We start from the raw sequence: 72,089 nt of genomic DNA, 5'->3' as shown, positions 1-72,089 counted from the left end.
AGCACCCCAACTCACCTTTCCCCTTAAGCAAGCATAAGTTGGTTTTCTAAATTTGAGACCCTGTTCTGTTTTGGAATTCAGTTCCTGTGTAGCCAAGTTTACATTCCGTGTATTACTGATATCTTATGATGTTTCTTTTTCTGTGTGAGTTATTTCAGTTAGAATCATCATACCTGAATCCACTCATTGTGCTGCTAAGGGCCTGATGACCTAGATTTCATTGCTGAGTGATATTGCTTTGTAAGTAAATACCACAACTTCTTTATCCATTTTTCACTTTCTGTGATACTGAACTTCTATGGTAAACGAGGTTCTTGTAAACAGAGGCATCCCAAATTTTGGGGTGGCTGTGTCTTTTTGATTTTAATTTCCCTAAGCTATAGGACCATAAGTGGAAGTGCCCTAGGCTCTGTTGCTTTGTTTTTTAGATGTTTCAGGAAACACCATACACTTCTCCCGAGTGTCTGTTGGCAATTTACATCCCGCCCATCAGCATAACAAGGCTCCCAGTTCTCCATGGCCTGTCCTGCCTTTCTGGATTTTACACTTTTTTCAGATGGCCCTTTTGACCGGGGGGAAGTGAGACTTCATTGTAGTGCAGATTTCCTTTGCAAGCTTGCTTGGTTGGCCAAAAAGGGCGTATGCGTTTTTTCCTGAATATATTCAGGAAAAAACGCATACGCCCTTTTTGGCCAAGTGCATCATTGTGGACGTTCTGCCTCTTTTCCTATGCTTTCAATGCAATTCCAGTCTACCTCCTGAAATCGGTTTCCTGCAATTCTGCCCCGCTTTCAAGTCCTCTTGGCAGCCTTACTTCAGTATATTTTTGGACGATAGCTGTCATTTATAACTCTGCAGGTTTGTGAATTACAGTGCCCCTCAGCTCCTTTCTTCAACTCGCTTTCTTGTGAGCTGGCCGCAACACCGCAGGATGGCTTCAGGCCCTAATCTCGTTCCGGCACGGCACGCTGAGCCTTTGGTTAATTCCTCTTCCTGGTGGGAAATGAGAGTTAAATTTGCCCGTCCAGACACCTCCAGCTAGTCTCTCATTGGTTCTCTCTATTCCTGTTCATCTTCCGCAGAAATTGCAAACTGGGCCAAACAGGAGGTTAAAGGGACTGACTCTCCAAGTCGGGAGAGTGTTAGTAAAGCATCTGGAATGTTGCACCCGAGTACCAGGGTACGAAAACTGAGACATATTTGAACACGTCTCCCGATCACACGGTTGATCATACTCTAGGTTCCACATGCATGTTTTAGCTGAAGGAAGAATACCTTAAACCTGGGTAGTTGAAACCCGTGGAATGGGTACCATGCAATATGACTTCAAAGGGTCTTCATTTGCTCACCGAACCTCTCCAATCCTATCACTGCTGCGTTTATGCCCCTGTACACATGCTTGATTCTCTTTCAGAGACATAGCAATCCATAGGTTTTGAGATACTTACTAGTCAGGTACATTCTTAGGCTTTTAATATGGGGTGTTGAGTCCATTTCTTTGATAAAGGAATAGCTCTTGTCTATTCCATATTTGGCTTAAGGAACTTTATCTGTGCTCATTTCAATCTCTGGTTTTATGCAGCACCCCAACTCACCTTTCCCCTTAAGCAAGCATAAGTTGGTTTTCTAAATTTGAGACCCTGTTCTGTTTTGGAATTCAGTTCCTGTGTAGCCAAGTTTACATTCCGTGTATTACTGATATCTTATGATGTTTCTTTTTCTGTGTGACTTATTTCAGTTAGAATCATCGTACCTGAATCCACTCATTATGCTGCTACGAGCCTGATGACATAGATTTCATTGCTGAGTGATACTGCATTGTACGTAAGTACCACAAGTTCTTTATCCATTTTTCACTTTCTGTGATGTTGAACTTGTACGGTAAAGGAGGTTCTTGTAAACAGAGGCGTCCCAAACTTTGGGGTGGCTGTGTCTTTTTGATTTTAATTTCCGTAAGCTATAGGACCATAAGTGGAAGTGCCCTAGGCTCTGTTGCTTTGTTTTTTAGATGTTTCAGGAAACACCATACACTTCTCCCGAGTGTCTGTTGGCAATTTACATCCCGCCCATCAGCATAACAAGGCTCCCAGTTCTCCATGGCCTGTCCTGCCTTTCTGGATTTTACACTTTTTTCAGATGGTCCTTTTGACTGGGGGGAAGTGAGACTTCTTTGTAGTGCAGATTTCCTTTGCAAGCTTGCTTGGTTGGCCAAAAAGGGCGTATGCGTTTTTTCCTGAATATATTCAGGAAAAAACGCATACGCCCTTTTTGGCCAAGTGCATCATTGTGGACGTTCTGCCTCTTTTCCTATGCTTTCAATGCAATTCCAGTCTACCTCCTGAAATCGGTTTCCTGCAATTCTGCCCCGCTTTCAAGTCCTCTTGGCAGCCTTACTTCAGTATATTTTTGGACGATAGCTGTCATTTATAACTCTGCAGGTTTGTGAATTACAGTGCCCCTGAGCTCCTTTCTTCAACTCGCTTTCTTGTGACCTGGCCGCAACACCGCAGGATGGCTTCCGGCCCTAATCTCGTTCCGGCACGGCACGCTGAGCCTTTGGTTAATTCCTCTTCCTGGTGGGAAATGAGAGTTAAATTTTCCCGTCCAGACACCTCCAGCTAGTCTCTCATTGGTTCTCGCTATTCCTGTTCATCTTCCGCAGAAATTGCAAACTGGGCCAAACAGGAGGTTAAAGGGACTGACTCTCCAAGTCGGGAGAGTGTTAGTAAAGCATCTGGAATGTTGCACCCGAGTATCAGCGTACGAAAACTGAGACATATTTGAACATGTCTCCCGATCACACGGTTGATCATACTCTAGGTTCCACATGCATGTTTTAGCTGAAGGAAGAATACCTTAAACCTGGAGAGTTGAAACCCGTGGAATGGGTACCATGCAATATGACTTCAAAGGGTCTTCATTTGCTCACCGAACCTCTCCAATCCTATCACTGCTGCGTTTATGCCCCTGTACACATGCTTGATTCTCTTTCAGAGACATAGCAATCCATAGGTTTTAAGATACTTACTAGTCAGGTACATTCTTAGGCGTTTAATATGGGGTGTTGAGTCCATTTCGTTGAGCAAGGAGTAGCTCTTGTCTATTCCATATTTGGCTTAAGGAACTTTATCTGTGCTCATTTCAATCTCTGGTTTTATGCAGCACCCCAACTCACCTTTCCCCTTAAGCAAGCATAAGTTGGTTTTCTAAATTTAAGACCCTGTTTTGTTTTGCAATTCAGTTCCTGTGTAGCCAAGTTTACATTCCGTGTATTAGTGATATCTTATGATGTTTCTTTTTCTGTGTGACTTATTTCAGTTAGAATCATCGTACCTGAATCCACTCATTATGCTGCTACCAGCCTGATGACATAGATTTCATTGCTGAGTGATACTGCATTGTACGTAAGTACCACAAGTTCTTTATCCATTTTTCACTTTCTGTGATACTGAACTTGTACGGTAAACGAGGTTCTTGTAAACAGAGGCGTCCCAAACTTTGGGGTGGCTGTGTCTTTTTGTTTTTAATTTCCGTAAGCTATAGGACCATAAGTGGAAGTGCCCTAGGCTCTGTTGCTTTGTTTTTTAGATGTTTCAGGAAACACCATACACATCTCCCGAGTGTCTGTTGGCAATTTACATCCCGCCCATCAGCATAACAAGGCTCCCAGTTCTCCATGGCCTGTCCTGCCTTTCTGGATTTTACACTTTTTTCAGATGGCCCTTTTGACCGGGGGGAAGTGAGACTTCATTGTAGTGCAGATTTCCTTTGCAAGCTTGCTTGGTTGGCCAAAAAGGGCGTATGCGTTTTTTCCTGAATATATTCAGGAAAAAACGCATACGCCCTTTTTGGCCAAGTGCATCATTGTGGACGTTCTGCCTCTTTTCCTATGCTTTCAATGCAATTTTAGTCTACCTCCTGAAATCGGTTTCCTGCAATTCTGCCCCGCTTTCAAGTCCTCTTGGCAGCCTTACTTCAGTATATTTTTGGACGATAGCTGTCATTTATAACTCTGCAGGTTTGTGAATTACAGTGCCCCTGAGCTCCTTTCTTCAACTCGCTTTCTTGTGAGCTGGCCGCAACACCGCAGGATGGCTTCAGGCCCTAATCTGGTTCCGGCACGGCACGCTGAGCCTTTGGTTAATTCCTCTTCCTGGTGGGCAATGAGAGTTAAATTTGCCAGTCCAGACACCTCCAGCTACTCTCTCATTGGTTCTCCCTATTCCTGTTCATCTTGCGCAGAAATTGCAAACTGGGCCAAACAGGAGGTTAAAGGCGTTGACTCTCCAAGTGGGGAGAGTGTTAGTAAAGCGTCTGGAATGTTGCACCCGAGTACCAGGGAAGGAAAACTGAGACATATTTGAACACGTCTCCCGTTCACACAGTTGATCATACTCTGGGTTCCACATGCATGTTTTACCTGAAAGAATACCTTAAACCTGCAGAGTTGAGACCCGTGGAATGGGTACCATGCAATATGACTTCAAAGGGTCTTCATTTGCTCACCGAACCTCTCCAATCCTATCACTGCTGTGTTTATGCCCCTGTACACACGCTTGATTCTCTTTTGGAGACATAGCAATCCATAGGTTTTAAGATACTTACTAGTCAGGTACATTCTTAGGCGTTTAATATGCGGAGTTGAGTCCATTTCGTTGAGCAAGGAGTAGCTCTTGTCTATTCCATATTTGGCTTAAGGAACTTTATCTGTGCTCATTTCAATCTCTGGTTTTATGCAGCACCCCAACTCACCTTTCCCCTTAAGCAAGCATATGTTGGTTTTCTAAATTTGAGACCCTGTTCTGTTCTGTAATTCAGTTCCTCTGTAGCCAAGTTTACATTCCGTGTATTAGTGATATCTTATGATGTTTATTTTTCTGTGTGACATATTTCAGTTAGAATCATCGTACCTGAATCCACTCATTATGCTGCTACGGGCCTGATGACATAGATTTCATTGCTGAGTGATATTGCTTTGTAAGTAAATACCACAAGTTCTTTATCCATTTTTCACTTTCTGCGATGTTGAACTTGTACTGTAAACGAGGTTCTTGTAAACAGAGCCATCCCAAACTTTGGGGTGGCTGTGTCTTTTTGATTTTAATTTCCCTAAGCTATAGGACCATAAGTGGAAGTGCCCTAGGCTCTGTTGCTTTGTTTTTTAGATGTTTCAGGAAACACCATACACTTCTCCCGAGTGTCTGTTGGCAATTTACATCCCGCCCATCAGCATAACAAGGCTCCCAGTTCTCCATGGCCTGTCCTGCCTTTCTGGATTTTACACTTTTTTCAGATGGCCCTTTTGACCGGGGGGAAGTGAGACTTCATTGTAGTGCAGATTTCCTTTGCAAGGTTGCTAGGTTGGCCAAAAAGGGCGTATGCGTTTTTTCCTGAATATATTCAGGGAAAAACGCATACGCACTTTTTGGCCAAGTGCATCATTGTGGACGTTCTGCCTCTTTTCCTATGCTTTCAATGCAATTCCAGTCTACCTCCTGAAATCGGTTTCCTGCAATTCTGCCCCGCTTTCAAGTCCTCTTGGCAGCCTTACTTCAGTATATTTTTGGACGATAGCTGTCATTTATAACTCTGCAGATTTGTGAATTACAGTGCCCCTGAGTTCCTTTCTTCAACTCACTTTATTGTGAGCTGGCCGCAACACCGAAGGATTGCTTCAGGCCCTAATCTGGTTCCGGTCCAGCACGCTGAGCCTTTGGTTAATTCCTCTTCCTGGTGGGAAATGAGAGTTAAATTTGCCCGTCCAGACACCTCCAGCTAGTCTCTCATTGGTTCTCCCTATTCCTGTTCATCTTGCGCAGAAATTGCAAACTGGGCCAAACAGGAGGTTAAAGGGACTGACTCTCCAAGTGGGGAGAGTGTTAGTAAAGCGTCTGGAATGTTGCACCCGAGTATCAGGGGAGGAAAACTGAGACATATTTGAACACGTCTCCCATTCACACGGTTGATCATACTCTGGGTTCCACATGCATGTTTTAGCTGAAGGAAGAATACCTTAAACCTGGGGAGTTGAAACCCGTGGAATGGGTACCATGCAATATGACTTCAAAGGGTCTTCATTTGCTCACCGAACCTCTCCAATCCTATCACTGCTGCGTTTATGCCCCTGTACACATGCTTGATTCTCTTTCGGAGACATAGCAATCCATAGGTTTTAAGATACTTACTAGTCAGGTACATTCTTAGGCGTTTAATATGCGGTGTTGAGTCCATTTCGTTGAGCAAGGAGTAGCTCTTGTCTATTCCATATTTGGCTTAAGGAACTTTATCTGTGCTCATTTCAATCTCTGGTTTTATGCAGCACCCCAACTCACCTTTACCCTTAAGCAAGCATAAGTTGGTTTTCTAAATTTGAGACCCTGTTCTGTTCTGTAATTCAGTTCCTGTGTAGCCAAGTTTACATTCCGTGTATTACTGATATTTTATGATGTTTCTTTTTCTGTGTGACTTATTTCAGTTAGAATCATCGAACCTGAATCCACTCATTGTGCTGCTAAGGGCCTGATGACATAGATTTCATTGCTGAGTGATATTGCTTTGTAAGTAAATACCACAACTTCTTTATCCATTTTTCACTTTCTGCGATGTTGAACTTGTACTGTAAACGAGGTTCTTGTAAACAGAGCCGTTCCAAACTTTGGGGTGGCTGTGTCTTTTTGATTTTAATTTCCCTAAGCTATAGGACCATAAGTGGAAGTGCCCTAGGCTCTGTTGCTTTGTTTTTTAGATGTTTCAGGAAACACCATACACTTGTCCCGAGTGTCTGTTGGCCATTTACATCCGGCCCATCACCATAACAAGGCTCCCAGTTCTCCATGGCCTGTCCTGCCTTTCTGGATTTTACACTTTTTTCAGATGGCCCTTTTGACCGGGGGGAAGTGAGACTTCATTGTAGTGCAGATTTCCTTTGCAAGCTTGCTTGGTTGGCCAAAAAGGGCGTATGCGTTTTTTCCTGAATATATTCAGGAAAAAACGCATACGCCCTTTTTGGCCAAGTGCATCATTGTGGACGTTCTGCCTCTTTTCCTATGCTTTCAATGCAATTCCAGTCTACCTCCTGAAATCGGTTTCCTGCAATTCTGCCCCGCTTTCAAGTCCTCTTGGCAGCCTTACTTCAGTATATTTTTGGACGATAGCTGTCATTTATAACTCTGCAGGTTTGTGAATTACAGTGCTCCTGAGCTCCTTTCTTCAACTCGCTTTCTTGTGACCTGGCCACAACACCGCAGGATGGCTTCAGGCCCTAATCTGGTTCCGGCACGGCACGCTGAGCCTTTGGTTAATTCCTCTTCCTGGTGGGAAATGAGAGTTAAATTTGCCCGTCCAGACACCTCCAGCTAGTCTCTCATTGGTTCTCGCTATTCCTGTTCATCTTGCACAGAAATTGCAAACTGGGCCAAACAGGAGGTTAAAGGGACTGACTCTCCAATTGGGGAGAGTGTTAGTAAAGCGTCTGGAATGTTGCACCCGAGAACCAGGGTACGAAAACTGAGACATATTTGAACACGTCTCCCGATCACATGGTTGATCATACTCTAGGTTCCACATGCATGTTTTAGCTGAAGGAAGAATACCTTAAACCTGGGTAGTTGAAACCCGTGGAATGGGTACCATGCAATATGACTTCAAAGGGTCTTCATTTGCTCACCGAACCTCTCCAATCCTATCACTGCTGCGTTTATGCCCCTGTACACATGCTTGATTCTCTTTCAGAGACATAGCATTCCATAGGTTTTAAGATACTTACTATTCAGGTACATTCTTAGGCGTTTAATATGCGGTGTTGAGTCCATTTCGTTGAGCAAGGAGTAGCTCTTGTCTATTCCATATTTGGCTTAAGGAACTTTATCTGTGCTCATTTCAATCTCTGGTTTTATGCAGCACCCCAACTCAACTTTCCCCTTAAGCAAGCAGAAGTTGGTTTTCTAAATTTGAGACCCTGTTTTGTTTGGAATTCAGTTCCTGTGTAGCCAAGTTTACATTCCGTGTATTAGTGATATCTTATGATGTTTCTTTTTCTGTGTGACTTATTTCAGTTAGAATCATCGTACCTGAATCCACTCATTATGCTGCTACGAGGCTGATGACATAGATTTCATTGCTGATTGATACTGCATTGTACGTAAGTACCACAAGTTCTTTATCCATTTTTCACATTCTGTGATGTTGAACTTGTACGGTAAACGAGGTTCTTGTAAACAGAGGCGTCCCAAACTTTGGGGTGGCTGTGTCTTTTTGATTTTAATTTCCCTAAGCTATAGGACCATAAGTGGAAGTGCCCTAGGCTCTGTTGCTTTGTTTTTTAGATGTTTCAGGAAACACCATACACTTCTCCCGAGTGTCTTTTGGCAATTTACATCCCGCCCATCAGCATAACAAGGCTCCCAGTTCTCCATGGCCTGTCCTGCCTTTCTGGATTTTACACTTTTTTCAGATGGCCCTTTTGACCGGGGGGAAGTGAGACTTCATTGTAGTGCAGATTTCCTTTGCAAGCTTGCTTGGTTGGCCAAAAAGGGCGTATGCGTTTTTTCCTGAATATATTCAGGAAAAAACGCATACGCCCTTTTTGGCCAAGTGCATCATTGTGGACGTTCTGCCTCTTTTCCTATGCTTTCAATGCAATTCCAGTCTACCTCCTGAAATCGGTTTCCTGCAATTCTGCCCCGCTTTCAAGTCCTCTTGGCAGCCTTACTTCAGTATATTTTTGGACGATAGCTGTCATTTATAACTCTGCAGGTTTGTGAATTACAGTTCCCCTGAGCTCCTTTCTTCAACTCGCTTTCTTGTGAGCTGGCCGCAACACCGCAGGATGGCTTCAGGCCCTAATCTGGTTCCGGCACGGCACGCTGAGCCTTTGGTTATTTCCCCTTCCTGGTGGGCAATGAGAGTTAAATTTGCCCGTCCAGACACCTCCAGCTAGTCTCTCATTGGTTCTCCCTATTCCTGTTCATCTTCCGCAGAAATTGCAAACTGGGCCAAACAGGAGGTTAAAGGCGTTGACTCTCCAAGTGGGGAGAGTGTTAGTAAAGCGTCTGGAATGTTGCACCCGAGTACCAGGGTACGAAAACTGAGACATATTTGAACACGTCTCCCGATCACATGGTTGATCATACTCTAGGTTCCACATGCATGTTTTAGCTGAAGGAAGAATACCTTAAACCTGGGTAGTTGAAACCCTTGGAATGGGTACCATGCAATATGACTTCAAAGGGTCTTCATTTGCTCACCGAACCTCTCCAATCTTATCACTGCTGCGTTTATGCCCCTGTACACATGCTTGATTCGCTTTCGGAGACATAGCAATCCATAGGTTTTAAGATACTTACTAGTCAGGTACATTCTTAGGCGTTTAATATGGGGTGTTGAGTCCATTTCGTTGAGCAAGGAGTAGCTCTTGACTATTCCATATTTGGCTTAAGGAACTTTATCTGTGCTCATTTCAATCTCTGGTTTTATGCAGCACCCCAACTCACCTTTCCCCTTAAGCAAGCATAAGTTGGTTTTCTAAATTTGAGACCCTGTTCTGTTCTGTAATTCAGTTCCTGTGTAGCCAAGTTTACATTCCGTGTATTAGTGATATCTTATGATGTTTCTTTTTCTGTGTGACTTATTTCAGTTAGAATCATCGTACCTGAATCCACTCATTGTGCTTCTAAGGGCCTGATGACATAGATTTCATTGCTGAGTGATATTGCTTTGTAAGTAAATACCACAACTTCTTTATCCATTTTTCACTTTGTGCGATGTTGAACTTGTACTGTAAACGAGGTTCTTGTAAACAGAGGCGTCCCAAACTTTGGGGTGGCTGTGTTTTTTGATTTTAATTTCCCTAAGCTATAGGACCATAAGTGGAAGTGCCCTAGGCTCTGTTGCTTTGTTTTTTAGATGTTTCAGGAAACACCATACTCTTCTCCCGAGTGTCTGTTGGCAATTTACATCCCGCCCATCAGCATAACAAGGCTCCCAGTTCTCCATGGCCTGTCCTGCCTTTCTGGATTTTACACTTTTTTCAGATGGCCCTTTTGACCGGGGGGAAGTGAGACTTCATTGTAGTGCAGATTTCCTTTGCAAGCTTGCTTGGTTGACCAAAAGGGGCGTATGCGTTTTTTCCTGAATATATTCAGGAAAAAACGCATACGCCCTTTTTGGCCAAGTGCGTCATTGTGGACGTTCTGCCTCTTTTCCTATGCTTTCAATGCAATTCCAGTCTACCTCCTGAAATCGGTTTCCTGCAATGCTGCCGCGCTTTCAAGTCCTCTTGGCAGCCTTACTTCAGTATATTTTTGGACGATAGCTGTCATTTATAACTCTGCAGGTTTGTGATTTACAGTGCCCCTGATCTCCTTTCTTCAACTCGCTTTCTTTTGAGCTGGCTGCAACACCGCAAGATGGCTTCAGGCCCTAATCTGGTTCCGGCACGGCACGCTGAGCCTTTGGTTATTTCCTCTTCTTGGTGGGAAAGGAGAGTTAAATTTGCTCGTCCAGAGAACTCCAGCTAGTCTCTCATTGGTTCTCCCTATTCCTGTTCATCTTCCGCAGAATTTGCAAACTGGGCCAAACAGGAGGTTAAAGGTGCTGACTGTCCAAGTGGGGAGAGTGTTAGTAAAGCGTCTGGAATGTTGCACCCGAGTACCAGGGTACGAAAACTGAGACATATTTGAACACGTCTCCTGATCTCATGGTTGATCATGCTCTAGGTTCCACATGCATGTTTTAGCTGAAGGAAGAATACCTTAAACCAGGAGAGTTGAGACCCGTGGAATGGGTATCATGCAATATGACTTCAAAGGGTCTTCATTTGCTTACCGAACCTCTCCAATCCTATCACTGCTGCGTTTATGCCCCTGTACACACGCTTGATTCTCTTTCGGAGACATAGCAATCCATAGGTTTTAAGATACTTACTAGTCAGGTACATTCTTAGGCGTTTAATATGCGGTGTTGAGTCCATATCGTTGAGCAAGGAGTAGCTCTTGTCTATTCCATATTTGGCTTAAGGAACTTTATCTGTGCTCATTTCAATCTCTGGTTTGATGCAGCACCCCAACTCACCTTTCCCCTTAAGCAAGCATAAGTTGGTTTTCTAAATTTGAGACCCTGTTCTGTTCTGTAATTCAGTTCCTGTGTAGCCAAGTTTACATTCCATGTATTACTGATATCTTATGTTGTTTCTTTTTCTGTGTGACTTATTTCAGTTAGAATCATCATACCTGAATCCACTCATTGTGCTGCTAAGGACCTGATGACATAGATTTCATTGCTGAGTGATATTGCTTTGTAAGTAAATACCGCAACTTCTTTATCCATTTTTCACTTTCTGCGATGTTGATCTTGTACTGTAAACGAGGTTCTTGTAAACAGAGCCGTTCCAAACATTGGGGTGGCTGTGTCTTTTTGATTTTAATTTCCCTAAGCTATAGGACCATAAGTGGAAGTGCCCTAGGCTCTGTTGCTTTGTTTTTTAGATGTTTCAGGAAACACCATACACTTCTCCCGAGTGTCTGTTGGCAATTTACATCCCGCCCATCAGCATAACAAGGCTCCCAGTTCTCCATGGCCTGTCCTGCCTTTCTGGATTTTACACTTTTTTCAGATGGCCCATTTGACCGGGGGGAAGTGAGAGTTCATTGTAGTGCAGATTTCCTTTGCAAGGTTGCTTGGTTGGCCAAAAAGAACGTATGCGTTTTTTCCTGAATATATTCAGGAAAAAACGCATACGCCCTTTTTGGCCAAGTGCATCATTGTGGACGTTCTGCCTCTTTTCCTATGCTTTCAATGCAATTCCAGTCTACCTCATGAAATCGGTTTCCTGTAATTCTGCCCCGCTTTCAAGTCCTCTTGGCAGCCTTACTTCAGTATATTTTTGGACGATAGCTGTCATTTATAACTCTGCAGGTTTGTGCATTACAGTGCCCCTGAGCTCCTTTCTTCAACTCGCTTTCTTTTGAGCTGGCCGCAACACCGCAGGATGGCTTCAGGCCCTAATGTGGTTCCGGCACGGCACGCTGAGCCTTTGGTTAATTCCTCTTCCTGGTGGGAAATGAGAGTTAAATTTGCCCATCCAGACACCTCCAGCTAGTCTCTCATTGGTTCTACCTATTCTTGTTCATCTTCCGCAGAAATTGCAAACTGGGCCAAACAGGAGGTTAAAGGCGCTGACTGTCCAAGTGGGGAGAATGTTAGTAAAGTGTCTGGAATGTTGCACCCGAGTACCAGGGGAGGAAAACTGAGACATATTTGAGCACGTCTCCCGTTCACACGGTTGATCATACTCTGGGTTCCACATGCATGTCTTAGCTGAAGGAAGAATACCTTAAACCTGGGTAGTTGAAACCCGTGGAATGGGTACCATGCAATATGACTTCAAAGGGTCTTCATTTGCTCACCGAACCTCTCCAATCCTATCACTGCTGCGTTTATGCCCCTGTACACACGCTTGATTCTCTTTTGGAGACATAGCAATCCATAGGTTTTACGATACTTACTAGTCAGGTACATTCTTAGGCGTTTAATATGCGGTGTTGAGTCCATTTTGTTGAGCAAGGAGTAGCTCTTGTCTATTCCATATTTGGCTTAAGGAACTTTATCTGTGCTCATTTCAATCTCTGGTTTTATGCAGCACGCCAACTCACCTTTCCCCTTAAGCAAGCATAAGTTGGTTTTCTAAATTTGAGACCCTGTTCTGTTTTGGAATTCAGTTCCTGTGTAGCCAAGTTTACATTCCGTGTATTAGTGATATCTTATGATGTTTCTTTTTCTGTGTGACTTATTTCAGTTAGAATCATCGTACCTGAATCCACTCATTATGCTGCTACGGGCCTGATGACATAGATTTCATTGCTGAGTGATACTGCATTGTACGTAAGTATCACAAGTTCTTTATCCATTTTTCACTTTCTGTGATACTGAACTTGTACGGTTAATGAGGTTCTTGTAAACAGAGGCGTCCCAAACTTTGGGGTGGCTGTGTCTTTTTGATTTTAATTTCCCTAAGCTATAGGACCATAAGTGGAAGTGCCCTAAGCTCTGTTGCTTTGTTTTTTAGATGTTTCAGGAAACACCATACACTTCTCCCGAGTGTCTGTTGGCAATTTACATCCCGTCCATCAGCATAACAAGGCTCCCAGTTCTCCATGGCCTGTCCTGCCTTTCTGGATTTTACACTTTTTTCAGATGGCCCTTTTGACCGGGGGGGAAGTGAGACTTCATTGTAGTGCAGATTTCCTTTGCAAGCTTGCTTGGTTGGCCGAAAAGGGCGTATGCGTTTTTTCCTGAATATATTCAGGAAAAAACGCATACGCCCTTTTTGGCCAAGTGCATCATTGTGGACGTTCTGCCTCTTTTCCTATGCTTTCAATGCAATTCCAGTCTACCTCCTGAAATCGGTTTCCTACAATTCTGCCCCGCTTTCAAGTCCTCTTGGCAGCCTTACTTCAGTATATTTTTGGACGATAGCTGTCATTTATAACTCTGCAGGTTTGTGAGTTACAGTGCCCCTGAGCTCCTTTCTTCAACTCGCTTTCTTGTGACCTGGCCGCAACACCGCAGGATGGCTTCAGGCCCTAATCTGGTTCCGGCACGGCACGCTGAGCCTTTGGTTATTTCCTCTTCCTGGTGGGAAATGAGAGTTAAATTTGCCCGTCCAGACACCTCCAGCTAGTCTCTCATTGGTTCTCCCTATTCCTGTTCATCTTCCGCAGAAATTGCAAACTGGGCCAAACAGGAGGTTAAAGGCGCTGACTGTCCAAGTGGGGAGAGTGTTAGTAAAGTGTCTGGAATGTTGCACCCGAGTACCAGGGGAGGAAAACTGAGACATATTTCAACACGTCTCCCGTTCACACAATTGATCATACTCTGGGTTCCACATGCATGTTTTAGCTGAAGGAAAAATACCTTAAACCTGCAGAGTTGAGACCCGTGGAATGGGTACCATGCAATATGACTTCAAAGGGTCTTCATTTGCTCACCGAACCTCTCCAATCCTATCACTGCTGCGTTTAAACCCCTGTACACACGCTTGATTCTCTTTTGGAGACATAGCAATCCATAGGTTTTAAGATACTTACTAGTCAGGTACATTCTTAGGCGTTTAATATGGGGTGTTGAGTCCATTTCGTTGAGCAAGGAGTAGCTCTTGTCTATTCCATATTTGGCTTAAGGAACTTTATCTGTGCCCATTTCAATCTCTGGTTTTTTGCAGCACCCCAACTCACCTTTCCCCTTAAGCAAGCATAAGTTGGTTTTCTAAATTTGAGACCCTGTTCTGTTTTGGAATTCAGTTCCTGTGTAGCCAAGTTTACATTCCGTGTATTAGTGATATCTTATGATGTTTCTTTTTCTGTGTGACTTATTTCAGTTAGAATCATCGTACCTGAATCCACTCATTATGCTGCTACGGGCCTGATGACATAGATTTCATTGCTGAGTGATACTGCATTGTACGTAAGTACCACAAGTTCTTTATCCATTTTTCACTTTCTGTGATACTGAACTTGTACGGTAAACGAGATTCTTGTAAACAGAGGCGTCCCAAACATTGGGGTGGCTGTGTCTTTTTGATTTTAATTTCCCTAAGCTATAGGACCATAAGTGGAAGTGCCCTAGGCTCAGTTGCTTTGTTTCTTAGATGTTTCAGGAAACACCATACACTTCTCCCGAGTGTCTGTTGGCAATTTACATCCCAACCATCAGCATAACAAGGCTCCCAGTTCTCCATGGCCTGCCCTGCCTTTCTGGATTTTACACTTTTTTCAGATGGCCCTTTTGACCGGGGGGAAGTGAGACTTCATTGTAGTGCAGATTTCCTTTGCAAGCTTGCTTGGTTGGCCAAAAAGGGCGTATGCGTTTTTTCCTGAATATATTCAGGAAAAACGCATACGCCCTTTCTGGCAAAGTGCATCATTGTGGACGTTCTGCCTCTTTTCCTATGCTTTCAATGCAATTCCAGTCTACCTCCTGAAATCGGTTTCCTGCAATTCTGCCCCGCTTTCAAGTCCTCTTGGCAGCCTTACTTCAGTATATTTTTGGACGATAGCTGTCATTTATAACTCTGCAGCTTTGTGAATTACAGTGCCCCTGAGCTCCTTTCTTCAACTCGCTTTCTTGTGAGCTGGCCGCAACACCGCAGGATGGCTTCAGGCCCTAATCTGGTTCCGGCACGTCACGCTGAGCCTTTGTTTAATTCCTCTTCACGGTGGGAAATGAGAGTTAAAGTTGCCCGTCCAGACACCTCCAGCTAGTCTCTCATTGGTTCTCCCTATTCCTGTTCATCTTCCGCAGAAATTGCAAACTGGGCCAAACAGGAGGTTAAAGGCGCTGACTGTCCAAGTGGGGAGAGTGTTAGTAAAGTGTCTGGAATGTTGCACCCGAGTACCAGGGGAGGAAAACTGAGACATATTTGAACACGTCTCCCGTTCACACGGTTGATCATACTCTGGGTTCCACATGCATGTTTTAGCTGAAGGAAGAATAGCTTAAACCAGGAGAGTTGAGACCCGTGTAATGGATACCATGCAATATGACTTCAAAGGGTCTTCATTTGCTCACCGAACCTCTCCAATCCTATCACTGCTGCGTTTATGCCCCTGTACAGACGCTTGATTCTCTGTTGGAGACATAGCAATCCATAGGTTTTAAGATACTTACTAGTCAGGTACATTCTTAGGCGTTTAATATGCGGTGTTGAGTCCATTTCGTTGAGCAAGGAGTAGCTCTTGTCTATTCCATATTTGGCTTAAGGAACTTTATCTGTGCTCATTTCAATCTCTGGTTTTATGCAGCACCCCAACTCACCTTTCCCCTTAAGCAAGCATAAGTTGGTTTTCTAAATTTGAGACCCTGTTCTGTTCTGTAATTCAGTTCCTGTGTAGCCAAGTTTACATTCCGTGTATTACTGATATCTTATGATGTTTCTTTTTCTGTGTGACTTATTTCAGTTAGAATCATCGTACCTGAATCCACTCATTGTGCTTCTAAGGGCCTGATGACATAGATTTCATTGCTGAGTGATATTGCTTTGTAAGTAAATACCACAACTTCTTTATCCATTTTTCACTTTGTGCGATGTTGAACTTGTACTGTAAACGAGGTTCTTGTAAACAGAGGCGTCCCAAACTTTGGGGTGGCTGTGTCTTTTTGATTTTAATTTCCCTAAGCTATAGGACCATAAGTGGAAGTGCCCTAGGCTCTGTTGCTTTGTTTTTTAGATGTTTCAGGAAACACCATACTCTTCTCCGGAGTGTCTGTTGGCAATTTACATCCCGTCCATCAGCATAACAAGGCTCCCAGTTCTCCATGGCCTGTCCTGCCTTTCTGGATTTTACACTTTTTTCAGATGGCCCTTTTGACCGGGGGGAAGTGAGACTTCATTGTAGTGCAGGTTTCCTTTGCAAGCTTGCTTGGTTGACCAAAAGGGGCGTATGCGTTTTTTCCTGAATATATTCAGGAAAAAACGCATACGCCCTTTTTGGCCAAGTGCGTCATTGTGGACGTTCTGCTTCTTTTCCTATGCTTTCAATGCAATTCCAGTCTACCTCCTGAAATCGGTTTCCTGCAATGCTGCCGCGCTTTCAAGTCCTCTTGGCAGCCTTACTTCAGTATATTTTTGGACGGTAGCTGTCATTTATAACTCTGCAGGTTTGTGATTTACAGTGCCCCTGAGCTCCTTTCTTCAACTCGCTTTCTTTTGAGCTGGCTGCAACACCGCAGGATGGCTTCAGGCCCTAATCTGGTTCCGGCACGGCACGCTGAGCCTTTGGTTATTTCCTCTTCCGTGTGGGAAATGAGAGTTAAATTTGCTCGTCCAGAGAACTCCAGCTAGTCTCTCATTGGTTCTCCCTATTCCTGTTCATCTTCCGCAGAAATTGCAAACTGGGCCAAACAGGAGGTTAAAGGTGCTGACTGTCCAAGTGGGGAGAGTGTTAGTAAAGCGTCTGGAATGTTGCACCCGAGTACCAGGGTACGAAAACTGAGACATATTTGAACACGTCTCCCGATCTCATGGTTGATCATGCTCTAGGTTCCACATGCATGTTTTAGCTGAAGGAAGAATACCTTAAACCTGGAGAGTTGAGACCCGTGGAATGGGTACCATGCAATATGACTTCAAAGGGTCTTCATTTGCTCACCGAACCTCTCCAATCCTATCACTGCTGCGTTTATGCCCCTGTACACACGCTTGATTCTCTTTTGGAGACATAGCAATCCATAGGTTTTAAGATACTTACTAGTCAGGTACATTCTTAGGCGTTTAATATGGGGTGTTGAGTCCATTTCGTTGAGCAAGGAGTAGCTCTTGTCTATTCCATATTTGGCTTAAGGAACTTTATCTGTGCCCATTTCAATCTCTGGTTTTTTGCAGCACCCCAACTCACCTTTCCCCTTAAGCAAGCATAAGTTGGTTTTCTAAATTTGAGACCCTGTTCTGTTTTGGAATTCAGTTCCTGTGTAGCCAAGTTTACATTCCGTGTATTAGTGATATCTTATGATGTTTCTTTTTCTGTGTGACTTATTTCAGTTAGAATCATCGTACCTGAATCCACTCATTATGCTGCTACGGGCCTGATGACATAGATTTCATTGCTGAGTGATACTGCATTGTACGTAAGTACCACAAGTTCTTTATCCATTTTTCACTTTCTGTGATACTGAACTTGTACGGTAAACGAGATTCTTGTAAACAGAGGCGTCCCAAACATTGGGGTGGCTGTGTCTTTTTGATTTTAATTTCCCTAAGCTATAGGACCATAAGTGGAAGTGCCCTAGGCTCAGTTGCTTTGTTTCTTAGATGTTTCAGGAAACACCATACACTTCTCCCGAGTGTCTGTTGGCAATTTACATCCCAACCATCAGCATAACAAGGCTCCCAGTTCTCCATGGCCTGCCCTGCCTTTCTGGATTTTACACTTTTTTCAGATGGCCCTTTTGACCGGGGGGAAGTGAGACTTCATTGTAGTGCAGATTTCCTTTGCAAGCTTGCTTGGTTGGCCAAAAAGGGCGTATGCGTTTTTTCCTGAATATATTCAGGAAAAACGCATACGCCCTTTCTGGCAAAGTGCATCATTGTGGACGTTCTGCCTCTTTTCCTATGCTTTCAATGCAATTCCAGTCTACCTCCTGAAATCGGTTTCCTGCAATTCTGCCCCGCTTTCAAGTCCTCTTGGCAGCCTTACTTCAGTATATTTTTGGACGATAGCTGTCATTTATAACTCTGCAGCTTTGTGAATTACAGTGCCCCTGAGCTCCTTTCTTCAACTCGCTTTCTTGTGAGCTGGCCGCAACACCGCAGGATGGCTTCAGGCCCTAATCTGGTTCCGGCACGTCACGCTGAGCCTTTGTTTAATTCCTCTTCACGGTGGGAAATGAGAGTTAAAGTTGCCCGTCCAGACACCTCCAGCTAGTCTCTCATTGGTTCTCCCTATTCCTGTTCATCTTCCGCAGAAATTGCAAACTGGGCCAAACAGGAGGTTAAAGGCGCTGACTGTCCAAGTGGGGAGAGTGTTAGTAAAGTGTCTGGAATGTTGCACCCGAGTACCAGGGGAGGAAAACTGAGACATATTTGAACACGTCTCCCGTTCACACGGTTGATCATACTCTGGGTTCCACATGCATGTTTTAGCTGAAGGAAGAATAGCTTAAACCAGGAGAGTTGAGACCCGTGTAATGGATACCATGCAATATGACTTCAAAGGGTCTTCATTTGCTCACCGAACCTCTCCAATCCTATCACTGCTGCGTTTATGCCCCTGTACAGACGCTTGATTCTCTGTTGGAGACATAGCAATCCATAGGTTTTAAGATACTTACTAGTCAGGTACATTCTTAGGCGTTTAATATGCGGTGTTGAGTCCATTTCGTTGAGCAAGGAGTAGCTCTTGTCTATTCCATATTTGGCTTAAGGAACTTTATCTGTGCTCATTTCAATCTCTGGTTTTATGCAGCACCCCAACTCACCTTTCCCCTTAAGCAAGCATAAGTTGGTTTTCTAAATTTGAGACCCTGTTCTGTTCTGTAATTCAGTTCCTGTGTAGCCAAGTTTACATTCCGTGTATTACTGATATCTTATGATGTTTCTTTTTCTGTGTGACTTATTTCAGTTAGAATCATCGTACCTGAATCCACTCATTGTGCTTCTAAGGGCCTGATGACATAGATTTCATTGCTGAGTGATATTGCTTTGTAAGTAAATACCACAACTTCTTTATCCATTTTTCACTTTGTGCGATGTTGAACTTGTACTGTAAACGAGGTTCTTGTAAACAGAGGCGTCCCAAACTTTGGGGTGGCTGTGTCTTTTTGATTTTAATTTCCCTAAGCTATAGGACCATAAGTGGAAGTGCCCTAGGCTCTGTTGCTTTGTTTTTTAGATGTTTCAGGAAACACCATACTCTTCTCCCGAGTGTCTGTTGGCAATTTACATCCCGTCCATCAGCATAACAAGGCTCCCAGTTCTCCATGGCCTGTCCTGCCTTTCTGGATTTTACACTTTTTTCAGATGGCCCTTTTGACCGGGGGGAAGTGAGACTTCATTGTAGTGCAGGTTTCCTTTGCAAGCTTGCTTGGTTGACCAAAAGGGGCGTATGCGTTTTTTCCTGAATATATTCAGGAAAAAACGCATACGCCCTTTTTGGCCAAGTGCGTCATTGTGGACGTTCTGCTTCTTTTCCTATGCTTTCAATGCAATTCCAGTCTACCTCCTGAAATCGGTTTCCTGCAATGCTGCCGCGCTTTCAAGTCCTCTTGGCAGCCTTACTTCAGTATATTTTTGGACGGTAGCTGTCATTTATAACTCTGCAGGTTTGTGATTTACAGTGCCCCTGAGCTCCTTTCTTCAACTCGCTTTCTTTTGAGCTGGCTGCAACACCGCAGGATGGCTTCAGGCCCTAATCTGGTTCCGGCACGGCACGCTGAGCCTTTGGTTATTTCCTCTTCCGTGTGGGAAATGAGAGTTAAATTTGCTCGTCCAGAGAACTCCAGCTAGTCTCTCATTGGTTCTCCCTATTCCTGTTCATCTTCCGCAGAAATTGCAAACTGGGCCAAACAGGAGGTTAAAGGTGCTGACTGTCCAAGTGGGGAGAGTGTTAGTAAAGCGTCTGGAATGTTGCACCCGAGTACCAGGGTACGAAAACTGAGACATATTTGAACACGTCTCCCGATCTCATGGTTGATCATGCTCTAGGTTCCACATGCATGTTTTAGCTGAAGGAAGAATACCTTAAACCTGGAGAGTTGAGACCCGTGGAATGGGTACCATGCAATATGACTTCAAAGGGTCTTCATTTGCTCACCGAACCTCTCCAATCCTATCACTGCTGCGTTTATGCCCCTGTACACACGCTTGATTCTCTTTTGGAGACATAGCAATCCATAGGTTTTAAGATACTTACTAGTCAGGTACATTCTTAGGCGTTTAATATGGGGTGTTGAGTCCATTTCGTTGAGGAAGGAGTAGCTCTTGTCTATTCCATATTTGGCTTAAGGAACTTTATCTGTGCTCATTTCAATCTCTGGTTTTATGCAGCACCCCAACTCACCTTTCCCCTTAAGCAAGCATAAGTTGGTTTTCTAAATTTGAGACCCTGTTCTGTTTTTGAATTCAGTTCCTGTGTAGCCAAGTTTACATTCCGTGTATTAGTGATATCTTATGATGTTTCTTTTTCTGTGTGACTTATTTCAGTTAGAATCATCGTACCTAAATCCACTCATTATGCTGCTACGGGCCTAATGACATAGATTTCATTGCTGAGTGATACTGCATTGTACGTAAGTACCACAAGTTCTTTATCCATTTTTCACTTTCTGTGATATTGAACTTGTACGGTAAATGAGCTTCTTGTATCCAGAGGCGTCCCAAACTTTTGGGTGGCTGGGTCTTTTTGATTTTAATTTCCCTAAGCTATAGGACCATAAGTGGAAGTGCCCTAGGCTCTGTTGCTTTGTTTTTTAGATGTTTCAGGAAACACCATACAATTCAACCCAGTGTCTGTTGGCAATTTACATCCCGCCCATCAGCATAACAAGGCTCCCAGTTCTCCATGGCCTGTCCTGCCTTTCTTGATTTTACACTTTTTTCAGATGGCCCTTTTGACCGGGGGGAAGTGAGACTTCATTGTAGTGCAGATTTCCTTTGCAAGTTTGCTTAGTTGGCCAAAAAGCGCTTATGCGTTTTTTCCTGAATATATTCAGGAAAAAACGCATACGCCCTTTTTGGCCAAGTGCATCATTGTGGACGTTCTGCCTCTTTTCCTATGCTTTCAATGCAATTCCAGTCTACCTCCTGAAATTGGTTTCCTGCAATTCTGCCCCGCTTTCAAGTCCTCTTGGCAGCCTTACTTCAGTATATTTTTGGACGATAGCTGTCATTTATAACTCTGCAGGTTTGTGAATTACAGTGCCCCTGAGCTCCTTTCTTCAACTCGCTTTCTTGTGAGCTGGCCGCAACACCGCAGGATGGCTTCAGGCCCTAATCTGGTTCTGGCACGGCACACTGAGCCTTTGGTTAATTCCTCTTCCTGGTGGGAAATGAGAGTTAAATTTGCCCGTCCAGACACCTCCAGCTAGTCTCTCATTGGTTCTCGCTATTCCTGTTCATCTTCCGCAGAAATTGCAAACTGGGCCAAACAGGAGGTTAAAGGGACTGACTCTCCAAGTGGGGAGAGTGTTAGTAAAGCGTCTGGAATGTTGCACCCGAGTACCAGGGTACGAAAACTGAGACATATTTGAACACGTCTCCCGATCACATGGTTGATCATACTCTAGGTTCCACATGCATGTTTTAGCTGAAGGAAGAATACCTTAAACCTGGGTAGTTGAAACCCTTGGAATGGGTACCATGCAATATGACTTCAAAGGGTCTTCATTTGCTCACCGAACCTCTCCAATCTTATCACTGCTGCGTTTATGCCCCTGTACACATGCTTGATTCGCTTTCGGAGACATAGCAATCCATAGGTTTTAAGATACTTACTAGTCAGGTACATTCTTAGGCGTTTAATATGGGGTGTTGAGTCCAATTCGTTGAGCAAGGAGTAGCTCTTGACTATTCCATATTTGGCTTAAGGAACTTTATCTGTGCTCATTTCAATCTCTGGTTTTATGCAGCACCCCAACTCACCTTTCCCCTTAAGCAAGCATAAGTTGGTTTTCTAAATTTGAGACCCTGTTCTGTTCTGTAATTCAGTTCCTGTGTAGCCAAGTTTACATTCCGTGTATTAGTGATATCTTATGATGTTTCTTTTTCTGTGTGACTTATTTCAGTTAGAATCATCGTACCTGAATCCACTCATTGTGCTTCTAAGGGCCTGATGACATAGATTTCATTGCTGAGTGATATTGCTTTGTAAGTAAATACCACAACTTCTTTATCCATTTTTCACTTTGTGCGATGTTGAACTTGTACTGTAAACGAGGTTCTTGTAAACAGAGGCGTCCCAAACTTTGGGGTGGCTGTGTTTTTTGATTTTAATTTCCCTAAGCTATAGGACCATAAGTGGAAGTGCCCTAGGCTCTGTTGCTTTGTTTTTTAGATGTTTCAGGAAACACCATACTCTTCTCCCGAGTGTCTGTTGGCAATTTACATCCCGCCCATCAGCATAACAAGGCTCCCAGTTCTCCATGGCCTGTCCTGCCTTTCTGGATTTTACACTTTTTTCAGATGGCCCTTTTGACCGGGGGGAAGTGAGACTTCATTGTAGTGCAGATTTCCTTTGCAAGCTTGCTTGGTTGACCAAAAGGGGCGTATGCGTTTTTTCCTGAATATATTCAGGAAAAAACGCATACGCCCTTTTTGGCCAAGTGCGTCATTGTGGACGTTCTGCCTCTTTTCCTATGCTTTCAATGCAATTCCAGTCTACCTCCTGAAATCGGTTTCCTGCAATGCTGCCGCGCTTTCAAGTCCTCTTGGCAGCCTTACTTCAGTATATTTTTGGACGATAGCTGTCATTTATAACTCTGCAGGTTTGTGATTTACAGTGCCCCTGATCTCCTTTCTTCAACTCACTTTCTTTTGAGCTGGCTGCAACACCGCAAGATGGCTTCAGGCCCTAATCTGGTTCCGGCACGGCACGCTGAGCCTTTGGTTATTTCCTCTTCTTGGTGGGAAAGGAGAGTTAAATTTGCTCGTCCAGAGAACTCCAGCTAGTCTCTCATTGGTTCTCCCTATTCCTGTTCATCTTCCGCAGAAATTGCAAACTGGGCCAAACAGGAGGTTAAAGGTGCTGACTGTCCAAGTGGGGAGAGTGTTAGTAAAGCGTCTGGAATGTTGCACCCGAGTACCAGGGTACGAAAACTGAGACATATTTGAACACGTCTCCCGATCTCATGGTTGATCATGCTCTAGGTTCCACATGCATGTTTTAGCTGAAGGAAGAATACCTTAAACCAGGAGAGTTGAGACCCGTGGAATGGGTATCATGCAATATGACTTCAAAGGGTCTTCATTTGCTTACCGAACCTCTCCAATCCTATCACTGCTGCGTTTATGCCCCTGTACACACGCTTGATTCTCTTTCGGAGACATAGCAATCCATAGGTTTTAAGATACTTACTAGTCAGGTACATTCTTAGGCGTTTAATATGCGGTGTTGAGTCCATATCGTTGAGCAAGGAGTAGCTCTTGTCTATTCCATATTTGGCTTAAGGAACTTTATCTGTGCTCATTTCAATCTCTGGTTTGATGCAGCACCCCAACTCACCTTTCCCCTTAAGCAAGCATAAGTTGGTTTTCTAAATTTGAGACCCTGTTCTGTTCTGTAATTCAGTTCCTGTGTAGCCAAGTTTACATTCCATGTATTACTGATAACTTATGTTGTTTCTTTTTCTGTGTGACTTATTTCAGTTAGAATCATCATACCTGAATCCACTCATTGTGCTGCTAAGGACCTGATGACATAGATTTCATTGCTGAGTGATATTGCTTTGTAAGTAAATACCGCAACTTCTTTATCCATTTTTCACTTTCTGCGATGTTGATCTTGTACTGTAAACGAGGTTCTTGTAAACAGAGCCGTTCCAAACATTGGGGTGGCTGTGTCTTTTTGATTTTAATTTCCCTAAGCTATAGGACCATAAGTGGAAGTGCCCTAGGCTCTGTTGCTTTGTTTTTTAGATGTTTCAGGAAACACCATACACTTCTCCCGAGTGTCTGTTGGCAATTTACATCCCGCCCATCAGCATAACAAGGCTCCCAGTTCTCCATGGCCTGTCCTGCCTTTCTGGATTTTACACTTTTTTCAGATGGCCCTTTTGACCGGGGGGAAGTGAGAGTTCATTGTAGTGCAGATTTCCTTTGCAAGGTTGCTTGGTTGGCCAAAAAGAACGTATGCGTTTTTTCCTGAATATATTCAGGAAAAAACGCATACGCCCTTTTTGGCCAAGTGCATCATTGTGGACGTTCTGCCTCTTTTCCTATGCTTTCAATGCAATTCCAGTCTACCTCATGAAATCGGTTTCCTGTAATTCTGCCCCGCTTTCAAGTCCTCTTGGCAGCCTTACTTCAGTATATTTTTGGACGATAGCTGTCATTTATAACTCTGCAGGTTTGTGCATTACAGTGCCCCTGAGCTCCTTTCTTCAACTCGCTTTCTTTTGAGCTGGCCGCAACACCGCAGGATGGCTTCAGGCCCTAATGTGGTTCCGGCACGGCACGCTGAGCCTTTGGTTAATTCCTCTTCCTGGTGGGAAATGAGAGTTAAATTTGCCCATCCAGACACCTCCAGCTAGTCTCTCATTGGTTCTACCTATTCTTGTTCATCTTCCGCAGAAATTGCAAACTGGGCCAAACAGGAGGTTAAAGGCGCTGACTGTCCAAGTGGGGAGAGTGTTAGTAAAGTGTCTGGAATGTTGCACCCGAGTACCAGGGGAGGAAAACTGAGACATATTTGAGCACGTCTCCCGTTCACACGGTTGATCATACTCTGGGTTCCACATGCATGTCTTAGCTGAAGGAAGAATACCTTAAACCTGGGTAGTTGAAACCCGTGGAATGGGTACCATGCAATATGACTTCAAAGGGTCTTCATTTGCTCACCGAACCTCTCCAATCCTATCACTGCTGCATTTATGCCCCTGTACACACGCTTGATTCTCTTTTGGAGACATAGCAATCCATAGGTTTTACGATACTTACTAGTCAGGTACATTCTTAGGCGTTTAATATGCGGTGTTGAGTCCATTTTGTTGAGCAAGGAGTAGCTCTTGTCTATTCCATATTTGGCTTAAGGAACTTTATCTGTGCTCATTTCAATCTCTGGTTTTATGCAGCACCCCAACTCACCCTTCCCCTTAAGCAAGCATAAGTTGGTTTTCTAAATTTGAGACCCTGTTCTGTTTTGGAATTCAGTTCCTGTGTAGCCAAGTTTACATTCCGTGTATTAGTGATATCTTATGATGTTTCTTTTTCTGTGTGAATTATTTCAGTTAGAATCATCGTACCTGAATCCACTTATTATGCTGCTACGGGCCTGATGACATAGATTTCATTGCTGAGTGATACTGCATTGTACGTAAGTACCACAAGTTCTTTATCCATTTTTCACTTTCTGTGATATTGAACTTGTACGGTAAACGAGGTTCTTGTAAACAGAGGCGTCCCAAACTTTGGGGTGGCTGTGTCTTTTTGATTTTAATTTCCCTAATCTATAGGACCATAAGTGGAAGTGCCCTAGGCTCTGTTGCTTTGTTTTTTAGATGTTTCAGGAAACACCATACACTTCTCCCGAGTGTCTGTTGGCAATTCACATCCCGCCCATCAGCATAACAAGGCTCCCAGTTCTCCATGGCCTGTCCTGCCTTTCTGGATTTTACACTTTTTTCAGATGGCCCTTTTGACCGGGGGGAAGTGAGACTTCATTGTAGTGCAGATTTCCTTTGCAAGCTTGCTTGGTTGGCCAAAAAGGGCGTATGCGTTTTTTCCTGAATATATTCAGGAAAAAACGCATATGCCCTTTTTGGCCAAGTGCATCATTGTGGACGTTCTGCCTCTTTTCCTATGCTTTCAATGCAATTCCAGTCTACCTCCTGAAATCGGTTTCCTGCAATTCTGCCCCGCTTTCAAGTCCTCTTGGCAGCCTTACTTCAGTATATTTTTGGACGATAGCTGTCATTTATAACTCTGCAGGTTTGTGAATTACAGTGCCCCTGAGCTCCTTTCTTCAACTCGCTTTCTTGTGAGCTGGCCGCAACACCGCAGGATGGCTTCAGGCCCTAATCTGGTTCCGGCACGGCACACTGAGCCTTTGGTTAATTCCTCTTCCTGGTGGGAAATGAGAGTTAAATTTGCCCGTCCAGACACCTCCAGCTAGTCTCTCATTGATTCTCGCTATTCCTGTTCATCTTCCGCAGAAATTGCAAACTGGGCCAAACAGGAGGTTAAAGGGACTGACTCTCCAAGTCGGGAGAGTGTTAGTAAAGTGTCTGGAATGTTGCACCCGAGTACCAGGGTACGAAAACTGAGACATATTTGAACACGTCTCCCGATCACATGGTTGATCGTACTCTAGGTTCCACATGCATGTTTTAGCTGAAGGAAGAATACCTTAAACCTGGGTAGTTGAAACCCGTGGAATGGGTACCATGCAATATGACTTCAAAGGGTCTTCGTTTGCTCACCGAACCTCTCTAATCCTATCACTGCTGCGTTTATGCCCCTGTACACACGCATGATGCTCTTTCGGAGACATAGCAATCCATAGGTTTTAAGATACTTACTAGTCAGGTACATTCTTAGGCGTTTAATATGCGGTGTTGAGTCCATTTCGTTGAGCAAGGAGTAGCTCTTGTCTATTCCATATTTGGCTTAAGGAACTTTATCTGTGCTCATTTCAATCTCTGGTTTTATGCAGCACCCCAACTCACCTTTCCCCTTAAGCAAGCATAAGTTGGTTTTCTAAATTTGAGACCCTGTTCTGTTCTGTAATTCAGTTCCTGTGTAGCCAAGTTTACATTCCGTGTATTACTGATATCTTATGATGTTTCTTTTTCTTTGTGACTTATTTCAGTTAGAATCGTCATACCTGAATCCACTCATTGTGCTGTTAAGGGCCTGATGACATAGATTTCATTGCTGAGTGATATTGCTTTGTAAGTAAATACCACAAGTTCTTTATCCATTTTTCACTTTCTGCGATGTTGAACTTGTACTGTAAACGAGGTTCTTGTAAACAGAGGCGTCCCAAACTTTGGGGTGGCTGTGTCTTTTTGATTTTAATTTCCCTAAGCTATAGGACCATAAGTGGAAGTGCCCTAGGCTCTGTTGCTTTGTTTTTTAGATGTTTCAGGAAACACCATACACTTCTCCCGAGTGTCTTTTGGCAATTTACATCCCGCCCATCAGCATAACAAGGCTCCCAGTTCTCCATGGCCTGTCCTGCCTTTCTGGATTTTACACTTTTTTCAGATGGCCCTTTTGACCGGGGGGAAGTGAGAGTTCATTGTAGTGCAGATTTCCTTTGCAAGGTTGCTTGGTTGGCCAAAAAGGGCGTATGCGTTTTTTCCTGAATATATTCAAGAAGAAACGCATACGCCCTTTTTGGCCAAGTGCATCATTGTGGACGTTCTGCCTCTTTTCCTATGCTTTCAATGCAATTCCAGTCTACCTCCTGAAATCGGTTTCCTGCAATTCTGCCCCGCTTTCAAGTCCTCTTGGCAGCCTTACTTCAGTATATTTTTGGACGATAGCTGTCATTTATAACTCTGCAGGTTTGTGCATTACAGTGCCCCTGAGCTCCTTTCTTCAACTCGCTTTCTTGTGAGCTGGCCCCAACACAACAGGATTGCTTCAGGCCCTAATCTGGTTCCGGCACGGCACACTGAGTCTTTGGTTAATTCCTCTTCCTGGTGGGAAATTAGAGTTAAATTTGCCCGTCCTGACACCTCCAGCTAGTCTCTCATTGGTTCTCCCTATTCCTGTTCATCTTCCGCAGAAATTGCAAACTGGGCCAACAGGAGTTTAAAGGCACTGACTCTCCAAGTCGGGAGAGTGTTAGTAAAGCATCTGGAATGTTGAACCCGAGTACCAGGGGACAAAAACTGAGACATATTTGAACACGTCTCCCGATCACACAGTTGATCATACTCTGGGTTCCACATGCATGTTTTAGCTGAAGGAAGAATACCTTTAACATGGAGAGTTGAGACCCTTGGAATGGGTACCATGCAATATGACTTCAAAGGGTCTTCATTTGCTCACCAAACCTCTCCAATCCTATCACTGCTGCGTTTATGCCCCTGCACACACGCTTGATTTTCTTTCGGACACATAGCAATCCATAGGTTTTAAGATACTTACTAGTCAGGTACATTCTTAGGCGTTTAATATGGGGTGTTGAGTCCATTTCGTTGAGCAAGGAGTAGCTCTTGTCTATTCCATATTTGGCTTAAGGAACTTTATCTGTGCTCATTTCAATCTCTGGTTTTATGCAGCACCCCAACTCACCTTTCCCCTTAAGCAAGCATAAGTTGGTTTTCTAAATTTGAGACCCTGTTCTGTTTTGGAATTCAGTTCCTGTGTAGCCAAGTTTACATTCCGTGTATTAGTGATATCTTATGATGTTTCTTTTTCTGTGTGACTTATTTCAGTTAGAATCATCGTACCTGAATCCACTCATTATGCTGCTACGGGCCTGATGACATAGATTTCATTGCTGAGTGATACTGCATTGTACATAAGTACCACAAGTTCTTTATCCATTTTTCACTTTCTGTGATATTGAACTTGTACAGTAAACGAGGTTCTTGTAAACAGAGGCGTCCCAAACTTTGGGGTGGCTGTGTCTTTTTGATTTTAATTTCCCTAATCTATAGGACCATAAGTGGAAGTGCCCTAGGCTCTGTTGCTTTGTTTTTTAGATGTTTCAGGAAACACCATACACTTCTCCCGAGTGTTTGTTAGCAATTTACATCCCGCCCATCAGCATAACAAGGCTCCCAGTTCTCCATGGCCTGTCCTGCCTTTCTGGATTTTACACTTTTTTCAGATGGCCCTTTGGACCGGGGGGAAGTGAGACTTCATTGTAGTGCAGATTTCCTTTGCAAGCTTGCTTGGTTGGCCAAAAAGGGCGTATGCGTTTTTTCCTGAATATATTCAGGAAAAAACGCATACGCCCTTTTTGGCCAAGTGCATCATTGTGGACGTTCTGCCTCTTTTCCTATGCTTTCAATGCAATTCCAGTCTACCTCCTGAAATCGGTTTCCTGCAATTCTGCCCCGCTTTCAAGTCCTCTTGGCAGCCTTACTTCAGTATATTTTTGGACGATAGCTGTCATTTATAACTCTGCAGTTTTGTGAATTACAGTGCCCCTGAGCTCCTTTCTTCAACTCGCTTTCTTGTGAGCTGGCCGCAACACCGCAGGATGGCTTCAGGCCCTAATCTGGTTCCGGCACGGCACGCTGAGCCTTTGGTTAATTCCTCTTCCTGGTGGGAAATGAGAGTTAAATTTGCCCGTCCAGACACCTCCAGCTACTCTCTCATTGGTTCTCGCTATTCCTGTTCATCTTCCGCAGAAATTGCAAACTGGGCCAAACAGGAGGTTAAAGGGACTGACTCTCCAAGTCGGGAGAGTGTTAGTAAAGTGTCTGGAATGTTGCACCTGAGTACCAGGGTACGAAAACTGAGACATATTTGAACACGTCTCCCGATCACATGGTTGATCATACTCTAGGTTCCACATGCATGTTTTAGCTGAAGGAAGAATACCTTAAACCTGGGTAGTTTAAACCCGTGGAATGGGTACCATGCAATATGACTTCAAAGGGTCTTCATTTTCTCACCGAACCTCTCCAATCCTATCACTGCTGCGTTTATGCCCCTGTACACATGCTTGATTCTCTTTCGGAGACATAGCAATCCATAGGTTTTAAGATACTTACTAGTCAGGTACATTCTTAGGCGTTTAATATGCGGTGTTGAGTCCATTTCGTTGAGCAAGGAGTAGCTCTTGTCTATTCCATATTTGGCTTAAGGAACTTTATCTGTGCTCATTTCAACCTCTGGTTTTATGCAGCACCCCAACTCACCTTTCCCCTTAAGCAAGCATAAGTTGGTTTTCTAAATTTGAGACCCTGTTCTGTTCTGTAATTCAGTTCCTCTGTAGCCAAGTTTACATTCCGTGTATTACTGATATCTTATGATGTTTCTTTTTCTGTGTGACATATTTCAGTTAGAATCATCATACCTGAATCCACTCATTATGCTGCTACGGGCCTGATGACATAGATTTCATTGCTGAGTGATACTGCATTGTACGTATGTACCACAAGCTCTTTATCCATTTTTCACTTTCTGTGATATTGAACTTGTGCGGTAAATGAGGTTCTTGTAAACAGAGGCATCCCAAACCTTGGGGTGGCTGTGTCTTCTTGATTTTAATTTCCCTAAGCTATAGGACCATAAGTGGAAGTGCCCTAGGCTCTGTTGCTTTGTTTTTTAGATGTTTCAGGAAACACCATACACTTCTCCCGAGTGTCTGTTGGCAATTTACATCCCGCCCATCAGCATAACAAGGCTCCCAGTTCTCCATGGCCTGTCCTGCCTTTCTGGATTTTACACTTTTTTCAGATGGCCCTTTTGACCGGGGGGAAGTGAGACTTCATTGTAGTGCAGATTTCCTTTGCAAGCTTGCTTGGTTGGCCAAAAAGGGCGTATGCGTTTTTTCCTGAATATATTCAGGAAAAAACGCATATGCCCTTTTGGGCCAAGTGCATCATTGTGAACGTTCTGCCTCTTTTCCTATGCTTTCAATGCAATTCCAGTCTACCTCCTGAAATCGGTTTCCTGCAATTCTGCCCCGATTTCAAGTCCTCTTGGCAGCCTTACTTCAGTATATTTTTGGACGATAGCTGTCATTTATAACTCTGCATGTTTGTGAATTACAGTGCCCCTGAGCTCCTTTCTTCAACTCGCTTTCTTTTGAGCTGGCCGCAACACCGCATGATGGCTTCAGGCTCTAATCTGGTTCCGGCACAGCACGCTGAACCTTTGGTTAATTCCTCTTCCTGGTGGGAAATGAGAGTTAAATTTGCCCGACCAGACACCTCCAGCTAGTCTCTCATTGGTTCTCCCTATTCCTGTTCATCTTCCGCAGAAATTGCAAACTGGGCCAAACAGGAGGTTAAAGGGACTGACTCTCCAAGTCGGGAGAGTGTTAGTAAAGCGTCTGGAATGTTGCACCTGAGTACCAGGGTACGAAAACTGAGACATATTTGAACACGTCTCCCGATCACATGGTTGATCATACTCTAGGTTCCACATGCATGTTTTAGCTGAAGGAAGAATACCTTAAACCTGGGTAGTTGAAACCCGTGGAATGGGTACCATGCAATATGACTTCAAAGGGTCTTCATTTGCTCACCGAACCTCTCCAATCCTATCACTGCTGCGTTTATGCCCCTGTACACATGCTTGATTCTCTTTCGGAGACATAGCAATCCATAGGTTTTAAGATACTTACTAGTCAGGTACATTCTTAGGCGTTTAATATGCGGTGTTGAGTCCATTTCGTTGAGCAAGGAGTAGCTCTTGTCTATTCCATATTTGGCTTAAGGAACTTTATCTGTGCTCATTTCAACTTCTGGTTTTATGCAGCACCCCAACTCACCTTTCCCCTTAAGCAAGCATAAGTTGGTTTTCTAAATTTGAGACCCTGTTCTGTTCTGTAATTCAGTTCCTCTGTAGCCAAGTTTACATTCCGTGTATTACTGATATCTTATGATGTTTCTTTTTCTGTGTGACTTATTTCAGTTAGAATCATCATACCTGAATCCACTCATTATGCTGCTACGGGCCTGATGACATAGATTTCATTGCTGAGTGATACTGCATTGTACGTATGTACCACAAGTTCTTTATCCATTTTTCACTTTCTGTGATATTGAACTTGTGCGGTAAATGAGGTTCTTGTAAACAGAGGCATCCCAAACCTTGGGGTGGCTGTGTCTTTTTGATTTTAATTTCCCTAAGCTATAGGACCATAAGTGGAAGTGCCCTAGGCTCTGTTGCTTTGTTTTTTAGATGTTTCAGGAAACACCATACACTTCTCCCGAGTGTCTGTTGGCAATTTACATCCCGCCCATCAGCATAACAAGGCTCCCAGTTCTCCATGGCCTGTCCTGCCTTTCTGGATTTTACACTTTTTTCAGATGGCCCTTTTGACCGGGGGGAAGTGAGACTTCATTGTAGTGCAGATTTCCTTTGCAAGCTTGCTTGGTTGGCCAAAAAGGGCGTATGCGTTTTTTCCTGAATATATTCAGGAAAAAACGCATACGCCCTTTTTGGCCAAGTGCATCATTGTGAACGTTCTGCCTCTTTTCCTATGCTTTCAATGCAATTCCAGTCTACCTCCTGAAATCGGTTTCCTGCAATTCTGCCCCGATTTCAAGTCCTCTTGGCAGCCTTACTTCAGTATATTTTTGGACGATAGCTGTCATTTATAACTCTGCATGTTTGTGAATTACAGTGCCCCTGAGCTCCTTTCTTCAACTCGCTTTCGTTTGAGCTGGCCGCAACACCGCATGATGGCTTCAGGCCCTAATCTGGTTCCGGCACAGCACGCTGAACCTTTGGTTAATTCCTCTTCCTGGTGGGAAATGAGAGTTAAATTTGCCCGACCAGACACCTCCAGCTAGTCTCTCATTGGTTCTCCCTATTCCTGTTCATCTTCCGCAGAAATTGCAAACTGGGCCAAACAGGAGGTTAAAGGGACTGACTCTCCAAGTCGGGAGAGTGTTAGTAAAGCGTCTGGAATGTTGCACCTGAGTACCAGGGTACGAAAACTGAGACATATTTGAACACGTCTCCCGATCACATGGTTGATCATACTCTAGGTTCCACATGCATGTTTTAGCTGAAGGAAGAATACCTTAAACCTGGGTAGTTGAAACCCGTGGAATGGGTACCATGCAATATGACTTCAAAGGGTCTTCATTTGCTCACCGAACCTCTCCAATCCTATCACTGCTGCGTTTATGCCCCTGTACACATGCTTGATTCTCTTTCGGATACATAGCAATCCATAGGTTTTAAGATACTTACTAGTCAGGTACATTCTTAAGCGTTTAATATGCGGTGTTGAGTCCATTTCGTTGAGCAAGGAGTAGCTCTTGTCTATTCCATATTTGGCTTAAGGAACTTTATCTGTGCTCATTTCTACCTCTGGTTTTATGCAGCACCCCAACTCACCTTTCCCCTTAAGCAAGCATAAGTTGGTTTTCTAAATTTGAGACCCTGTTCTGTTCTGTAATTCAGTTCCTGTGTAGCCAAGTTTACATTCCGTGTATTACTGATATCTTATGATGTTTCTTTTTCTGTGTGACTTATTTCAGTTAGAATCATCATACCTGAATCCACTCATTATGCTGCTACGGGCCTGATGACATAGATTACATTGCTGAGTGATACTGCATTGTACGTAAGTACCACAAGTTCTTTATCCATTTTTCACTTTCTGTGATATTGAACTTGGACTGTAAACGAGGTTCTTGTAAACAGAGGCGTCCCAAACTTTGGGGTGGCTGTGTCTTTTTGATTTTAATTTCCCTAAGCTATAGGACCATAAGTGGAAGTGCCCTAGGCTCTGTTGCTTTGTTTTTTAGATGTTTCAGGAAACACCATACACTTCTCCCGAGTGTCTGTTGGCAATTTACATCCCGCCCATCAGCATAACAAGGCTCCCAGTTCTGCATGGCCTGTCCTGCCTTTCTGGATTTTACACTTTTTTCAGATGGCCCTTTTGACCGGGGGGAAGTGAGACTTCATTGTAGTGCAGATTTCCTTTGCAAGTTTGCTTGGTTGGCCAAAAAGTGCGTATGAATTTTTTCCTGAATATATTCAGGAAAAAACGCTTACGCCCTTTTTGGCGAAGGGCATAATTTTGGACGTTCTGCCTCTTTTCCTATGCTTTCAATGCAATTCCAGTCTACCTCCTGAAATCGGTTTCCTGCAATTCTGCCCCGCTTTCAAGTCCTCTTGGCAGCCTTACTTCAGTATATTTTTGGACGATAGCTGTCATTTATAACTCTGAAGGTTTGTGAATTACAGTGACCCTGAGCTCCTTTCTTCAACTCGCTTTCTTGTGACCTGGCCGCAACACCGCAGGATGGCTTCAGGCCCTAATCTGGTTCCGGCACGGCACGCTGAGCCTTTGGTTAATTCCTCTTCCTGGTGGGAAATGAGAGTTAAATTTGCCCGTCCAGACACCTCCAGCTAGTCTCTCATTGGTTCTCGCTATTCCTGTTCATCTTCCGCAGAAATTGCAAACTGGGCCAAACAGGAGGTTAAAGGGACTGACTCTCAAAGTCGGGAGAGTGTTGGTAAAGCGTCTGGAATGTTGCACCCGAGTACCAGGGTACGAAAACTGAGACATATTTGAACACGTCTCCCGATCACATGGTTGATCATACTCTAGGTTCCACATGCATGTTTTAGCTGAAGGAAGAATACCTTAAACCTGGGTAGTTGAAACCCGTGGAATGGGTACCATGCAATGTGACTTCAAAGGGTCTTCATTTGCTCACCGAATCTCTCCAATCCTATCACTGCTGCGTTTATGCCCCTGTACACATGCTTGATTCTCTTTCGGAGACATAGCAATCCATAGGTTTTAAGATACTTACTAGTCAGGTACATTCTTAGGCGTTTAATATGCGGTGTTGAGTCCATTTCGTTGAACAAGGAGTAGCTCTTGACTATTCCATATTTGGCTTAAGGAACATTATCTGTGCTCATTTCAATCTCTGGTTTTATGCAGCACCCCAACTCACCTTTACCCTTAAGCAAGCATAAGTTGGTTTTCTAAATTTGAGACCCTGTTCTGTTCTGTAATTCAGTTCCTGTGTAGCCAAGTTTACATTCCGTGTATTACTGATATCTTATGATGTTTTTTTTTCTGTGTGACTTATTTCAGTTAGAATCATCATACCTGAATCCACTCATTGTGCTGCTAAGGGCCTGATGACATAGATTTCATTGCTGAGTGATATTGCTTTGTAAGTAAATACCACAACTTCTTTATCCATTTTTCAAATTCTGCGATGTTGAACTTGTACTGTAAACGAGGTTCTTGTAAACAGAGGCGTCCCAAACTTTGGGGTGGCTGTGTCTTTTTGATTTTAATTTCCCTAAGCTATAGGACCATAAGTGGAAGTGCCCTAGGCTCTGTTGCTTTGTTTTTTAGATGTTTCAGGAAACACCATACACTTCTCCCGAGTGTCTGTTGGCAATTTACATCCCGCCCATCAGCATAACAAGGCTCCCAGTTCTGCATGGCCTGTCCTGCCTTTCTGGATTTTACACTTTTTTCAGATGGCCCTTTTGACCGGGGGGAAGTGAGACTTCATTGTAGTGCAGATTTCCTTTGCAAGTTTGCTTGGTTGGCCAAAAAGTGCGTATGAATTTTTTCCTGAATATATTCAGGAAAAAACGCTTACGCCCTTTTTGGCCAAGGGCATAATTTTGGACGTTCTGCCTCTTTTCCTATGCTTTCAATGCAATTCCAGTCTACCTCCTGAAATCGGTTTCCTGCAATTCTGCCCCGCTTTCAAGTCCTCTTGGCAGCCTTACTTCAGTATATTTTTGGACGATAGCTGTCATTTATAACTCTGAAGGTTTGTGAATTACAGTGACCCTGAGCTCCTTTCTTCAACTCGCTTTCTTGTGACCTGGCCGCAACACCGCAGGATGGCTTCAGGCCCTAATCTGGTTCCGGCACGGCACGCTGAGCCTTTGGTTAATTCCTCTTCCTGGTGGGAAATGAGAGTTAAATTTGCCCGTCCAGACACCTCCAGCTAGTCTCTCATTGGTTCTCGCTATTCCTGTTCATCTTCCGCAGAAATTGCAAACTGGGCCAAACAGGAGGTTAAAGGGACTGACTCTCAAAGTCGGGAGAGTGTTGGTAAAGCGTCTGGAATGTTGCACCCGAGTACCAGGGTACGAAAACTGAGACATATTTGAACACGTCTCCCGATCACATGGTTGATCATACTCTAGGTTCCACATGCATGTTTTAGCTGAAGGAAGAATACCTTAAAACTGGGTAGTTGAAACCCGTGGAATGGGTACCATGCAATGTGACTTCAAAGGGTCTTCATTTGCTCACCGAATCTCTCCAATCCTATCACTGCTGCGTTTATGCCCCTGTACACATGCTTGATTCTCTTTCGGAGACATAGCAATCCATAGGTTTTAAGATACTTACTAGTCAGGTACATTCTTAGGCGTTTAATATGCGGTGTTGAGTCCATTTCGTTGAACAAGGAGTAGCTCTTGTCTATTCCATATTTGGCTTAAGGAACATTATCTGTGCTCATTTCAATCTCTGGTTTTATGCAGCACCCCAACTCACCTTTACCCTTAAGCAAGCATAAGTTGGTTTTCTAAATTTGAGACCCTGTTCTGTTCTGTAATTCAGTTCCTGTGTAGCCAAGTTTACATTCCGTGTATTACTGATATCTTATGATGTTTTTTTTTCTGTGTGACTTATTTCAGTTAGAATCATCATACCTGAATCCACTCATTGTGCTGCTAAGGGCCTGATGACATAGATTTCATTGCTGAGTGATATTGCTTTGTAAGTAAATACCACAACTTCTTTATCCATTTTTCACTTTCTGCGATGTTGAACTTGTACTGTAAATGAGGTTCTTGTAAACAGAGGCGTCCCAAACTTTGGGGTGGCTGTGTCTTTTTGATTTTAATTTCCCTAAGCTATAGGACCATAAGTGGAAGTGCCCTAGGCTCTGTTGCTTTGTTTTTTAGATGTTTCAGGAAACACCATACACTTCTCCCGAGTGTCTCTTGGCAATTTACATCCCGCCCATCAGCATAACAAGGCTCCCAGTTCTCCATGGCCTGTCCTGCCTTTCTGGATTTTACACTTTTTTCAGATGGCCCTTTTGACCGGGGGGAAGTGAGACTTCATTGTAGTGCAGATTTCCTTTGCAAGCTTGCTTGGTTGGCCAAAAAGGGCGTATGCGTTTTTTCCTGAATATATTCAGGGAAAAACGCATACGCACTTTTTGGCCAAGTGCATCATTGTGGACGTTCTGCCTCTTTTCCTATGCTTTCAATGCAATTCCAGTCTACCTCCTGAAATCGGTTTCCTGCAATTCTGCCCCGCTTTCAAGTCCTCTTGGCAGCCTTACTTCAGTATATTTTTGGACGATAGCTGTCATTTATAACTCTGCAGTTTTGTGAATTACAGTGCCCCTGAGCTCCTTTCTTCAACTCGCTTTCTTTTGAGCTGGCCGCAACACCGCAGGATGGCTTCAGGCCCTAATCTGGTTCCGGCACGGCACGCTGAGCCTTTGGTTATTTCCTCTTCCTGGTGGGAAATGAGAGTTAAATTTGCCCGTCCAGACACCTCCAGCTAGTCTCTCATTGGTTCTCCCTATTCCTGTTCATTTCCGCAGAAATTGCAAAATGGTCCAAACAGGAGGTTAAAGGCGCTGACTCTCCAACTGGGGAGAGTGTTAGTAAAGCGTCTGGAATGTTGCACCCGAGTACCAGGGGAGGAAAACTGAGACATATTTGAACACGTCTCCCGTTCACACGGATGATCATACTCTGGGTTCCACATGCATGTTTTAGCTGAAGGAAGAATACCTTAAACCTGGAGAGTTGAGACCCGTGTAATGGGTACCATGCAATATGACTTCAAAGGGTCTTCATTTGCTCACCGAACCTCTCCAATCCTATCACTGCTGCGTTTATGCCCCTGTACACATGCTTGATTCTCTTTTGGAGACATAGCAATCCATAGGTTTTAAGATACTTACTAGTCAGGTACATTCTTAGGCGTTTAATATGCGGTGTTGAGTCCATTTCGTTGAACAAGGAGTAGCTCTTGACTATTCCATATTTGGCTTAAGGAACATTATCTGTGCTCATTTCAATCTCTGGTTTTATGCAGCACCCCAACTCACCTTTCCCCTTAAGCAAGCATAAGTTGGTTTTCTAAATTTGAGACCCTGTTCTGTTCTGTAATTCAGTTCCTGTGTAGCCAAGTTTACATTCCGTGTATTACTGATATCTTATGATGTTTTTTTTTCTGTGTGACTTATTTCAGTTAGAATCATCATACCTGAATCCACTCATTGTGCTGCTAAGGGCCTGATGACATAGATTTCATTGCTGAGTGATATTGCTTTGTAAGTAAATACCACAACTTCTTTATCCATTTTTCACTTTCTGCGATGTTGAACTTGTACTGTAAACGAGGTTCTTGTAAACAGAGGCGTCCCAAACTTTGGGGTGGCTGTGTCTTTTTGATTTTAATTTCCCTAAGCTATAGGACCATAAGTGGAAGTGCCCTAGGCTCTGTTGCTTTGTGTTTTAGATGTTTCAGGAAACACCATACACTTCTCCCGAGTGTCTGTTGGCAATTTATATCCCGCCCATCAGCATAACAAGGCTCCCAGTTCTCCATGGCCTGTCCTGCCTTTCTGGATTTTACACTTTTTTCAGATGGCCCTTTTGACCGGGGGGAAGTGAGACTTCATTGTAGTGCAGATTTCCTTTGCAAGCTTGCTTGGTTGGCCAAAAAGGGCGTATGCGTTTTTTCCTGAATATATTCAGGAAAAAACGCATACGCCCTTTTTGGCCAAGTGCATCATTGTGGACGTTCTGTCTCTTTTCCTATGCTTTCAATGCAATTCCAGTCTACCTCCTGAAATCGGTTTCCTGCAATTCTGCCCCGCTTTCAAGTCCTCTTGGCAGCCTTACTTCAGTATATTTTTGGACGATAGCTGTCATTTATAACTCTGCAGGTGTGTGCATTACAGTGCCCCTGAGCTCCTTTCTTCAACTCGCTTTCTTTTGAGCTGGCCGCAACACCGCAGGATGGCTTCAGGCCCTAATCTGGTTCCGGCACGGCACGCTGAGCCTTTGGTTAATTCCTCTTCCTGGTGGGAAATGAGAGTTAAATTTGCCCGTCCAGACACCTCCAGCTAGTGTCTCATTGGTTCTCGCTATTCCTGTTCATCTTCTTCAGAATTTGCAAACTGGGCCAAACAGGAGGTTAAAGGCGCTGACTCTCCTGGTGGGGAGAGTGTTAGTAAAGTGTCTGGAATGTTGCACCCGAGTACCAGGGGAGGAAAACTGAGACATATTTGAACACGTCTCCCGTTCACATGGTTGATCATACTCTAGGTTCCACATGCATGTTTTAGCTGAAGGAAGAATACCTTAAACCTGGAGAGTTGAGACCCGTGTAATGGATACCATGCAATATGACTTCAAAGGGTCTTCATTTGCTCACCGAACCTCTCCAATCCTATCACTGCTGCGTTTATGCCCCTGTACACACGCTTGATTCTCTTTTGGAGACATAGCAATCCATAGGTTTTAAGATACTTACTAGTCAGGTACATTCTTAGGCGTTTAATATGCGGTGTTGAGTCCATTTCGTTGAACAAGGAGTAGCTCTTGACTATTCCATATTTGGCTTAAGGAACATTATCTGTGCTCATTTCAATCTCTGGTTTTATGCAGCACCCCAACTCACCTTTACCCTTAAGCAAGCATAAGTTGGTTTTCTAAATTTGAGACCCTGTTCTGTTCTGTAATTCAGTTCCTGTGTAGCCAAGTTTACATTCCGTGTATTACTGATATCTTATGATGTTTTTTTTTCTGTGTGACTTATTTCAGTTAGAATCATCATACCTGAATCCACTCATTGTGCTGCTAAGGGCCTGATGACATAGATTTCATTGCTGAGTGATATTGCTTTGTAAGTAAATACCACAACTTCTTTATCCATTTTTCACTTTCTGCGATGTTGAACTTGTACTGTAAACGAGGTTCTTGTAAACAGAGGCATCCCAAACTTTGGGGTGGCTGTGTCTTTTTGATTTTAATTTCCCTAAGCTATAGGACCATAAGTGGAAGTGCCCTAGGCTCTGTTGCTTTGTTTTTTAGATGTTTCAGGAAACACCATACAGTTCTCCCGAGTGTCTGTTGGCAATTTACATCCCGCCCATCAGCATAACAAGGCTCCCAGTTCTCCATGGCCTGTCCTGCCTTTCTGGATTTTACACTTTTTTCAGATGGCCCTTTTGACCGGGGGGAAGTGAGACTTCATTGTAGTGCAGATTTCTTTGCAAGGTTGCTTGGTTGGCCAAAAAGGGCGTATGCGTTTTTTCCTGAATATATTCAGGAAAAAACGCATACGCCCTTTTTGGCCAAGTGCATCATTGTGGACGTTCTGCCTCTTTTCCTATGCTTTCAATGAAATTCCAGTCTACCTCCTGAAATCGGTTTCCTGCAATTCTGCCCCGCTTTCAAGTCCTCTTGGCAGCCTTACTTCAGTATATTTTTGGACGATAGCTGTCATTTATAACTCTGCAGGTTTGTGAATTACAGTGCCCCTGAGCTCCTTTCTTCAACTCGCTTTCTTTTGAGCTGGCCGCAACACCGCAGGATGGCTTCAGGCCCTAATCTGGTTCCGGCACGGCACGCTGAGCCTTTGGTTAATTCCTCTTCCTGGTGGGAAATGAGAGTTAAATTTGCCCTTCCAGACACCTCCAGCTAGTCTCTCATTGGTTCTCGCTATTCCTGTTCATCTTCCGCAGAAATTGCAAACTGGGCCAAACAGGAGGTTAAAGGCGCTGACTCTCAAAGTCGGGAGAGTGTTGGTAAAGCGTCTGGAATGTTGCACCCGAGTACCAGGGTACGAAAACTGGGATATATTTGAACACGTCTCCCAATCACATGGTTGATCATACTCTAGGTTCCACATGCATGTTTTAGCTGAAGGAAGAATACCTTAAACCTGGGTAGTTGAAACCCGTGGAATGGGTACCATGCAATGTGACTTCAAAGGGTCTTCATTTGCTCACCGAACCTCTCCTATCCTATCACTGCTGCGTTTATGCCCCTGTACACATGCTTGATTCTCTTTCGGAGACATAGCAATCCATAGGTTTTAAGATACTTACTAGTCAGGTACATTCTTAGGCGTTTAATATGCGGTGTTGAGTCCATTTCATTGAACAAGGAGTAGCTCTTGACTATTCCATATTTGGCTTAAGGAACATTATCTGTGCTCATTTCAATCTCTGGTTTTATGCAGCACCCCAACTCACCTTTCCCCTTAAGCAATCATAAGTTGGTTTTCTAAATTTGAGACCCTGTTCTGTTCTGTAATTCAGTTCCTGTGTAGCCAAGCTTACATTCCGTGTATTACTGATATCTTATGATGTTTTTTTTTCTGTGTGACTTATTTCAGTTAGAATCATCATACCTGAATCCACTCATTGTGCTGCTAAGGGCCTGATGACATAGATTTCATTGCTGAGTGATATTGCTTTGTAAGTAAATACCACAACTTCTTTATCCATTTTTCACTTTCTGCGATGTTGAACTTGTACTGTAAACGAGGTTCTTGTAAACAGAGGCGTCCCAAACTTTGGGGTGGCTGTGTCTTTTTGATTTTAATTTCCCTAAGCTATAGGACCATAAGTGGAAGTGCCCTAGGCTCTGTTGCTTTGTTTTTTAGATGTTTCAGGAAACACCATACACTTCTCCCGAGTGTCTGTTGGCAATTTACATCCCGCCCATCAGCATAACAAGGCTCCCAGTTCTCCATGGCCTGTCCTGCCTTTCTGGATTTTACACTTTTTTCAGATGGCCCTTTTGACCGGGGGGAAGTGAGACTTCATTGTAGTGCAGATTTCCTTTGCAAGCTTGCTTGGTTGGCCAAAAAGGGCGTATGCGTTTTTTCCTGAATATATTCAGGAAAAAACGCATACGCCCTTTTTGGCCAAGTGCATCATTGTGGACGTTCTGCCTCTTTTCCTATGCTTTCAATGCAATTCCAGTCTACCTCCTGAAATCGGTTTCCTGCAATTCTGCCCCGCTTTCAAGTCCTCTTGGCAGCCTTACTTCAGTATATTTTTGGACGATAGCTGTCATTTATAACTCTGCAGTTTTGTGAATTACAGTGCCCCTGAGCTCCTTTATTCAACTCGCTTTCTTTTGAGCTGGCCGCAACACCGCAGGATGGCTTCAGGCCCTAATCTGGTTCCGGCACGGCACGCTGAGCCTTTGGTTAATTCCTCTTCCTGGTGGGAAATGAGAGTTAAATTTGCCCGTCCAGACACCTCCAGCTAGTGTCTCATTGGTTCTCCCTATTCCTGTTCATCTTCCGCAGAAATTGCAAAATGGTCCAAACAGGAGGTTAAAGGCGCTGACTCTCCAACTGGGGAGAGTGTTAGTAAAGCGTCTGGAATGTTGCACCCGAGTACCAGGGGAGGAAAACTGAGACATATTTGAACACGTCTCCCGTTCACACGGATGATCATACTCTGGGTTCCACATGCATGTTTTAGCTGAAGGAAGAATACCTTAAACCTGGAGAGTTGAGACCCGTGTAATGGGTACCATGCAATATGACTTCAAAGGGTCTTCATTTGCTCACCGAACCTCTCCAATCCTATCACTGCTGCGTTTATGCCCCTGTACACACGCTTGATTCTCTTTTGGAGACATAGCAATCCATAGGTTTTAAGATACTTACTAGTCAGGTACATTCTTAGGCGTTTAATATGCGGTGTTGAGTCCATTTCATTGAACAAGGAGTAGCTCTTGACTATTCCATATTTGGCTTAAGGAACATTATCTGTGCTCATTTCAATCTCTGGTTTTATGCAGCACCCCAACTCACCTTTCCCCTTAAGCAAGCATAAGTTGGTTTTCTAAATTTGAGACCCTGTTCTGATCTGTAATTCAGTTCCTGTGTAGCCAAGTTTACATTCCGTGTATTACTGATATCTTATGATGTTTCTTTTTCTGTGTGACTTATTTCAGTTAGAATCATCATACCTGAATCCACTCATTGTGCTGCTAAGGGCCTGATGACATAGATTTCATTGCTGAGTGATATTGCTTTGTAAGTAAATACCACAACTTTTTTATCCATTTTTCACTTTCTGCGATGTTGAACTTGTACTGTAAACGAGGTTCTTGTAAACAGAGGTGTCCCAAACTTTGGGGTGGCTGTGTCTTTTTGATTTTAATTTCCCTAAGCTATAGGACCATAAGTGGAAGTGCCCTAGGCTCTGTTGCTTTGTGTTTTAGATGTTTCAGGAAACACCATACACTTCTCCCGAGTGTCTGTTGGCAATTTACATCCCGCCCATCAGCATAACAAGGCTCCCAGTTCTCCATGGCCTGTCCTGCCTTTCTGGATTTTACACTTTTTTCAGATGGCCCTTTTGACCGGGGGGAAGTGAGACTTCATTGTAGTGCAGATTTCCTTTGCAAGCTTGCTTGGTTGGCCAAAAAGGGCGTATGCGTTTTTTCCTGAATATATTCAGGAAAAAACGCATACGCCCTTTTTGGCCAAGTGCATCATTGTGGACGTTCTGCCTCTTTTCCTATGCTTTCAATGCAATTCCAGTCTACCTCCTGAAATCGGTTTCCTGCAATTCTGCCCCGCTTTCAAGTCCTCTTGGCAGCCGTACTTCAGTATATTTTTGGACGATAGCTGTCATTTATAACTCTGCAGGTGTGTGCATTACAGTGCCCCTGAGCTCCTTTCTTCAACTCGCTCTCTTGTGAGCTGGCCGCAACACCGCAGGATGGCTTCAGGCCCTAATCTGGTTCCGGCACGGCACGCTGAGCCTTTGGTTATCTCCTCTTCCTGGTGGGAAATGAGAGTTAAATTTGCCCGTCCAGACACCTCCAGCTAGTGTCTCATTGTTTCTCCCTATTCCTGTTCATCTTCCGCAGAAATTGCAAACTGGGCCAATCAGGAGGTTAAAGGCACTGACTCTCCAAGTGGGGAGAGTGTTAGTAAAGCGTCTGGAATGTTGCACCCTAGTACCAGGGGAGGAAAACTGAGACATATTTGAACACGTCTCCTGTTCACACGGTTGATCATACTCTGGGTTCCACATGCATGTTTTAGCTGAAGGAAGAATACGTTAAACCTGGAGAGTTGAGACCCGTGGAATGGGTACCATGCAATATGACTTCAAAGGGTCTTCATTTGCTCACTGAACCTCTCCAATCCTATCACTGCTGCGTTTATGCCCCTGTACACATGCTTGATTCTCTTTTGGAGACATAGCAATCCATAGGTTTTAAGATCCATACTAGTCAGGTACATTCTTAGGCGTTTAATATGGGGTGTTGAGTCCATTTCGTTGAGCAAGGAGTAGCTCTTGTCTATTCCATATTTGGCTTAAGGAACTTTATCTGTGCCCATTTCAATCTCTGGTTTTTTGCAGCACCCCAACTCAACTTTCCCCTTAAGCAAGCATAAGTTGGTTTTCTAAATTTGAGACCCTGTTCTGTTTTGGAATTCAGTTCCTGTGTAGCCAAGTTTACATTCCGTGTATTAGTGATATCTTATGATGTTTCTTTTTCTGTGTGACTTATTTCAGTTAGAATCATCGTACCTGAATCCACTCATTATGCTGCTACGGGCCTCATGACATAGATTTCATTGCTGAGTGATACTGCATTGTACGTAAGTACCACAAGTTCTTTATCCATTTTTCACTTTCTGTGATATGGAACTTGTATGGTAAACGAGGTTCTTGTAACCAGAGGCGTCCCAAAATTTTAGGTGGCTGGGTCTTTTTGATTTTAATTTCCCTAAGCTATAGGACCATAAGTGGAAGTGCCCTAGGCTCTGTTGCTTTGTTTTTTAGATGTTTCAGGAAACACCATACACTTCTCCCGAGTGTCTCTTGGCAATTTACATCCCGCCCATCAGCATAACAAGGCTCCCAGTTCTCCATGGCCTGTCCTGCCTTTCTGGATTTTACACTTTTTTCAGATGGCCCTTTTGACCGGGGAGAAGTGAGAGTTCATTGTAGTGCAGATTTCCTTTGCAAGCTTGCTTGGTTGGCCAAAAAGGGCGTATGCGTTTTTTCCTGAATATATTCAGGAAAAAACGCATACGCCCTTTTTGGCCAAGTGCATCATTGTGGACGTTCTGCCTCTTTTCCTATGCTTGAAATGCAATTCCACTCTACCTCCTGAAATCGGTTTCCTGCAATTCTGCCCCGCTTTCAAGTCCTCTTGGCAGCCTTACTTCAGTATATTTTTGGACGATAGCTGTCATTTATAACTCTGCAGGTTTGTGAATTACAGTGCCCCTGAGCTCCTTTCTTCAACTCGCTTTCTTGTGAGCCGGCCGCAACACCGCAGGATGGCTTCAGGCCCTAATCTGGTTCCGGCACGGCACGCTGAGCCTTTGGTTATCTCCTCTTCCTGGTGGGAAATGAGAGTTAAATTTGCCCGTCCAGACACCTCCAGCTAGTGTCTCATTGGTTCTCGCTATTCCTGTTCATCTTCCGCAGAAATTGCAAACTGGGCCAAACAGGAGGTTAAAGGCGCTGACTCTCCAAGTGGGGAGAGTGTTAGTAAAGCATCTGGAATGTTGCACCCGAGTACCAGGGTACGAAAACTGAGACATATTTGAACACGTCTCCCGTTCACATGGTTGATCATACTCTGGGTTCCACATGCATGTTTTAGCTGAAGGAAGAATACCTTAAACCTGGATAGTTGAGACCCGTGGAATGGGTACCATGCAATATGACTTCAAAGGGTCTTCATTTGCTCACCGAACCTCTCCAATCCTATCACTGCTGCGTTTATGCCCCTGTACACATGCTTGATTCTCTTTCGGAGACATAGCAATCCATAGGTTTTAAGATACTTACTAGTCAGGTACATTCTTAGGCGTTTAATATGCGGTGTTGAGTCCATTTCGTTGAGCAAGGAGTAGCTCTTGTCTATTCCATATTTGGCTTAAGGAACTTTATCTGTGCTCATTTCAATCTCTGGTTTTATGCAGCACCCAACTCACCTTTCCCCTTAAGCAAGCATAAGTTGGTTTTCTAAATTTGAGACCCTGTTCTGTTCTGTAATTCAGTTCCTTTGTAGCCAAGTTTACATTCCGTGTATTACTGATATCTTATGATGTTTCTTTTTCTGTGTGACTTATTTCAGTTAGAATCATCATACCTGAATCCACTCATTGTGCTGCTAAGGACCTGATGACATAGATTTCATTGCTGAGTGATATTGCTTTGTAAGTAAATACCACAACTTTTTTATCCATTTTTCACTTTCTGCGATGTTGAACTTGTACTGTAAACGAGGTTCTTGTAAACAGAGGCGTCCCAAACTTTGGGGTGGCTGTGTCTTTTTGATTTTAATTTCCCTAAGCTATAGGACCATAAGTGGAAGTGCCCTAGGCTCTGTTGCTTTGTGTTTTAGATGTTTCAGGAAACACCATACACTTCTCCCGAGTGTCTGTTGGCAATTTACATCCCGCCCATCAGCATAACAAGGCTCCCAGTTCTCCATGGCCTGTCCTGCCTTTCTGGATTTTACACTTTTTTCAGATGGCCCTTTTGACCGGGGGGAAGTGAGACTTCATTGTAGTGCAGATTTCCTTTGCAAGCTTGCTTGGTTGGCCAAAAAGGCCGTATGCGTTTTTTCCTGAATATATTCAGGAAAAAACGCATACGCCCTTTTTGGCCAAGTGCATCATTGTGGACGTTCTGCCTCTTTTCCTATGCTTTCAATGCAATTCCAGTCTACCTCCTGAAATCGGTTTCCTGCAATTCTGCCCCGCTTTCAAGTCCTCTTGGCAGCCGTACTTCAGTATATTTTTGGACGATAGCTGTCATTTATAACTCTGCAGGTGTGTGCATTACAGTGCCCCTGAGCTCCTTTCTTCAACTCGCTTTCTTGTGAGCTGGCCGCAACACCGCAGGATGGCTTCAGGCCCTAATCTGGTTCCGGCACGGCACACTGAGCCTTTGGTTATCTCCTCTTCCTGGTGGGAAATGAGAGTTAAATTTGCCCGTCCAGACACCTCCAGCTAGTGTCTCATTGTTTCTCCCTATTCCTGTTCATCTTCCGCAGAAATTGCAAACTGGGCCAAACAGGAGGTTAAAGGCGCTGACTCTCCAAGTGGGGAGAGTGTTAGTAAAGCGTCTGGAATGTTGCACCCGAGTACCAGGGGAGGAAAACTGAGACATATTTGAACACGTCTCCTGTTCACATGGTTGATCATACTCTGGGTTCCACATGCATGTTTTAGCTGAAGGAAGAATACGTTAAACCTGGAGAGTTGAGACCCGTGGAATGGGTACCATGCAATATGACTTCAAAGGGTCTTCATTTGCTCACTGAACCTCTCCAATCCTATCACTGCTGCGTTTATGCCCCTGTACACATGCTTGATTCTCTTTTGGAGACATAGCAATCCATAGGTTTTAAGATACATACTAGTCAGGTACATTCTTAGGCGTTTAATATGGGGTGCTGAGTCCATTTCGTTGAGCAAGGAGTAGCTCTTGTCTATTCCATATTTGGCTTAAGGAACTTTATCTGTGCCCATTTCAATCTCTGGTTTTTTGCAGCACCCCAACTCAACTTTCCCCTTAAGCAAGCATAAGTTGGTTTTCTAAATTTGAGACCCTGTTCTGTTTTGGAATTCAGTTCCTGTGTAGCCAAGTTTACATTCCGTGTGTTAGTGATATCTTATGATGTTTCTTTTTCTGTGTGACTTATTTCAGTTAGAATCATCGTACCTGAATCCACTCATTATGCTGCTACGGGCCTGATGACATAGATTTCATTGCTGAGTGATACTGCATTGTACGTAAGTATCACAAGTTCTTTATCCATTTTTCACTTTCTGTGATATTGAACTTGTACAGTAAACGAGGTTCTTGTAACCAGAGGCGTCCCAAACTTTTAGGTGGCTGTGTCTTTTTGATTTTAATTTCCCTAAGCTATAGGACCATAAGTTGAAGTGCCCTAGGCTCTGTTGATTTGTTTTTTAGATGTTTCAGGAAACACCATACACTTCTCCCGAGTGTCTGTTGGCAATTTACATCCCGCCCATCAGCATAACAAGGCTCCCAGTTCTCCATGGCCTGTCCTACCTTTCTGGATTTTACACTTTTTTCAGATGGCCCTTTTGACCGGGGGGAAGTGAGACTTCATTGTAGTGCAGACTTCCTTTGCAAGCTTGCTTGGTTGGCCAAAAAGGGCGTATGCGTTTTTTCCTGAATATATTCAGGAAAAAACGCATGTGCCCTTTTTGGCCAAGTGCATCATTGTGGACGTTCTGCTCTTTTCCTATGCTTTCAATGCAATTCCAGTCTACCTCCTGAAATCGGTTTCCTGCAATTCTGCCCCGCTTTCAAGTCCTCTTGGCAGCCTTACTTCAGTATATTTTTGGACGATAGCTGTCATTTATAACTCTGCAGGTTTGTGAATTACAGTGCCCCTGAGCTCCTTTCTTCAACTCGCTTTCTTGTGAGCCGGCCGCAACACCGCAGGATGGCTTCAGGCCCTAATCTGGTTCCGGCACGGCACGCTGAGCCTTTGGTTATCTCCTCTTCCTGGTGGGAAATGAGAGTTAAATTTGCCCGTCCAGACACCTCCAGCTAGTGTCTCATTGGTTCTCGCTATTCCTGTTCATCTTCCGCAGAAATTGCAAACTGGGCCAAACAGGAGGTTAAAGGCGCTGACTCTCCAAGTGGGGAGAGTGTTAGTAAAGCATCTGGAATGTTGCACCCGAGTACCAGGGTACGAAAACTGAGACATATTTGAACACGTCTCCCGTTCACATGGTTGATCATACTCTGGGTTCCACATGCATGTTTTAGCTGAAGGAAGAATACCTTAAACCTGGATAGTTGAGACCCGTGGAATGTGTACCATGCAATATGACTTCAAAGGGTCTTCATTTGCTCACCGAACCTCTCCAATCCTATCACTGCTGCGTTTATGCCCCTGTACACATGCTTGATTCTCTTTTGGAGACATAGCAATCCATAGGTTTTAAGATACTTACTAGTCAGGTACATTCTTAGGCGTTTAATATGCGGTGTTGAGTCCATTTCGTTGAGCAAGGAGTAGCTCTTGTCTATTCCATATTTGGCTTAAGGAACTTTATCTGTGCTCATTTCAATCTCTGGTTTTATGCAGCACCCAACTCACCTTTCCCCTTAAGCAAGCATAAGTTGGTTTTCTAAATTTGAGACCCTGTTCTGTTCTGTAATTCAGTTCCTGTGTAGCCAAGTTTACATTCCGTGTATTACTGATATCTTATGATGTTTCTTTTTCTGTGTGACTTATTTCAGTTAGAATCATCATACCTGAATCCACTCATAGTGCTGCTAAGGGCCTGATGACATAGATTTCATTGCTGAGTGATATTGCTTTGTAAGTAAATACCACAACTTCTTTATCCATTTTTCACTTTCTGCGATGTTGAACTTGGACTGTAAACGAGGTTCTTGTAAACAGAGGCGTCCCAAACTTTGGGGTGGCTGTGTCTTTTTGATTTCAATTTCCCTAAGCTATAGGACCATAAGTGGAAGTGCCCTAGGCTCTGTTGCTTTGTTTTTTAGATGTTTCAGGAAACACCATACACTTGTCCCGAGTGTCTGTTAGCAATTTACATCCCGCCCATCAGCATAACAAGGCTCCCAGTTCTCCATGGCCTGTCCTGCCTTTCTGGATTTTACACTTTTTTCAAATGGCCCTTTTGACCGGGGGGAAGTGAGACTTCATTGTAGTGCAGATTTCCTTTGGAAGCTTGCTTGGTTGGCCAAAAAGGGCGTATGCGTTTTTTCCTGAATATATTCAGGAAAAAACGCATACGCCCTTTTTGGCCAAGTGCATCATTGTGGACGTTCTGCCTCTTTTCCTATGCTTTCAATGCAATTCCAGTCTACCTCCTGAAATCGGTTTCCTGCAATTCTGCCCCGCTTTCAAGTCCTCTTGGCAGCCTTACTTCAGTATATTTTTGGACGATAGCTGTCATTTATAACTCTGCAGGTTTGTGAATTACAGTGCCCCTTATCTCCTTTCTTCAACTCGCGTTCTTTTGGGCTGGCCGCAACACCGCAGGATGGCTTCAGGCCCTAATCTGGTTCCGGCACGGCACGCTGAGCCTTTGGTTAATTCCTCTTCCTGGTGGGAAATGAGAGTTAAATTTGCCCGTCCAGACACCTCCAGCTAGTCTCTCATTGGTTTTCCCTATTCCTGTTCATCTTCCGCAGAAATTGCAAACTGGGCCAAACAGGAGGTTAAAGGCGCTGACTCTCCTGGTGGGGAGAGTGTTAGTAAAGTGTCTGGAATGTTGCACCCTAGTACCAGGGGAGGAAAACTGAGACATATTTGAACACGTCTCCCGTTCACACGGTTGATCATACTCTGGGTTCCACATGCATGTTTTAGCTGAAGGAAGAATACCTTAAACCTGGATAGTTGAGACCCGTGTAATGGATACCATGCAATATGACTTCAAAGGGTCTTCATTTGCTCACCGAACCTCTCCAATCCTATCACTGCTGCGTTTATGCCCCTGTACACACGCTTGATTCTCTTTTGGAGACATAGCAATCCATAGGTTTTCAAATACTTACTAGTCAGGTACATTCTTAGGCGTTTAATATGCGGTGTTGAGTCCATTTCGTTGAGCAAGGAGTAGCTCTTGTCTATTCCATATTTGGCTTAAGGAACTTTATCTGTGCTCATTTCAATCTCTGGTTTTATGCAGCACCCAACTCACCTTTCCCCTTAAGCAAGCATAAGTTGGTTTTCTAAATTTGAGACCCTGTTCTGTTCTGTAATTCAGTTCCTGTGTAGCCAAGTTTACATTCCGTGTATTAGTGATATCTTATGAAGTTTCTTTTTCTGTGTGACTTATTTCAGTTAGAATCATCATACCTGAATCCACTCATTGTGCTGCTAAGGGCCTGATGACATAGATTTCATTGCTGAGTGATATTGCTTTGTAAGTAAATACCACAACTTCTTTATCCATTTTTCACTTTCTGCGATGTTGAACTTGTACTGTAAACGAGGTTCTTGTAAACAGAGGCGTCCCAAACTTTGGGGTGGCTGTGTCTTTTTGATTTTAATTTCCCTAAGCTATAGGACCATAAGTGGAAGTGCCCTAGGCTCTGTTGCTTTGTTTTTTAGATGTTTCAGGAAACACCATACACTTCTCCCAAGTGTCTGTTGGCAATTTACATCCCGCCCATCAGCATAACAAGGCTCCCAGTTCTCCATGGCCTGTCCTGCCTTTCTGGATTTTACACTTTTTTTAGATGGCCCTTTTGACCGGGGGGAAGTGAGACTTCATTGTAGTGCAGATTTTATTTGCAAGCTTGCTTGGTTGGCCAAAAAGGGCATATGCGTTTTTTCCTGAATATATTCAGGAAAAAACGCATACGCTCTTTTTGGCCAAGTGCATCATTGTGGACGTTCTGCCTCTTTTCCTATGCTTTCAATGCAATTCCAGTCTACCTCCTGAAATCGGTTTCGTGCAATTCTGCCCCGCTTTCAAGTCCTCTTGGTAGCCTTACTTCAGTATATTTTTAGACGATAGCTGTCATTTATAACTCTGCAGGTTTGTGAATTACAGTTCCCCTGAGCTCCTTTCTTCAACTCGCTTTCTTTTGAGCTGGCCGCAACACCGCAGGATGGCTTCAGGCCCTAATCTGGTTCCGGCACGGCACGCTGAGCCTTTGGTTATTTCCTCTTCCTGGTGGGAAATGAGAGTTAAATTAGCCCGTCCAGACACCTCTAGCTAGTCTCTCATTGGTTCTCCCTATTCCTGTTCATCTTCCGCAGAAATTGCAAACTGGGCCAAACAGGAGGTTAAAGGCGCTGACTCTCCAAGTGGGGAGAGTGTTAGTAAAGCGTCTGGAATGTTGCACCCGAGTACCAGGGGAGGAAAACTGAGACATATTTGAACACGTCTCCCGTTCACACGGTTGATCATACTCTGGGTTCCACATGCATGTTTTAGCTGAAGGAAGAATACCTTAAACCTGGAGAGTTGAGACCCGTGGAATGGGTACCATGCAATATGACTTCAAAGGGTCTTCATTTGCTCACCGAACCTCTCCAATCCTATCACTGCTGCGTTTATGCCCCTGTACACATGCTTGATTCTCTTTTGGAGACATAGCAATCCATAGGTTTTAAGATACTTACTAGTCAGGTACATTCTTAGGCGTTTAATATGGGGTGCTGAGTCCATTTCGTTGAGCAAGGAGTAGCTCTTGTCTATTCCATATTTGGCTTAAGGAACTTTATCTGTGCCCATTTCAATCTCTGGTTTTTTGCAGCACCCCAACTCACCTTTCCCCTTAAGCAAGCATAAGTTGGTTTTCTAAATTTGAGACCCTCTTCTGTTTTGGAATTCAGTTCCTGTGTAGCCAAGTTTACATTCCGTGTATTAGTGATATCTTATGATGTTTCTTTTTCTGTGTGACTTATTTCAGTTAGAATCATCGTACCTGAAACCACTCATTATGCTGCTACGGGCCTGATGACATAGATTTCATTGCTGAGTGATACTGCATTGTACGTAAGTACCACAAGTTCTTTATCCATTTTTCACTTTCTGTGATATTGAACTTGTACGGTAAACGAGGTTCTTGTAAACAGAGGTGTCCCAAACTTTTGGGTGGCTGTGTCTTTTTGATTTTAATTTCCCTAAGCTATAGGACCATAAGTGAAAGTGCCCTAGGCTCTGTTGCTTTGTTTTTTAGATGTTTCAGGAAACACCATACACTTCTCCGGAGTGTCTGTTGGCAATTTACATCCCGCCCATCAGCATAACAAGGCTCCCAGTTCTCCATGGCCTGTCCTGCCTTTCTGGATTTTACACTTTTTTCAGATGGCCCTTTTGACCGGGGGGAAGTGAGACTTCATTGTAGTGCAGATTTCCTTTGCAAGCTTGCTTGGTTGGCCAAAAAGGCCGTATGCGTTTTTTCCTGAATATATTCAGGAAAAAGCGCATACGCCCTTTTTGGCCAAGTGCATCATTGTGGACGTTCTGCCTCTTTTCCTATGCTTTCAATGCAATTCCAGTCTACCTCCTGAAATCGGTTTCCTGCAATTTTGCTCCACTTTCAAGTCCTCTTGGCAGCCGTACTTCAGTACATTTTTGGACGATAGCTGTCATTTATAACTCTGCAGGTGTGTGCATTACAGTGCCCCTGAGCTCCTTTCTTCAACTCGCTTTCTTGTGAGCTGGCCGCAACACCGCAGGATGGCTTCAGGCCCTAATCTGGTTCCGGCACGGCACGCTGAGCCTTTGGTTATCTCCACTTCCTGGTGGGAAATGAGAGTTAAATTTGCCCGTCCAGACACCTCCAGCTAGTGTCTCATTGTTTCTCCCTATTCCTGTTCATCTTCCGCAGAAATTGCAAACTGGGCCAAACAGGAGGTTAAAGGCGCTGACTCTCCAAGTGGGGAGAGTGTTAGTAAAGCGTCTGGAATGTTGCACCCGAGTACCAGGGGAGGAAAACTGAGACCTATTTGAACACGTCTCCTGTTCACACGGTTGATCATACTCTGGGTTCCACATGCATGTTTTAGCTGAAGGAAGAATACGTTAAACCTGGAGAGTTGAGACCCGTGGAATGGGTACCATGCAATATGACTTCAAAGGGTCTTCATTTGCTCACCGAACCTCTCCAATCCTATCACTGCTGCGTTTATGCCCCTGTACACATGCTTGATTCTCTTTTGGAGACATAGCAATCCATAGGTTTTAAGATACATACTAGTCAGGTACATTCTTAGGCGTTTAATATGGGGTGTTGAGTCCATTTCGTTGAGCAAGGAGCAGCTCTTGTCTATTCCATATTTGGCTTAAGGAACTTTATCTGTGCCCATTTCAATCTCTGGTTTTTTGCAGCACCCCAACTCAACTTTCCCCTTAAGCAAGCATAAGTTGGTTTTCTAAATTTGAGACCCTGTTCTGTTTTGGAATTCAGTTCCTGTGTAGCCAAGTTTACATTCCGTGTATTAGTGATATCTTATGATGTTTCTTTTTCTGTGTGACTTATTTCAGTTAGAATCATCATACCTGAATCCACTCATAGTGCTGCTAAGGGCCTGATGACATAGATTTCATTGCTGAGTGATATTGCTTTGTAAGTAAATACCACAACTTCTTTATCCATTTTTCACTTTCTGCGATGTTGAACTTGTACTGTAAACGAGGTTCTTGTAAACAGAGGCGTCCCAAACTTTGGGGTGGCTGTGTCTTTTTGATTTTAATTTCCCTAAGCTATAGGACCATAAGTGGAAGTGCCCTAGGCTCTGTTGCTTTGTTTTTTAGATGTTTCAGGAAACACCATACACTTCTCCCGAGTGTCTGTTGGCAATTCACATCCCGCCCATCAGCATAACAAGGCTCCCAGTTCTCCATGGCCTGTCCTGCCTTTCTGGATTTTACACTTTTTTCAGATGGCCCTTTTGACCGGGGGGAAGTGAGACTTCATTGTAGTGCAGATTTCCTTTGCAAGTTTGCTTGGTTGTCCAAAAAGTGTGTATGCGTTTTTTCCTGAATATATTCAGGAAAAAACTCATACCCCCTTTTTGGCCAAGTGCATCTTTGTGGACGTTCTGCCTCCTCTCCTATGCTTTCAATGCAATTCCAGTCTACCTCCTGAAATCGGTTTCCTGCAATTCTGCCCCGCTTTCAAGTCCTCTTGGCAGCCTTACTTCAGTATATTTTTGGACGATAGCTGTCATTTATAACTCTGCAGGTTTGTGAATTACAGTGCCCCTGAGCTCCTTTCTTCAACTCGCTTTCTTGTGATCTGGCCGCTACACCGCAGGATGGCTTCAGGCCCTAATATGGTTCCGGCACGGCACGCTGAGCCTTTGGTTATTTCCTCTTCCTGGTGGGAAATGAGAGTTAAATTTGCCCGTCCAGACACCTCCAGCTAGTCTCTCATTGGTTCTCCCTATTCCTGTTCATCTTCCGCAGAAATTGCAAACTGGGCCAAACAGGAGGTTAAAGGGACTGACTCTCCAAGTCGGGAGAGTGTTAGTAAAGCGTCTGGAATGTTGCACCCGAGTACCAGGGGAGGAAAACTGAGACATATTTGAACACATCTCCCGTTCAAACGGTTGATCATACTCTTGGTTCCACATGCATGTTTTAGCTGAAGGAAGAATACCTTAAACCTGGAGAGTTGAGACCCGTGGAATGGGTACCATGCAATATGACTTCAAAGGGTCTTCATTTGCTCACCGAACCTCTCCAATCCTATCACTGCTGCGTTTATGCCCCTGTGCACATGCTTGATTCTCTTTCGGAGACATAGCAATCCATAGGTTTTAAGATACTTACTAGTCAGGTACATTCTTAGGCGTTTAATATGCTGTGTTGAGTCCATTTCGTTGAGCAAGGAGTAGCTCTTGTCTATTCCATATTTGGCTTAAGGAACTTTATCTGTGCTCATTTCAATCTCTGGTTTTATGCAGCACCCCAACTCACCTTTCCCCTTAAGCAAGCATAAGTTGGTTTTCTAAATTTGAGACCCTGTTCTGTTCTGTAATTCAGTTCCTGTGTAGCCAATTTTACATTCCGTGTATTACTGATATCTTATGATGTTTCTTTTTCTGTGTGACTTATTTCAGTTAGAATCATCATACCTGAATCCACTCATTGTGCTGCTAAGGGCCTGATGACATAGATTTCATTGCTGAGTGATATTGCTTTGTAAGTAAATACCACAACTTCTTTATCCATTTTTCACTTTCTGTGAGGTTGAACTTGTACTGTAAACGAGGTTCTTGTAAACAGAGCCGTTCCATACTTTGGGGTGGCTGTGTCTTTTTGATTTTAATTTCCCTAAGCTATAGGACCATAAGTGGAAGTGCCCTAGGCTCTGTTGCTTTGTTTTTTAGATGTTTCAGGAAACACCATACACTTCTCCGGAGTGTCTCTTGGCAATTTACATCCCGCCCATCAGCATAACAAGGCTCCCAGTTCTCCATGGCCTGTCCTGCCTTTCTGGATTTTACACTTTTTTCAGATGGCCCTTTTTACCGGGGGGAAGTGAGACTTCATTGTAGTGCAGATTTCCTTTGCAAGCTTGCTTGGTTGGCCAAAAAGGGCGTATGCGTTTTTTCCTGAATATATTCAGGAAAAAACGCATACGCCCTTTTTGGCCAAGTGCATCATTGTGGACGTTCTGCCTCTTTTCCTATGCTTTCAATGCAATTCCAGTCTACCTCCTGAAATCGGTTTCCTGCAATTCTGCCCCGCTTTCAAGTCCTCTTGGCAGCCTTACTTCGGTATATTTTTGGACGATAGCTGTCATTTATAACTCTGCAGGTTTGTGCATTACAGTGCCCCTGAGCTCCTTTCTTCAACTCGCTTTCTTGTGAGCTGGCCGCAACACCGCAGGATGGCTTCAGGCCCTAATCTGGTTCCGGCACGGCACGCTGAGCCTTTGGTTATTTCCTCTTCCTGGTGGGAAATGAGAGTTAAATTTGCCCGTCCAGACACCTCCAGCTAGTCTCTCATTGGTTCTCCCTATTCCTGTTCATCTTGCGCAGAAATTGCAAACTGGGCCAAACAGGAGGTTAAAGGCGCTGACTCTCCAAGTGGGGAGAGTGTTAGTAAAGCGTCTGGAATGTTGCACCCGAGTACCAGGGGAGGAAAACTGAGACATATTTGAACACGTCTCCCGTTCACACGGTTGATCATACTCTGGGTACCACATGCATGTTTTTGCTGAAGGAAGAATACCTTAAACCTGGAGAGTTGAGACCCGTGGAATGGGTACCATGCAATATGACTTCAAAGGGTCTTCATTTGCTCACCGAACCTCTCCAATCCTTTCACTGCTGCGTTTATGCCCCTGTACACACGCTTGATTCTCTTTTGGAGACATAGCAATCCATAGGTTTTAAGATACTTACTAGTCAGGTACATTCTTAGGCGTTTAATATGGGGTGTTGAGTCCATTTCGTTGAGCAAGGAGTAGCTCTTTTCTATTCCATATTTGGCTTAAGGAACTTTATCTGTGCTCATTTCAATCTCTGGTTTTATGCAGCACCCCAACTCACCTTTCCCCTTAAGCAAGCATAAGTTGGTTTTCTAAATTTGAGACCCTGTTCTGTTTTGGAATTCAGTTCCTGTGTAGCCAAGTTTACATTCCGTGTATTACTGATATCTTATGATGTTTCTTTTTCTGTGTGACTTATTTCATTTAGAATCATCGTACCTGAATCAACTCATTATGCTGCTACGGGCCTGATGACATAGATTTCATTGCTGAGTGATACTGCATTGTACATAAGTACCACAAGTTCTTTATCCATTTTTCACTTTCTGTGATACTGAACTTGTACGGTAAACGAGGTTCTTGTAAACAGAGGCGTCCCAAACTTTGGGGTGGCTGTGTCTTTTTGATTTTAATTTCCCTAAGCTATAGGACCATAAGTGGAAGTGCCCTAGGCTCTGTTGCTTTGTTTTTTAGATGTTTCAGGAAACACCATACACTTCTCCCGAGTGTCTGTTGGCAATTTACATCCCGCCCATCAGCATAACAAGGCTCCCAGTTCTCCATGGCCTGTCCTGCCTTTCTGGATTTTACACTTTTTTCAGATGGCCCTTTTGACCGGGGGGAAGTGAGACTTCATTGTAGTGCAGATTTCCTTTGCAAGCTTGCTTGGTTGGCCAAAAAGGGCGTATGCGTTTTTTCCTGAATATATTCAGGAAAAAACGCATACGCCCTTTTTGGCCAAGTGCATCATTGTGGACGTTCTGCCTCTTTTCCTATGCTTTCAATGCAATTCCAGTCTACCTCCTGAAATCGGTTTCCTGCAATTCTGCCCCGCTTTCAAGTCCTCTTGGCAGCCTTACTTCAGTATATTTTTGGACGATAGCTGTCATTTATAACTCTGCAGGTTTGTGAATTACAGTGCCCCTGAGCTCCTTTCTTCAACTCGCTTTCTTTTGAGCTGGCCGCAACACCGCAGGATGGCTTCAGGCCCTAATCTGGTTCCAGCACGGCACAGTGAGCCTTTGGTTATTTCCTCTTCCTGGTGGGAAATGAGAGTTAAATTTGCCCGTCCAGACACCTCCAGCTAGTCTCTCATTGGTTCTCCCTATTCCTGTTCATCTTCCGCAGAAATTGCAAACTGGGCCAAACAGGAGGTTAAAGGCGCTGACTCTCCAAGTGGGGAGAGTGTTAGTAAAGCGTCTGGAATGTTGCACCCGAGTACCAGGGGAGGAAAACTGAGACATATTTCAACACGTCTCCCGTTCACACGGTTGATCATACTCTGGGTTCCACATGCATGTTTTAGCTGAAGGAAGAGTACCTTAAACCTGGGTAGTTGAAACCCGTGGAATGGGTACCATGCAATATGACTTCAAAGGGTCTTCATTTGCTCACCGAACCTCTCCAATCCTATCACTGCTGCGTTTATGCCCCTGTACACATGCTTGATTCTCTTTCGGAGACATAGCAATCCATAGGTTTTAAGATACTTACTAGTCAGGTACATTCTTAGGCGTTTAATATGCGGTGTTGAGTCCATTTCATTGAGCAAGGAGTAGCTCTTGTCTATTCCATATTTGGCTTAAGGAACTTTATCTGTGCTCATTTCAATCTCTGGTTTTATGCAGCACCCCAACTCACCTTTCCCCTTAAGCAAGCATAAGTTGGTTTTCTAAATTTGAGACCCTGTTCTGTTCTGTAATTCAGTTCCTGTGTAGCCAAGTTTACATTCCGTGTATTACTGATATCTTATGATGTTTCTTTTTCTGTGTGACTTATTTCAGTTAGAATCATCATACCTGAATCCACTCATTGTGCTGCTAAGGGCCTGATGACATAGATTTCATTGCTGAGTGATATTGCTTTGTAAGTAAATACCACAACTTCTTTATCCATTTTTCACTTTCTGCGATGTTGAACTTGTACTGTAAACTAGGTTGTTGTAAACAGAGCCATTCCATACTTTGGGGTGGCTGTTTCTTTTTGATTTTAATTTCCCTAAGCTATAGGACCATAAGTGGAAGTGCCCTAGGCTCTGTTGCTTTGTATTTTAGATGTTTCAGGAAACACCATACACTTCTCCCGAGTGTCTGTTGGCAATTTACATCCCGCCCATCAGCATAACAAGGCTCCCAGTTCTCCATGGCCTGTCCTGCCTTTCTGGATTTTACACTTTTTTCAGATGGCCCTTTTGACCGGGGAGAAGTGAGACTTCATTGTAGTGCAGATTTCCTTTTCAAGCTTGCTTGGTTGGCCAAAAAGGGCATATGCGTTTTTTCCTGAATATATTCAGGAAAAAACGCATACGCACTTTTTGGCCAAGTGCATCATTGTGGACGTTCTGCCTCTTTTCCTATGCTTTCAATGCAATTCCAGTCTACCTCCTGAAATCGGTTTCCTGCAATTCTGCCCCGCTTTCAAGTCCTCTTGGCAGCCTTACTTCAGTATATTTTTGGACGATAGCTGTCATTTATAACTCTGCAGGTTTGTGAATTACAGTGCCCCTGAGCTCCTTTCTTCAACTCGCTTTCTTGTGAGCTGGCCGCAACACCGCAGGATGGCTTCAGGCCCTAATGTGGTTCCGGCACGGCATGCTGAGCCTTTGGTTAATTCCTCTTCCTGGTGGGAAATGAGAGTTAAATTTGCCCGTCCAGACACCTCCAGCTAGTCTCTCATTGGTTCTCCCTATTCCTGTTCATCTTGCGCAGAAATTGCAAACTGGGCCAAACAGGAGATTAAAGGCGCTGACTCTCCAAGTGGGGAGAGTGTTAGTAAAGCGTCTGGAATGTTGCACCCGAGTACCAGGGGAGGAAAACTGAGACATATTTGAACACGTCTCCCGTTCACACGGTTGATCATACTCTGGGTTCCACATGCATGTTTTTGCTGAAGGAAGAATACCTTAAACCTGGAGAGTTGAGACCCGTGGAATGGGTACCATGCAATATGACTTCAAAGGGTCTTCATTTGCTCATCGAACCGCTCCAATCCTATCACTGCTGCGTTTATGCCCCTGTACACACGCTTGATTCTCTTTTGGAGACATAGCAATCCATAGGTTTTAAGATACTTACTAGTCAGGTACATTCTTAGGCGTTTAATATGGGGTGTTGAGTCCATTTCGTTGAGCAAGGAGTAGCTCTTTTCTATTCCATATTTGGCTTAAGGAAATTTATCTGTGCTCATTTCAATCTCTGGTTTTATGCAGCACCCCAACTCACCTTTCCCCTTAAGCAAGCATAAGTTGGTTTTCTAAATTTGAGACCCTGTTCTGTTTTGGAATTCATTTCCTGTGTAGCCAAGTTTACATTCTGTGTATTACTGATATCTTATGATGTTTCTTTTTCTGTGTGACTTATTTCAGTTAGAATCATCGTACCTGAATCCACTCATTATGCTGCTACGGGCCTGATGACATAGATTTCATTGCTGAGTGATACTGCATTGTACATAAGTACCACAAGTTCTTTATCCATTTTTCACTTTCTGTGATACTGAACTTGTACGGTAAACGAGGTTCTTGTAAACAGAGGCGTCCCAAACTTTGGGGTGGCTGTGTCTTTTTCATTTTAATTTCCCTAAGCTATAGGACCATAAGTGGAAGTGCCCTAGGCTCTGTTGCTTTGTTTTTTAGATGTTTCAGGAAACACCATACACTTCTCCAGAGTGTCTGTTGGCAATTTACATCCCGCCCATCAGCATAACAAGGCTCCCAGTTCTCCATGGCCTGTCCTGCCTTTCTGGATTTTACACTTTTTTCAGATGGCCCTTTTGACCGGGGGGAAGTGAGACTTCATTGTAGTGCAGATTTCCTTTGCAAGCTTGCTTGGTTGGCCAAAAAGGGCGTATGCGTTTTTTCCTGAATATATTCAGGAAAAAACGCATACGCCCTTTTTGGCCAAGTGCATCATTGTGGACGTTCTGCCTCTTTTCCTATGCTTTCAATGCAATTCCAGTCTACCTTCTGAAATCGGTTTCCTGCAATTCTGCCCCGCTTTCAAGTCCTCTTGGCAGCCTTACTTTAGTATATTTCTTTTGACGATAGCTGTCATTTATAACTCTGCAGGTTTGTGAATTACAGTGCCCCTGAGCTCCTTTCTTCAACTCGCTTTCTTGTGAGCTGGCCGCAACACCGCAGGATGGCTTCAGGCCCTAATCTGGTTCCGGCATGGCATGCTGAGCCTTTGGTTAATTCCTCTTCCTGGTGGGAAATGAGAGTTAAATTTGCCCGTCCAGACACCTCCAGCTAGTCTCTCATTGGTTCTCCCTATTCCTGTTCATCTTCCGCAGAAATTGCAAACTGGGCCAAACAGGAGGTTAAAGGCGCTGACTCTCCAAGTGGGGAGAGTGTTAGTAAAGCGTCTGGAATGTTGCACCCGAGTACCAGGGGAGGAAAACTGAGACATATTTGAACACGTCTCCCGTTCACACGGTTGATCATACTCTTGGTTCCACATGCATGTTTTAGCTGAAGGAAGAATACCTTAAACCTGGAGAGTTGAGACCCGTGGAATGGGTACCATGCAATATGACTTCAAAGGGTCTTCATTTGCTCACCGAACCTCTCCAATCCTATCACTGCTGCGTTTATGCCCCTGTACACATGCTTGATTCTCTTTCAGAGACATAGCAATCCATAGGTTTTAAGATACTTACTAGTCAGGTACATTCTTAGGCGTTTAATATGCGGTGTTTAGTCCATTTCGTTGAGCAAGGAGTAGTTCTTGTCTATTCCATATTTGGCTTAAGGAACTTTATCTGTGCTCATTTCAATCTCTGGTTTTATGCAGCACCCCAACTCACCTTTCCCCTTAAGCAAGCATAAGTTGGTTTTCTAAATTTGAGACCCTCTTCTGTTTTGGAATTCAGTTCCTGTGTAGCCAAGTTTACATTCTGTGTATTACTGATATCTTATGATGTTTCTTTTTCTGTGTGACTTATTTCAGTTAGAATCATCGTACCTGAATCCACTCATTATGCTGCTACGGGCCTGATGACATAGATTTCATTGCTGAGTGATACTGCATTGTACATAAGTACCACAAGTTCTTTATCCATTTTTCACTTTCTGTGATACTGAACTTGTACGGTAAACGAGGTTCTTGTAAACAGAGGCGTCCCAAACTTTGGGGTGGCTGTGTCTTTTTGAATTTAATTTCCCTAAGCTATAGGACCATAAGTGGAAGTGCCCTAGGCTCTGTTGCTTTGTTTTTTAGATGTTTCAGGAAACACCATACACTTCTCCCGAGTGTCTGTTGGCAATTTACATCCCGCCCATCAGCATAACAAGGCTCCCAGTTCTCCATGGCCTGTCCTGCCTTTCTGGATTTTACACTTTTTTCAGATGGCCCTTTTGACTGAGGGGAAGTGAGACTTCATTGTAGTGCAGATTTCCTTTGCAAGTTTGCTTGGTTGGCCAAAAAGGGCGTATGCGTTTTTTCCTGAATATATTCAGGAAAAAACGCATACGCCCTTTTTGGCCAAGTGCATCATTGTGGACGTTCTGTCTCTTTTCCTATGCTTTCAATGCAATTCCAGTCTACCTCCTGAAATCGGTTTCCTGCAATTCTGCCCCGCTTTCAAGTCCTCTTGGCAGCCTTACTTCAGTATATTTTTGGACGATAGCTGTCATTTATAACTCTGCAGGTTTGTGAATTACAGTGCCCCTGAGCTCCTTTCTTCAACTCGCTTTCTTGTGAGCTGGCCGCAACACCACAGGATGGCTTCAGGCCCTAATCTGGTTCTGGCACGGCTCGCTGAGCCTTTGGTTATTTCGTCTTCCTGGTGGGAAATGAGAGTTAAATTTGCCCGTCCAGACACCTCCAGCTAGTCTCTCATTGGTTCTCCCTATTCCTGTTCATCTTCCGCAGAAATTGCAAACTGGGCCAAACAGGAGGTTAAAGGCGCTGACTCTCCAAGTGGGGAGAGTGTTAGTAAAGCGTCTGGAATGTTGCACCCGAGTACCAGGGGAGGAAAACTGAGACATATTTGAACACGTCTCCCGTTCACACGGTTGATCATACTCTGGGTTCCACATGCATGTTTTAGCTGAAGGAAGAATACCTTAAACCTGGAGAGTTGAGACCCGTGGAATGGGTACCAAGCAATATGACTTCAAAGGATCTTCATTTGCTCACCGAACCTCTCCAATCCTATCACTGCTGCGTTTATGCCCCTGTACACATGCTTGATTCTCTTTTGGAGACATAGCAATCCATAGGTTTTAAGATACTTACTAGTCAGGTACATTCTTAGGCGTTTAATATGGGGTGTTGAGTCCATTTCGTTGAGCAACGAGTAGCTCTTGTCTATTCCATATTTGGCTTAAGGAACTTTATCTGTGCTCATTTCAATCTCTGGTTTTATGCAGCACCCCAACTCACCTTTCCCCTTAAGCAAGCATAAGTTGGTTTTCTAAATTTGAGACCCTGTTCTGTTTTGGAATTCAGTTCCTGTGTAGCCAAGTTTACATTCCGTGTATTACTGATATCTTATGATGTTTCTTTTTCTGTGTGAATTATTTCAGTTAGAATCATCGTACCTGAATCCAGTCATTATGTGGCTACGGGCCTGATGACATAGATTTCATTGCTGAGTGATACTGCATTTTACATAAGTACCACAAGTTCTTTATCCATTTTTCACTTTCTGTGATACTGAACTTGTACGGTAAATGAGGTTCTTGTAAACAGAGGCGTCCCAAACTTTGGGGTGGCTGTGTCTTTTTGATTTTAATTTCCCTAAGCTATAGGACCATAAGTGGAAGTGCCCTAGGCTCTGTTGCTTTGTTTTTTAGATGTTTCAGGAAACAACATACACTTCTCCCGAGTGTCTGTTGGCAATTTACATCCCGCCCATCAGCATAACAAGGCTCCCAGTTCTCCATGGCCTGTCCTGCCTTTCTGGATTTTACACTTTTTTCAGATGGCCCTTTTGACCATGGGGAAGTGAGACTTCATTGTAGTGCAGATTTCCTTTGCAAGTTTGCTTGGTTGGCCAAAAAGGGCGTATGCGTTTTTTCCTGAATATATTCAGGAAAAAACGCATACGCCCTTTTTGGCCAAGTGCATCATTGTGGACGTTCTGCCTCTTTTCCTATGCTTTCAATGCAATTCCACTCTACCTCCTGAAATCGGTTTCCTGCAATTCTGCCCCACTTTCAAGTCCTCTTGGCAGCCTTACTTCAGTATATTTTTGGACGATAGCTGTCATTTATAACTCTGCAGGTTTGTGAATTACAGTGCCCCTGAGCTCCTTTCTTCAACTCGCTTTCTTGTGAGCTGGCCGCAACACCGCAGGATGGCTTCAGGCCCTAATCTGGTTCCAGCACGGCACGCTGAGCCTTTGGTTAATTCCTCTTCCTGGTGGGAAATGAGAGTTAAATTTGCCCGTCCAGACACCTCCAGCTAGTCTCTCATTGGTTCTCCCTATTCCTGTTCATCTTCCGCAGAAATTGCAAACTGGGCCAAACAGGAGGTTAAAGGCGCTGACTCTCCAAGTGGGGAGAGTGTTAGTAAAGCGTCTGGAATGTTGCACCCGAGTACCAGGGGAGGAAAACTGAGACATATTTGAACACGTCTCCCGTTCACACGGTTGATCATACTCTGGGTTCCACATGCATGTTTTAGCTGAAGGAAGAATACCTTAAACCTGGGTAGTTGAGATCCGTGGAATGGGTACCATGCAATATGACTTCAAAGGGTCTTCATTTGCTCACCGAACCTCTCCAATCCTATCACTGCTGCGTTTATGCCCCTGTACACACGCTTGATTCTCTTTTGGAGACATAGCAATCCATAAGTTTTAAGATACTTACTAGTCAGGTACATTCTTAGGCGTTTAATATGGGGTGTTGAGTCCATTTCGTTGAGCAAGGAGTAGCTCTTGTCTATTCCATATTTGGCTTAAGGAACTTTATCTGTGCTCATTTCAATCTCTGGTTTTATGCAGCACCCCAACTCACCTTTCCCCTTAAGCAAGCATAAGTTGGTTTTCTAAATTTGAGACCCTGTTCTGTTTTGGAATTCAGTTCCTGTGTAGCCAAGTTTACATTCTGTGTATTACTGATATCTTATGATGTTTCTTTTTCTGTGTGACTTATTTCAGTTAGAATCATCGTACCTGAATCCACTCATTATGCTGCTACGGGCCTGATGACATAGATTTCATTGCTGAGTGATACTGCATTGTACATAAGTACCACAAGTTCTTTATCCATTTTTCACTTTCTGTGATACTGAACTTGTACGGTAAACGAGGTTCTTGTAAACAGAGGCGTCCCAAACTTTGGGGTGGCTGTGTCTTTTTGATTTTAATTTCCCTAAGCTATAGGACCATAAGTGGAAGTGCCCTAGGCTCTGTTGCTTTGTTTTTTAGATGTTTCAGGAAACACCATACACTTCTCCCGAGTGTCTGTTGGCAATTTACATCCCGCCCATCAGCATAACAAGGCTCCCAGTTCTCCATGGCCTGTCCTGCCTTTCTGGATTTTACACTTTTTTCAGATGGCCCTTTTGACCGGGGGGAAGTGAGACTTCATTGTAGTGCAGATTTCCTTTGCAAGCTTGCTTGGTTGGCCAAAAAGGGCGTATGCGTTTTTTCCTGAATATATTCAGGAAAAAACGCATACGCCCTTTTTGGCCAAGTGCATCATTGTGGACGTTCTGCCTCTTTTCCTATGCTTTCAATGCAATTCCAGTCTACCTCCTGAAATCGGTTTCCTGCAATTCTGCCCCGCTTTCAAGTCCTCTTGGCAGCCTTACTTCAGTATATTTTTGGACGATAGCTGTCATTTATAACTCTGCAGGTTTGTGAATTACAGTGCCCCTGAGCTCTTTTCTTCAACTCGCTTTCTTGTGAGCTGGCCGCAACACCGCAGGATGGCTTCAGGCCCTAATCTGATTCCGGCACGGCACGCTGAGCCTTTGGTTATTTCCTCTTACTGGTGGAAATGAGAGTTAAATTTGCCCGTCCAGAAACCTCCAGCTAGTCTCTCATTGGTTCTCCCTATTCCTGTTCATCTTCCGCAGAAATTGCAAACTGGGCCAAACAGGAGGTTAAAGGCGCTGACTCTCTAAGTGGGGAGAGTGTTAGTAAAGCGTCTGGAATGTTGCACCCGAGTACCAGGGGAGGAAAACTGAGACATATTTGAACACGTCTCCCGTTCACACGGTTGATCATACTCTGGGTTCCACATGCATGTTTTAGCTGAAGGAAGAATACCTTAAACCTGGAGAGTTGAGACCCGTGGAATGGGTACCAAGCAATATGACTTCAAAGGATCTTCATTTGCTCACCGAACCTCTCCAATCCTATCACTGCTGCGTTTATGCCCCTGTACACATGCTTGATTCTCTTTTGGAGACATAGCAATCCATAGGTTTTAAGATACTTACTAGTCAGGTACATTCTTAGGCGTTTAATATGGGGTGTTGAGTCCATTTCGTTGAGCAAGGAGTAGCTCTTGTCTATTCCATATTTGGCTTAAGGAACTTTATCTGTGCTCATTTCAATCTCTGGTTTTATGCAGCACCCCAACTCACCTTTCCCCTTAAGCAAGCATAAGTTGGTTTTCGAAATTTGAGACCCTGTTGTGTTTTGGAATTCAGTTCCTGTGTAGCCAAGTTTACATTCCATGTATTAGTGATATCTTATGATGTTTCTTTTTCTGTGTGACTTATTTCAGTTAGAATCATCGTACCTGAATCCACTCATTATGCTGCTATGGGCCTGATGACATAGATTTCATTGCTGAGTGATACTGCATTGTACATAAGTACCACAAGTTCTTTATCCATTTTTCACTTTCTGTGATACTGAACTTGTACGGTAAATGAGGTTCTTGTAAACAGAGGCGTCCCAAACTTTGGGGTGGCTGTGTCTTTTTGATTTTAATTTCCCTAAGCTATAGGACCATAAGTGGAAGTGCCCTAGGCTCTGTTGCTTTGTTTTTTAGATGTTTCAGGAAACACCATACACTGCTCCCGAGTGTCTGTTGGCAATTTACATCCCGCCCATCAGCATAACAAGGCTCCCAGTTCTCCATGGCCTGTCCTGCCTTTCTGCATTTTACACTTTTTTCAGATGGCCCTTTTGACCGGGGGGAAGTGAGACTTCATTGTAGTGCAGATTTCCTTTGCAAGCTTGCTTGGTTGGCCAAAAAGGGCGTATGCGTTTTTTCCTGAATATATTCAGGAAAAAACGCATACGCCCTTTTTGGCCAAGTGCATCATTGTGGACGTTCTGCCTCTTTTCCTATGCTTTCAATGCAATTCCAGTCTACCTCCTGAAATCGGTTTCCTGCAATTCTGCCCCGCTTTCAAGTCCTCTTGGCAGCCTTACTTCAGTATATTTTTGGACGATAGCTGTCATTTATAACTCTGCAGGTTTGTGCATTACAGTGCCCCTGAGCTCCTTTCTTCAACTCGCTTTCTTGTGAGCTGGCCGCAACACCGCAGGATGGCTTCAGGCCCTAATCTGGTTCCGGCACGGCACGCTGAGCCTTTGGTTATTTCGTCTTCCTGGTGGGAAATGAGAGTTAAATTTGCCCGTCCAGACACCTCCAGCTAGTCTCTCATTGGTTCTCGCTATTCCTGTTCATCTTCCGCAGAAATTGCAAACTGGGCCAAACAGGAGGTTAAAGGCGCTGACTCTCCAAGTCGGGAGAGTGTTAGTAAAGCGTCTGGAATGTTGCACCAGAGTACCAGGGTACGAAAACTGAGACATATTTGAACACGTCTCCCGATCACACGGTTGATCATACTCTAGGTTCCACATGCATGTTTTAGCTGAAGGAAGAATACCTTAAACCTGGGTAGTTGAAACCCGTGGAATGGGTACCATGCAAAATGACTTCAAAGGGTCTTCATTTGCTCACCGAACCTCTCTAATCCTATCACTGCTGCGTTTATGCCCCTGTGCACATGCTTGATTCTCTTTCGGAGACATAGCAATCCATAGGTTTTAAGATACTTACTAGTCAGGTACATTCTTAGGCGTTTAAAATGCGGTGTTGAGTCCATTTCGTTGAGCAAGGAGTAGCTCTTGTCTATTCCATATTTGGCTTAAGGAACTTTATCTGTGCTCATTTCAATCTCTGGTTTTATGCAGCACCGCAACTCACCTTTCCCCTTAAGCAAGCATAAGTTGGTTTTCTAAATTTGAGACCCTGTTCTGTTCTGTAATTCAGTTCCTGTGTAGCCAAGTTTACATTCCGTGTATTACTGATATCTTATGATGTTTCTTTTTCTGTGTGACTTATTTCAGTTAGAATCATCATACCTGAATCCACTCATTGTGCTGCTAAGGGCCTGATGACATAGATTTCATTGCTGAGTGATATTGCTTTGTAAGTAAATACCACAACTTCTTTATCCATTTTTCACTTTCTGCAATGTTGAACTTGTACTGTAAACGAGGATCTTGTAAACAGAGCCGTTCCATACTTTGGGGTGGCTGTGTCTTTTTGATTTTAATTTCCCTAAGCTATAGGACCATAAGTGGAAGTGCCCTAGGCTCTGTTGCTTTGTTTTTTAGATGTTTCAGGAAACACCATACACTTCTCCCGAGTGTCTGTTGGCAATTTACATCCTGCCCATCAGCATAACAAGGCTCCCAGTTCTCCATGGCCTGTCCTGCCTTTCTGGATTTTACACTTTTTTCAGATGGCCCTTTTGACCGGGGGGAAGTGAGACTTCATTGTAGTGCAGATTTCCTTTGCAAGCTTGCTTGGTTGGCCAAAAAGGGCGTATGCGTTTTTTCCTGAATATATTCAGGAAAAAACGCATACGCCCTTTTTGGCCAAGTGCATCATTGTGGACGTTCTGCCTCTTTTTCTATGCTTTCAATGCAATTCCAGTCTACCTCCTGAAATCGGTTTCCTGCAATTCTGCCCCGCTTTCAAGTCCTCTTGGCAGCCTTACTTTAGTATATTTCTTTTGACGATAGCTGTCATTTATAACTCTGCAGGTTTGTGAATTACAGTGCCCCTGAGCTCCTTTCTTCAACTCGCTTTCTTGTGAGCTGGCCGCAACACCGCAGGATGGCTTCAGGCCCTAATCTGGTTCCGGCATGGCATGCTGAGCCTTTGGTTAATTCCTCTTCCTGGTGGGAAATGAGAGTTAAATTTGCCCGTCCAGACACCTCCAGCTAGTCTCTCATTGGTTCTCCCTATTCCTGTTCATCTTCCGCAGAAATTGCAAACTGGGCCAAACAGGAGGTTAAAGGCGCTGACTCTCCAAGTGGGGAGAGTGTTAGTAAAGCGTCTGGAATGTTGCACCCGAGTACCAGGGGAGGAAAACTGAGACATATTTGAACACGTCTCCCGTTCACACGGTTGATCATACTCTTGGTTCCACATGCATGTTTTAGCTGAAGGAAGAATACCTTAAACCTGGAGAGTTGAGACCCGTGGAATGGGTACCATGCAATATGACTTCAAAGGGTCTTCATTTGCTCACCGAACCTCTCCAATCCTATCACTGCTGCGTTTATGCCCCTGTACACATGCTTGATTCTCTTTCAGAGACATAGCAATCCATAGGTTTTAAGATACTTACTAGTCAGGTACATTCTTAGGCGTTTAATATGCGGTGTTTAGTCCATTTCGTTGAGCAAGGAGTAGTTCTTGTCTATTCCATATTTGGCTTAAGGAACTTTATCTGTGCTCATTTCAATCTCTGGTTTTATGCAGCACCTCAACTCACCTTTCCCCTTAAGCAAGCATAAGTTGGTTTTCTAAATTTGAGACCCTCTTCTGTTTTGGAATTCAGTTCCTGTGTAGCCAAGTTTACATTCTGTGTATTACTGATATCTTATGATGTTTCTTTTTCTGTGTGACTTATTTCAGTTAGAATCATCGTACCTGAATCCACTCATTATGCTGCTACGGGCCTGATGACATAGATTTCATTGCTGAGTGATACTGCATTGTACATAAGTACCACAAGTTCTTTATCCATTTTTCACTTTCTGTGATACTGAACTTGTACGGTAAACGAGGTTCTTGTAAACAGAGGCGTCCCAAACTTTGGGGTGGCTGTGTCTTTTTGAATTTAATTTCCCTAAGCTATAGGACCATAAGTGGAAGTGCCCTAGGCTCTGTTGCTTTGTTTTTTAGATGTTTCAGAAAACACCATACACTTCTCCCGAGTGTCTGTTGGCAATTTACATCCCGCCCATCAGCATAACAAGGCTCCCAGTTCTCCATGGCCTGTCCTGCCTTTCTGGATTTTACACTTTTTTCAGATGGCCCTTTTGACTGAGGGGAAGTGAGACTTCATTGTAGTGCAGATTTCCTTTGCAAGTTTGCTTGGTTGGCCAAAAAGGGCGTATGCGTTTTTTCCTGAATATATTCAGGAAAAAACGCATACGCCCTTTTTGGCCAAGTGCATCATTGTGGAGGTTCTGTCTCTTTTCCTATGCTTTCAATGCAATTCCAGTCTACCTCCTGAAATCGGTTTCCTGCAATTCTGCCCCGCTTTCAAGTCCTCTTGGCAGCCTTACTTCAGTATATTTTTGGACGATAGCTGTCATTTATAACTCTGCAGGTTTGTGAATTACAGTGCCCCTGAGCTCCTTTCTTCAACTCGCTTTCTTGTGAGCTGGCCGCAACACCACAGTATGGCTTCAGGCCCTAATCTGGTTCTGGCACGGCTCGCTGAGCCTTTGGTTATTTCGTCTTCCTGGTGGGAAATGAGAGTTAAATTTGCCCGTCCAGACACCTCCAGCTAGTCTCTCATTGGTTCTCCCTATTCCTGTTCATCTTCCGCAGAAATTGCAAACTGGGCCAAACAGGAGGTTAAAGGCGCTGACTCTCCAAGTGGGGAGAGTGTTAGTAAAGCGTCTGGAATGTTGCACCCGAGTACCAGGGGAGGAAAACTGAGACATATTTGAACACGTCTCCCGTTCACACGGTTGATCATACTCTGGGTTCCACATGCATGTTTTAGCTGAAGGAAGAATACCTTAAACCTGGAGAGTTGAGACCCGTGGAATGGGTACCAAGCAATATGACTTCAAAGGATCTTCATTTGCTCACCGAACCTCTCCAATCCTATCACTGCTGCGTTTATGCCCCTGTACACATGCTTGATTCTCTTTTGGAGACATAGCAATCCATAGGTTTTAAGATACTTACTAGTCAGGTACATTCTTAGGCGTTTAATATGGGGTGTTGAGTCCATTTCGTTGAGCAACGAGTAGCTCTTGTCTATTCCATATTTGGCTTAAGGAACTTTATCTGTGCTCATTTCAATCTCTGGTTTTATGCAGCACCCCAACTCACCTTTCCCCTTAAGCAAGCATAAGTTGGTTTTCTAAATTTGAGACCCTGTTCTGTTTTGGAATTCAGTTCCTGTGTAGCCAAGTTTACATTCCGTGTATTACTGATATCTTATGATGTTTCTTTTTCTGTGTGAATTATTTCAGTTAGAATCATCGTACCTGAATCCAGTCATTATGTGGCTACGGGCCTGATGACATAGATTTCATTGCTGAGTGATACTGCATTTTACATAAGTACCACAAGTTCTTTATCCATTTTTCACTTTCTGTGATACTGAACTTGTACGGTAAATGAGGTTCTTGTAAACAGAGGCGTCCCAAACTTTGGGGTGGCTGTGTCTTTTTGATTTTAATTTCCCTAAGCTATAGGACCATAAGTGGAAGTGCCCTAGGCTCTGTTGCTTTGTTTTTTAGATGTTTCAGGAAACACCATACACTTCTCCCGAGTGTCTGTTGGCAATTTACATCCCGCCCATCAGCATAACAAGGCTCCCAGTTCTCCATGGCCTGTCCTGCCTTTCTGGATTTTACACTTTTTTCAGATGGCCCTTTTGACCATGGGGAAGTGAGACTTCATTGTAGTGCAGATTTCCTTTGCAAGTTTGCTTGGTTGGCCAAAAAGGGCGTATGCGTTTTTTCCTGAATATATTCAGGAAAAAACGCATACGCCCTTTTTGGCCAAGTGCATCATTGTGGACGTTCTGCCTCTTTTCCTATGCTTTCAATGCAATTCCAGTCTACCTCCTGAAATCGGTTTCCTGCAATTCTGCCCCACTTTCAAGTCCTCTTGGCAGCCTTACTTCAGTATATTTTTGGACGATAGCTGTCATTTATAACTCTGCAGGTTTGTGAATTACAGTGCCCCTGAGCTCCTTTCTTCAACTCGCTTTCTTGTGAGCTGGCCGCAACACCGCAGGATGGCTTCAGGCCCTAATCTGGTTCCAGCACGGCACGCTGAGCCTTTGGTTAATTCCTCTTCCTGGTGG

The sequence above is a fragment of the Pseudorca crassidens genome, unplaced genomic scaffold (genome assembly GCF_039906515.1).
Source record: "Pseudorca crassidens isolate mPseCra1 unplaced genomic scaffold, mPseCra1.hap1 Scaffold_63, whole genome shotgun sequence".
Taxonomy (NCBI): domain Eukaryota; kingdom Metazoa; phylum Chordata; class Mammalia; order Artiodactyla; family Delphinidae; genus Pseudorca; species Pseudorca crassidens.
The sequence above is the reverse complement of the archived record's forward strand: the minus strand, read 5'-3'. Positions refer to the sequence as shown.